Below are 72089 nucleotides of genomic sequence, written 5' to 3' on the forward strand. Positions count from 1 at the left end.
TCAACTTCATTTATATAGCGTTAATAATTTAGAATCTTTTTCATATTAAATCTTGTTATTCTTTATTAATTTGCGATCATTGCATCTGCAGAAGACCAGCCACATGTGCACAGAACTCACAGTCTGCAGACAGGCTGATGTTTGCACATATTTTATTGTGGATGTTGTTAGTGTCACGTGTGAGTGGCTGTAATGAGCGCAGGATGATGGATAAGTCTTTATTTAACAACTTAACATGCAGGAGATCGCTGGAGAAGTCACAGAAACAAAGTCACATAACCATAAATGAAAGTAAGAAAGTATGAATGGGTGAATTAAATCAGTAACTAATTAGGGCTCAAAGAACACAGGCAAAACAGCACAGAACAGTTTCGGTTTCTGTATTAGATCTAGCTCTAAAAAAAAGTCCCTACACAGTTTTTCTGACCTTTCTCCTCCCAGCACGGACATCCTCCTTCTCTCAAAAAAATTGAGAGGACATTGCAACACAAACTTGTACTTGTAAGTTAAGGAGTGGCTGCTGTGATTTATAGAGTTACTTAAACAGCAGACATGTAAGTACATTTTTCATAGATTTATTCATCATTAATAACATTCAATGTATAAATGTTTTAAAAATGAATGTAAAGCAACGAAAGTTTGTGATTGATTGTTTTGTGATCTCAGTGAAAGTACTTAAGTATTCCCTAAAAGGCCTATATCTGGTTTGTTTTTTTCAAGAATTTCAAGAATCTTAAGGACTTTAGCTGGATTTTCCCAAATTTCACACATCACAGTATTTTGTATATCCACCCTTAGCTGATTTAAATTCTTTTTTGTAGTGTTTGACTACTCGTTTATTCTCCTGCACTGTAATAAATAATTAGTAGAATAGAATAGTAGAATCAGCTTGGTTGTACAAATTCATTTCAACTTAAATTATGTTAAACTGGCTTAAAAACTGGCTCAAGTAACTAATAAAGTAAATTACTTTTCAAATTTACAACAAAATATCTGAGTTTACTTTTTCAAATAAGTAGAATAAGTTACTTTATTTTCCTATTTATTGACTGACAGCTCTCCTGTTGCCATGTTGAGAGAAATCGTAAGTGTGTGCAGAGGCGTCGTGTGTGTGTGTGTGTGTGTGTGTGTGTGAACATTGTAGTTCTAGACTAAATGAGCATGCATTTACTCATCTCAGCTGCACAAAAACAGATTCAGTATTTCTCAAAATGAATAAAAACAATGAAATTCTAACTAAAATTATGCAAACCTGCAATAATTAAATAAAACAAATGTAATCTCACTGTATTAGCCAATGTCTTTTCTGCTGACCTTCGATGATACAATTCAACCATTAAACACCATTAACCATTAAAATTATTAAATAAACCATGAGTAATTAAAAAAATTAAGTAATGTGAACTTGACAATTCCACATAACTTAATATTCTCAATTACGTGAAGTTTATTTACTTAATTTTAAAGCAACAGGTTTCCTCATTATTTAAGTTAAAGGTGCAGTATGTAAGATTTCTCTCCTCTAGAGGTCGCTAGAGGCCTATTCAAAACAAAAGCGTAGCTTGATGATGGCAAGTTTGAGCGTGGAATCTTGGCACATGTGGTCTTCACCTCAACGGACGGTGCAAAAGAATAGGGATAGGACTCGGGAAGAAATCATGTTCATGGATGCGATTATTAACGTTACTGTAGCATGAAGCAGAGCAGGACCGGAGGTGAACGAGGCCGCTGGAGCGATTGCACAACACACGCCTCATGAGCAGCGGAACTTTTATTATGCCACAGTCGCCGGCGCCGCTTCCGCTTTTCCGGTCATGAGTATGAGGTAACATAGCTCTGTTTATCATAGATAATATAAGATAGTAACGCGGGTATGACGCAATTGACAGACTTGGTTAAAATTGCAATTTTCTCACGATTTACAAATAGTTGTAAACATTTGGGATATTGTAAGTACTCAAGTGAACAAAATATATAACACTGGCCTAGTGGTTTTTGGATATTTACTGCAAAATTCTTACATATTGCACCTTTAAGTCATTAGATTACTTTTTACAGTGTTCCTATTCTTCTACCGTCCAGAATGGCAGCACAGCCGAAAGGTTTGTTAGAGCGGCGCCCTCTACTGTTGAGGAGTGAATTTGCGTTTCCTTCAGCCTGAGGTTTATTTATTTCACTTTTGATGTGAAAGGGCCTTTACATTTGCCTAAAATAGAGCCTTAATTTTTTGTTAATAAGCAAGCCCACCCCTGGTGAGAAAAAGAGGGAGGTATGAAAAAAAGTTATTGTAGTTATTGATTAGCTAATAATGAACTACCACATTCAACTGAGCACCATTACTTACTAATTCATTAATAAGAGTTTCTTGTTAGTTAATAGTAGTTACTAGGATGTTAATAATGCGTTACTCATTTGTTCCTGTGCAGTTATTCATTAATGATAGACCAGTGTTCTAAAGTGTTGACATCAGGCGTGCATTACTGTAATCTTTAGATGATATATTGTGCCATTTGAAGAAATCTGTCATTTTCTCTTCTCACAGTTCCTGCTCTAATCATGGAGGCAGCAGATCTTTTATGTGATTCACTCTTGCGCTGGCTGGAAAACCGAAAGGAATGTGCAAGAAAGCTGTTGGAACTGGCGCAAGAGCTGGAAAAAGTTCATCAGGACAGCAACATTGCTCAGGTGGTTGGAGCTGCTACATCTGTGGCCTCAATATCTGGAGCACTGCTTGCCACTATCTTGACAGGAGGTCTGGCCAGCCCTCTACTGGTTGCTGCAGCAGCAGGCACTGTAGTCAGTGTCACTTCCACATTGGTAGAGGCAGGTATGTCCAGCAGTACCTTTAATAAAGCTATAGAATTAATTAAAGAAGATGAGGAGGTTGGGACGAGCATTCAGAAGCAACTGCAAGATCTGAAGGACCGGTGTGGAGGAACACAGCTCGGGGCTCATGCTGATGAGTTGGAGTGTGAGGTGACCACTCAACTGATGTGGGCTCTGGCCAGAAGGAATAAAACTCATGTACCCCTGGACTTTCTCAGAGGTTTCAACAGGGCCACGTTCTTTCGTCACATAACACCAGGTGGACTGGCTCCAGCCGAGGCCTCGCGCTTTATTGGCCAAGCTCTGGGCCTCGTTACTTTTTCTGCTGTGATCACGAGTAGCCTGAAGGTATCTGCTAAAGAAATGGTGAAGGACATTGGACAAATTGGCATTAAAGCTGCTGTTAAAGCAGGATCAAGGGTATCAGCTTTCTTTTCTCAAGCATTCCATTTTAAGAAAATTGCGACTTTGAAATTCTCCTGAAGTCACTTTTCAAGAGAACAATATTAAATATTCACTGCATTTTCCTTATGTTAGACAGTGATTTTGTGATTGTGACTTTCTTTCTAGGTTCTGGGTGTGATTAGTTTAGGCATGTGTCTGTACGACCTGATTGTAAAGAGTGAAGAATTAGTAAAAGGCAATCGGGTCACGGAGGCCAGCAAGTTCTTACGGGATTCAGCCAGGGAAATACTTCAAGGCCGACAAAAGCTAAAGGAACAGCTGGATGCAATGCAGTATGATATTTTATTTTCTACTAATTTATCTGTCTTAGCCAAATCCAATACATCTTATATTTGTCTGAGATTGTACAATAATGAAGGTCTGAAGGTAACTGACTGACTCACAGTACAACTTTTCTTATTACAGTGAAATCATCCAAAAATTGTTCCGAATGAGGAATCTCATTAAGAACTTGGGGGGATATTCTCTCAGCATGAATGAAAATGGACAGAACATAATGGACTATATCATGGGAACATGTACAGACAACACAGTTATCTCCTGGCTTCAGGGAATAACTCATCAGATTGAATTTGTGAATCTTCTACGATTTTTTCTGGAGAATTTGGCTCCCATTCTTGAGGATTTGACAAGGCCTGATGGAGGTCACATAGACATTGTGTTTGTGGCTCATGGCACAATTGTCGACCAATTTATGCCAGCAGGTGGCCTGGTGCCCACACCTACCATCAGAGACACCATTCTTTACTCTCCGTGGAACTGCAGCATTGATTCTCACGCTGCATTTGGTATTGCTCAGGGGAACATTCAAGTGACAAACAGAGAGTTTTACAATACGAGAAATACACTTTACTATGAGCCGAACCCTTTGCCACGTTGCTGGAATAGCATGCGAAGATCTCTCCACAACATCCCAGGGATCCTTCTATCCCCTGTGACCCCTGAAGAAAGAGCATGGGCCCTTTTTCACCAGTTTTGGATGAATAGAAGCATGGAAATAGACCGTGTTATTATTCCATATGTTGTCCCACAAAATATGGTAAATGCATTTGGAGAGATCCCTCTGTACATGTTCATATTTGTGACATCATTTATACTCATGGTCCAGGGTAAAACAGCTACTGTGCACCTGGCTGCTTGTTTGGACCGTGCAGGAAGTCCACCAAGGCCAGCAGAGTGGAGAAGGCAGTATGCCTACACAAGTGATGGAACCGTTATGACTATGTACATGGATGATAGGTACATGAACTCTATGTTATTCAGAGCCTTAAGATCATTATTCGACAGAAACCGCAGATAAATCACCTGAACGGCATCTGGGTCATTCCTGATATGTAGTACCATGAGCGACCCAGAGTAATGCACAAGACCAGCCCATTTATTCATGTTGGAAGAACTTAGATAAAAGAAGTGACAGTTTAGGTCTTTCTATCCCATCATATTTACTACTGACATGTTTCAACTGCACCATAAAGATAAATAACTTTAAAAATAAAAAAAAAAAACCTTTTAAAACCAATTCAATTCAATTCAATTCACATTTATTAGTCTCTGAGAAACTCAAGGAAATCGTCCCCACTCTCCCCTATTGTAATGTCTTAAAGACAAAGAAAGGAGCTTTTCATTGAGAATTTTAATGCAGAATGCAGAACAACAGGCACAGCAGCTTACGCAGCACTTATATTTTCTCATATGCACTTCCTGAACTCTCCACATTAACCCCGTAAATGCTGGTGCTGAAGAAAACAGCAAATCACAACTATTACAGACAGACTGCTGCGCTGCAGTATAGTGCAGTGTTTCTCAACTGGTGAGTCGCGACCCAAAAGTGGATCACAAGACCGTTTTGAGTGGGTCGCGGAGTATGCCCTCAAAGAAACAACAGCAAACGTAATTCTATGTTTTTTCTTATGCGAGACTTTCATTTTGAAAGACGTGCATGAAGCTGTTGACAGACACAGTTTAAAAGTGCCTGAGAAAAACGCGTTGTCCTGATAGAGTATTTACGCTCAGATGAGATGTCAGGTTTTATGTTAGTGTCTTTTTTTAATGTTGTTTTCGGAACTTGTTAATAAGTAAAAAGTCTCTTACCTCAGAAAAACAAAAGCCATTATACTGTGCTCATAGCGCACAGTCTTCAATCACATGCGCAAATGCGGCGACACGCACTGTAACGTTAATAATCACATTCATGAACATGATTTCTGCCCGAGTCCTATCCCAATTTATTATGTCCCAAGATTCCGGGCTCAAACTTGGCGTCATCAAGCTACGCCTTTGTTTTGAATAGGCACCCCCTAGCAGATGGAAAAACTACATAGTGCACCTTTAAGCTATAAAGGAATATCTCATGAAGGGTTTTTTCCTTTGTGTTTTATAAAATTACCACTAGAAGGTGCTCTAGGCACATGTTTTCCTTGATTGGTTTTCCCTGAAGAGAAATATGTTAAATTGAAAACGAAAGTAAAAGAGTGATGCACATTCGTTGCATCTTACCGTGAAATGAGAGTTCCGTGTCCTTATTAAAATCAACACATTAATGATTTATCTCTCATCCACCCGCAATTAATTGGAATGTTATTTTTTATTACTTGGCCCGCCCGACCCTCTGATTATCAGCAGTATCGAATGGTTCGAGAATGGACACAGACCGGGAACCTGCAACAAAACCGTGGAGGAGGCACGAAATTAAATTTGACAGAGGCGGACGCCTCGTAATTCTCTATGCAGGAAAAACCCTGCATACATTGCTGACAGAAAATGCTGCGGTTTAAAGTAGAGTCGTTTTCATGGTACACAGAATGTTATGCATTAAATATTTAGCTAACAGTCTGAAGTCACCTAGCAACAGTGTACGTTAACGTTAAGCTCAGTCAAAAGTTTTGAAAAGTCCAGAGTGGAAATTACGCCCCTGGCCATATACAGGAGTTCAATTACAGTATGAAATATATTTTTCATTATAGCAATTTAAAAAAAAACTTAGAAAATGCTGATTTAACAATAACTGCAGACAGCTCTGCCACATGTAATGTATAAAAAAAAAAAGGCTACGTTATATAGTATATTAGTTGTCCTTATAGATGTGCAGTCGAATTCTACTGAAGTGTTTGATGAAGTTATAAAAAGCTTGAGATTTTTTCACTTGCTTTCTGTGTAAAACTTATGGAGTTTCACCTGTGTATGGCATAATTAATAATCTACGGTTAATTATCTGCATTATAAAATTCTGTTAATCATTTTGTATTCATCTTTTTGATCATCATAATTTATCCATTATTTTGTGTCTTACACCCTTTTTGGTAACACATATACATTAATAAAGTAATTATAAATCATTTGCAAACTATTAGTTAATTCATAGTTTATAAATAGTATCGTTAACCTATTAAAATACAAATGAGTTCATTCATCGTTTTTCTTATGCACTTGTTGTGATTATGTTATGATTCTTTTTTTGTAAAGCACTTTGAATTACCATTGTGTATGAAATGTGTGATATAAATAAACTTGCCTTGCCTTGACTTTTGTGTGACTTAATCTAAAGTGAGAAATATTTAGTCCTAATAAACATTTATTAAGGATCCATTACTTTTAAAGTTGACCATCATTTAACCTTCTTTTGAAATGATTAAAAGAGACACAAGTGATACAGAAAACATAATTAATTTTTGTTAACATGGCTTGACAAAAAAAAAAAAAAAAAAAAAAAAAGAAACTAAACAAAGAAAAGAAATTAAAAAAGAAAGAAATTAAACAATCATTGGAATTTGTGTAAAATGCAACACACACAGACACACACACAGACACACACACACACACACACACTGGTGGTTCATGCTTCATGCTGTTTGTATCTTTTTGGCACTGGAGGTTTTGGGAGACCGGTTGTTGCGGGAACATTTTCTCAGAGGAGATCTGCTGTTAGTGGCAACGAGCGCCAGGCGCAACTGCATGAAGGCATTTTTTGGAGCAAAACAATTGAGCATCTGTGACAGTGGAATTTGTAGTTGTAGAGAATAGCCACACATGGGTGTCAGTAAATGTGAAGTCACAGAAAAATATTTTAATAGACAACACAACAGTTGCACCTGCAGGTGCACAAATCCTATTATATAACTCACAAACTAATAAATTAATAAACTCATATGCTCACATTTTTGCTACAGTTGCTGCAGTGAATATGGTGCAAAACACATTCTCACAGCCATATCAAAAAAAAGGGAAATTCTGCACAGCCTCAAATTAATAAGTGAATTCAGAATGAAATGAATGTGCAGCAATTTGTACAAATAGAGACATTTTTGTGAATATAAATGTTCCCTTTCCATATGGTTCATTTGCATTGTGTCAGTCTCTGACGCGTAAGGGGAAACTCAGTTTTCTCAGAATACTGAAGCCTGATTGGTTCACGTGTGTGCTTTTCACAGACAAATGGCCTTTCAGCCTGCCAGAAAGGGCCGGTCCGACTGCCTATTTAAGTCACGCAGAAAGAGCCATTTAGTCAGAATTTCTCTCCTTCAGCACAAAGATTCATCTCCTCGCTGACTCTGAAGATGAAGAATTCTTTCTACTCACTGTTGAGAACAGCCTCCTGCAGCCTGGGCTCCAGGAGCCTGAGAGGAAGAAACATTGGAGTCACTGAATGAGCTCATGCCGGTCCATATCAAGCATGCCTCACTCTTCCTGCAGCGAGGGAATTCCCCAGTGCTCTTCACCCACGAAAGCCAACGCCCTCATCTGGTACGAGCCTTTTGGTCTCTTTTGAGGGTGCCAAGGAGGAATATGGGCCAATTACATTGGCAGTTTTAAATACAGGGGTGTGGGCGGACTCCATGCTGGACTCCGCCCCCTACCACCCAAGGAGCCAGGCAATGTTAAGGGCCTGGCTTGAACTTGCCATAAACCTGGTTTGGAGTGGTTGGCTTGGAAGTGCCTGCCCACAGCCGCTTCAACGAATGGTTCTTACAGCCGGGGCGCCATTAGCGAGCCCCCCGCCAGAAACCTACCTATGAGCGAATCATGATGAACTTACAAGTTGTGGCATGCCCCTACTTGGCCCACGCTTACTCTTCTGCTTCGACCACTCTCACTATTGTTGACATGGCAAAAGCTTTGGTTTTTATCAGTGGATCTGAAGGACGCATACTTTCATATCCATATAGCTCCCCATCACAGAACGCTCTGAGATTCGCGTTCAAGGGAGTGGGTTACCAATATACAGTCCTACCATTCGGACTGTTTCTAGCTCCACGCACTTTTGCGAAATGAGTTCGCTTCCTGAATTACCTCGATGATTTGTTGCTCTTGGCCCAATTAAAAGAGGAACTGTGTGAGTACAGGTCTCTGCTCCTCAGCCATCTAGAAAATCTTGGGTTCGGAATCAATTTGAGCATGTAACGGATCGGAACGGGACAACGGAGTTGGAGATCCACGTGCAGGCTTTATTTACAGGAGAGCGTAGTCATACAGGCAGTAGGTCAAACACCAGCAAACAGAAACAGGAAGGCAAGGTAAAGAGTAGTCCAATACACAGGCAAAGGTTCAATTTTCAATTTAATTCAATTCACATTTATTTGTATAGCGCTTTTCACGATACATATCGTTTCAAAGCAGCTTTACAGAGAATGCATGTCAACATTACAATTTAGAGAATGCAGTTAGCTAATAATGTAATAATTTAGGCAATTAATTAAAGGTCAAGGCAGGCAGCAAACGATCATAAACAAGGAATCAGTCCAGGGTCAAAAACACAGGCAAGGCTAGGCAGGACACGGAACAGACACAATGCAAACAAAGGACTAAACAATACTCAGCAATGTGTGTGTGTTAGAGTGCAGCTTATAAAGTGTCACTGATGGGAAACAGGTGTGAGTGTGTGATTAGTTCCTAGATGGGGAATTGTGGGACCAAGCTGATGAACACAGACCCAGGGCACATGTAACAGAGCAAGTGCTCGCTGTTCCCTAGCCAAAGCATCTTGTTCCTGGGGGCAGTAATTGACTTGTCTGAAATGCGGGCCTGGATTTCACAGGACCCCTCCCTGAAAATTCAGCAGTTAGTGACGACATTCAGACCAGGGAGCAACCTCCCCTTGAAGACATTTCAGAAGCTACTGGGCCTCATGGCAGCAGCCTCCTCAGTAGTTCCATTGGGCCTGTTAAACATGCAGCGGGCCCTACAACGCTGGTTGAAGGCCCGTGCCCCACCTCGAGTGTGGCACGAGGTCTGTATTATTCTCAGGGTGAACTATGGCTGTACCAGAGCCCTGGCCCCCTGAAAATCACCCCATCTCTATCAGATGAACTGGGTTTGGTTTCCAGAAGAAAGGTAGTCGTGACAGACACCTCCAAGGCTGGTTGGGGCACACTGTGTGACAGCAGGCCTGCCTTTGGCTCTTGGGCAGAGCCGATGTTGAGCTGGCACATCAACTGCCTGGAAATGATGGCAGTGCTCCTGGCTTTCAGAGAATTTTGGCAGGAGCTCAGAGTGCACCATGTCCTAGTCCAGTCGACAACATGATAGTGGTAGCCTATATAAATCACCAGGGGGTCTCATATTCCATCTACTGAACAGACTGGCACGCCGCCTCTTCCTGTGGGCACAGGACAATCTCCGCATAGTAAAAGCTATACATGTGCCGGACTCCATGAACACGGGAGCAGATATTCTGTCCTGGAACGGACAGGACAATGTAGACTCCATCCCCAGATGGTTCGCATGATTTGGAGCATTTTCGACCAGGAGGAAGTGGATCTCTTTGCATCAATAGAGAACACCCACTGCCCAATATTCTTTTCAAAGGAAAAAGATGCATTTAGCCCACAGATGGCCCCCTCTGCGCCTTAGTGCCTTCCCTCCGGTAGCACTGTTCCCTCAGGTCATCAGCCAAATCAGGGAGGACAGATGCTCAGTCTTACTCGTGGCACCACTCTGGCAGAACTAGCCGTAGTTCCCAGGAATGGTCCAGCTGCTGTCTGCAGCACCATGGCCATTCCCGCTGAGAAGGGACCTCCTTTTCTCAAGCAGAGGGGTCAATCTGGCATCCCCAACCTAAGTTGTGGAGCCTCCACCTATGGCCAGAAATGGGCTATCTTTTCCAGCTAGTGTGCAGCCTGATGAACTACGATCTCACAACCCCATGGCTTGTGAGATCGCTTCCATTCTCTCTTTTCTGCAGGAGCTGTTGGATGGTGGACGCACTTCGTCCATGCTCAAAGTATACACGGCAGGCAGCTATCGTGGCGTACCATGCCCCTATAGCTGGCCAGTCGTTTGGGAAACATGACCTGATGGAGGCTAAACCCACCTCACCCTAACACTGTCCTTTCCTGGGACCTGTCCATTCTCCTGAGGGCACTCAGAGACCCTGCGTTTGAGCCATGAAAGCCGACCTTTGACCTTTGGCCTCTTTCGCTAAGACCACTCTCCTGCTGGCTCTGGCATTGGTCAAGCAAATTGGTGTCCTGCAGGGTCTCTCAATGGACACTTCCTGCCTCGAGCTTGGGCCCAATGACAGCAACGTTGTCCTTTAACCTGAGACAAGGCTATGTGCCTAAAGTGCTCTCCATGTCCTTCAGAGCATAAGTTGACTCCCTCTCTGCTCTCCCCTCTGCTGTGGGTGAACAGACACCACACACCCACTTTGCATAGTTCAGGCCCTCAGGCTGCTGCTGTTTTGCAGTGCGTAGAATACAGAGGATCCAGAGAACTATAGGAACCACAGGAGAAATCCATCACAAACAACCATACAAAACACTACTGACCCTGAACAGGAGAAGCACAAAGGCCATATATGAACATGAGGCTAAAAAGATAACAAGGGGAACAAGAAACACCTGTCCATACAATCAAGGAACTAGGCATCAGTCTGAGATTTTGACGGTATGATAAACTTAAGCAAAAATAACCCGGTTTAATGGTATCGCGGTATATTGCGATTACAGCTCTAAAATGTGTTATTTTTAAATGTCTGGGTAGAAAAAAAACTTTTTTTCCATTGTGCACAATATATTTTATTTTTAAGCAACACATAGAATATTTGGAATAGTATTATGTCAGGTTAACTAATTAAATACAATAATTCAATTCTTCTTAATTAAATTAAAATAAATGCAGTCACTGAGCCTAAACCTGCAGCTCAACAATAATTAGAACATAAATAATTTAATTATTTTCTATAAAAAAACAAAAAAACCCCAAAAAACTGCTAAATAAAAAAATGCAGTCACTTAAGCGCAGGCATGTGATCAGCTAAAGACAGAAAAGAAGGAAAACCGGAATCACCTAACCCCACCCCTGCAATTATTATTATTCAATTAATAAAGATATATCTTACTATTGCAAAAATATTTCAATAATATACACTATTGTACTGTAGAATAAAATAAGCTTTTATAACCCATTCATAAATCTGTTACATTAATATACGGATTGCTTCTAATAAATAATAATATTTATTATTATTATTGTTATTTTTTACTTTACAGAACAATAGTACAATTACAATATTAACATTGGCGGATGCATCGGGTAGCGCCACTTCATCACAGTTTCGCATGCTCTGAAATTTAAAAACAGTGCCTAACATGGGGGAGGGGGAGGTGCATCTACTCGACCGGCCCACTGGGAAAGTCCCGGTGCTCCCAATGGCCACTACATGCCTGCCTGTATTCAGAATTATTCTTCCTTAAGGCTTGTGAATGTGTTTTGCCAGTCCTACTCTCTTTGGGTATGCACTGACGCCACTTACCTGCCGGAACACGCCCCCTCTATTTAAGGCAGCAGTCAGATGTTTCTCAGACTAACAGCAGAAAAGCTGCCCCTCAGAACCAGTGCTGTAGTATACACTTATCTAGGTGAGTATGTTTCTAATAAAGAGCATTTGGAGCTCATTTCAAGACCTGTATTTGTGTTTCTGTGGTTTAGGTCATTTTACATGATTTAAGAATATTTCATTTAAAAAAAAACAGAACAAAACAAAACATGCCTTCTAAATGAGTATTCAGAAATATTACATGCCATTTTGTTACCATACTTTTTAAACAGATATGTATTTGTTGTGTAACTTTGTAAGCAAGGAGTCGACAGGACAGCCAAAATTATGTATGGAGGGCAGACATACTTAATGTACAGATGAAAAAAGATTTCTAGTGAAGTGACTGCATTCCTAATATTAAAATGACAAGAAGATATTGAATATAAAAGTATTGTAATGTCTTAAGAAAGACAAACAAAGGAGCTTTTTGTTGAAAGCTTTAATGCAAACAACAACAGGCACAGCAGCCTACCAGCACTTACATTTTCTCATACAGCACTTCTTGAACTCTCCACATTAACCCCGTAAATGCTGGTGCTGAAGAAAACAGCAAATCACAACTATTACAAACAGACTGCTGCGCTACAGTATGGTGCTATATATACTGGAGTGCTGAGAGAAAAAGATCTCGTCTTCATTTGTGACCTTGACTAATTTACAGAGTGGGAAAATAACTCTAGGCTGTTTTTGTTTGTTTTCCTGTGTTGCAGGTTAAGGCAAAATGCCAGATATTATTCCCAGGCACAAAATAAAAGGTGTTGATTTCTGTGGATCAAGCTTCTACTATTATATAATCCGCTCTGATCTTGGCTGCTATATGAGGTCATGTGATTTCAGAGGAGGGGGGGACCTCAGAATTTATGCACTGCACCCCGCCTGCCAAAATGGAGACCATTACTTTGCTGACGAAATTGGCCAGTTTTACATCATTAAGGGAAATTCCTACCGCAAAGTCATGGACTTGTCAACAGATACTGAATCTGCAGTCTACACACTTCATCCCAACTGCCAGGGCGGAGACCACTATCTGTCAGCCTTTGACTGGTTTTACATCATCTTCCAAGAAAAGGGCACTTACAGAAGAACAAAAGACCTGAGTCAAGACTCCGGTTCTGATGAATTTGCCCTGCATCCCAATTGCAGAAATGGTCTCTATTACTGGGGTCTGCCAGATCACTACTACTTCCTCAAGCCAGCCTCAGAGTGGGGAGTCGAGTACTACATAGGTAACGACTTCGAGGATGACAGATGTGTTGCTGTTTATTCTGTCCATCCTGATGTTCTTAACTTCCTGCCAGGTGGGCTGTCGATAACTAACGGCCCAGCGTTTAGAAAGTGGGATAATATACAAACTGTAAGTAATGACAGTCCCACACCAGTGACATGGCAAAAGAAAGTTACAAAAAAGGTTGGATACAATACGGAGAAGACGTCCCAGATCACACAGAACTGGAAGATAGAAACGTCAGGCTCGATCACAGCTGGAAAACTTGCAAGGTTAATTTTAAAGTGGCAGTTCTCCTTTTCAACAGAATATGGAGGTTCAAGTGCGAACGCTGAGAAGGAAAGCTTGAATGAAGAGACTGAAGTGGAAGAGCAACTATCATTTGAGCTGAAGCCAAACCAGCGTTTCAATTTGTGGCAGTACCAGCTGGGTCTCGGATCAGAACCGGTGTTGTTCTGTCAGGATTTGAAGATCACCGATCAGCCGAACCCTCCGCCTGAAGTCCCGCTGCCGCATGTTTAAGCATGTGCTTCAAGAAAATACCTTAATTCTGACTTCTTAAGCAAGTATAAAATACAACATTACTCATTATAGCAATTTGAAAAAACTGACAAAATGCTGATAAGCATAACTGCAGACAGATCTGCCACGTCATATATCAAAAAAGGCTATGTTATATACTATTATTAGTTATCCTTATAGATGTGCAGTCAAATTGTACTAAAGTGTTTGATGCACAAGTCATAAAAAGCTTGTTTTTTTTCATTTGCTTTCAGACATAACACAAGTGATACAGAAAACAACTAATTTATTTTTTGTTAACATGATTTGACAAAGATTTTGACAAAGAACCATCAAACAACCACTGAAATTTGTGTAATATATGTTAATATTTTAACATATATATTACATTTTTATATTTTATACATATATTTTAACATGTATATGTTAATATTTTCTTATTTCTTAGGCTTCACTTTTGACTATTCTTGTGTAAGACTATAAAAAAAAATCTGTATAAAGAAACATCCCTTGCTTTGCCAACAAAAACATGTTCTTTACTCCTGTTTTTTATTGTAGGAGACTTGTTTAAGTCACTTGGGTTTCAGTATCGAATGAAAGTAGGCCTTCAACCACTGGAAAAATTGTGGAAGAAACTAAAATGTTGTAAAATAAGATTGTCCAAGAAATATTTCCAAATCATTTTCTTTTATGAAATCTTATGAAACTACATGATTACTATTCCTAAGCATTGTTGTTTTATATTTAGCTGGATGTATATGCTTTTTTCTATCAATGGCCAAAAATCAAACTTGATTTAAGGTTGCGGGTCAAAGAGTAAATGTTGTCTTGTACCCAACTATCTTCTCTATATTCCAATGCAAAAATAAAACAAATTTTCCCTTTCCCCCCCTTATTTTTGACTATGTCATGACAGCCCAAAACAAAGGTCTTCATAGGCCTTCAACATTGGAATCTCTGTTCTAGAGAATCAATCCCAGCTTGCCTGTGCCATTTTCAGCTGGTATCTCAAACTGTGTTGTTAATGTAATGTCATGTTTTCAGACACATACTTCTGTAGAAGAATGGAGGAAAATAGCACATGAATTGTGCACTTTTATCCTGCAAAATGTACTATTAATTGCTATAAATTTAAATGACCACTCACAAACAGAATGTGAACTAGTTAGTGCTTTTTTAAAGGAAATTTGATACACTCACTAGATGTGTTTCCATCCAAAGTTGCGAATTTTATTTAACCGCAAAATTGGAATATCGCATAAAACATTTGTGAAATCGTCACTTCCTGATAAGCTGGCGCTAAATATCACAAAAAAAAAATGGAAGTTGCTGCAGTAGGAGAAGCCACTGTATATAATAATTTCGTATATAATAAATGACTTGCGCTTCAGAGCATGCAGATGAAATGCAATACAGTTATCTTGCTTTCAGAGGCGGATGCTGCTGTTTGGGAAGGTAAGTTCTGGAAGGTAAAACCGAACCTCTGTGACGACAGACTTTGCTCAGGCATTTCAGAACGATCAAAACAGCATTTCAGATGCTGTGCAACGAGATCGGTCCACTGGTTAGTCCAGTTATGCCGTCCCATTGCAAAGTCACATGACCTTTTCGATGCACACCGATTTATTTGGTAAATGCGTTTCCAGCATAGTTTAAACATATTTTCTTACTGGATGAAAAGTTTATCTGACTCAATTGGGTGCATACATTTTTTATGCATTTTTATAATTTATGCACATCTTGGCATTTCTATCCAGCAGTTTTTTTTCCAAAAATATAAAGATAAGTGGATCATGGAAACAAAGCTAGCGTATCTCAAAGATGTATACACAAAAATGTTGTATTGTATCGGCGTTTCGTCCAGACAGATCTGGTGTTTTCGGGGCCTGAAAATGGGGTAGCAGAGTGGATAAATCTGAAAACAACACCCTTGCATTTTCATGTGTACAGCCAATCCGTATATTTTGTGAAACCATGATGTCATCACCCCACATCTCGACCCTAGTCAGACACCGCTACGTCACGTAACAGCAACAACAACAATAGTGGACTACATGTTTGTGTTCGTGCTGCAGAAGCTACTGAGCATATTAAGATTATTTTATTAATATGCTATGTTCATATATAGTCAGTCCACAATCATTACACCTGTCTGACAAAATGAAAACAGCAATTTAAATCACAGAGAGCAGAGTGTGTCCGTCATGAGGTTTTCTTGGAATGCAGTATAAGAGGGAAATGCATGTTTATGTGAGTTTGTATGAGAATGATGTGGCAGAGGTGGGATTCGAACCCACACAAAGAGACTAGAGCCAGCAGCATCTTAAACCGCTTAAAACAGCTATTGTAGCAGATTCAGGCCAGAACAGCCAAGTCGTGTAGCTCTTTTACAGACTATGACGATTTTCACAGTCAGCTTATTTATGATGTAGTGAAGTATTAAGTTTAATGTCATTTGGAGTAAGAGGGCGTTCTCACACAACAAAGAGCTTACCTCTGAGTTTGCAGAGCAGAGTGTTGTTCTCCTAGCCAGACTTGTGTGTTCCTGAATTAGCATCTGTAAAATAAAGACACATAAATTGCATCCTTCTGCCTCTGTATTCTGCTACCTTACAGTACATTACATAATTGCTGATGAGGAATTGAGTCATTGCGTGATGAAGGAAATAATTGATGTGTGTGCTGGATGGCTGTATGAATCCCATGGAGGGAATTCTCCAAAACATGAAACACATTGCAGTGTACCTGGACGACATATTAGTCACAGGGGCAAATGACAAGGAGCATCTAAAGAATCTAGAGGAGGTTCTGAGGAGAATAAAGACAAGTGGATTGAGACTGAAAAGAAGCAAGTGTGAGTTTCTGGGGAAGGAAGTGATCTTCCCGGGCCACCGAATCAGTGCTGCAGGCGTGCAGCCAGTCGCAGAAAAAGTGAAAGCGATTCAAGAAGGCTTGTCTAGGCTTGCTGAACTATTATCACAAGTTTCTGCCCAATCTGTCCATGGTGCTGGCCCCCTTGCACATGTTGTTGAAGAAAGAGACAAATACCCCTTTTCCACCAGCATGAACCGGGTCCTAGTTCAAAGCTAGTGCTACTGCCGGTTCAGAGTTGTTTCGACTGGCGAGTCTTCTAAGAACGGGTTTGCCTTTCCACAGGCTAGAGAGCCAGCACAGAGCCAGGTCTTGCGTCACTGTATGCGTCTCGTCTTTCCCAGCAGCGCTAGTGTGGCAGCATCAAACACACCATCAATAATGGCAGGCGTTGCTTTACTATTGTTACTTATGGCTTTGCAAACCTACATCTGCATCCAAACACGGTGACAACGCAACATCACGTAACAGCAACAACAACAACAATAGTGGACTACATGCTTGTGTTCGTGCTGCAGAAGCTACTGAGCCTATTAGCTTTACTAAACTAAAGCTTTACAGAAGTTTGTATACAGCACGCAAGGTTTATGCACATGCTCCAAGTCTTCTCCATTTTTAATGTATCTCTGTGGCACAATTACAGCGCCATATACTGGTCTGGCATGTATACTACATCGTTTTGAGTCAGTTTCAGTGGTTTCGTGTGTACGCAGATATTTCTTGAGATGACGGCATGTTAACAGAATTTTTTTTTTTTAGAACAAGGGGGGAAAGAAAAGATCGGATAGGGAAAGCTCTGTCTGTTCCCCAGCCACAGGGCAAGAATGCGTCCTGGAACTCACTGGGATGGAGGCAGTCTACTCGAAGTCCCTAGCTTAGGATATGTGATGGGGTTATGATTAAAAAAAATGTTGTAATGTTCACATAATGCTGTTGATATATTTGACCAATTTCTTGAGGGACTAGTGTTATCAAGGGAAGGGAATGTAGTGAAGTATTAAATGTGACCTATAACGCCCCTTTACACAAGATGTAATAAAAGTCTCTGGTGTCCCCAGAATGTGTCTGTGAAGTTTCAGCTCAAAATACCCCACGGATTTTTTATTATACCATGTTTTAACTGCCTATTTTTGAGTGGGAGAAAAAAATGCACTGATTTGGTGAGTGTATCTTTAAATGTAAATGAGCTCATGCTCACCGCCCCCAACCTCGGGATTCCAATACACTGAGGCATAAACAATACAGGATAAGCTCACACAGCAAATATAACTCTCAAAATGGATCTTTACAAACTGTTCATGATGCAGCATATCAGATCATGTAGGTACGGCATGTATTTTGTGGATGTTTGCTAACATTCGATTCTGAATGAGTTTGATAGCATGCTGCATGGCTAACACACAGTTGGAGAGACTCAATAAGAATGAAGATCCATTTATGAATTATACAGACTGCAAGCATTTTCGGGTTAAAAATGAAAATAGCGACATGGCTCTAGTCTCTGTGAATACAGGTATGGTAACTTTACATTAGCAATGTGCTAACGAAACACATTCAGAAGACAATTTGCAAACATCACTGACCCTCATGTGCAAAGCAGTCTGGTGTAAAATGACTTGCACATACTGGTATACAAATTTATGTGGCTCAGATGCCAGGAGTTTATGGAGACTCATACTTTACTAATTTTTACTGTAATTTACTATTATAGCCGTTAACAGATCAGTGATGTCTACATAGCTGAGACATATCTTTCTTGATCGCTGCTGTCCTGCAGAGTTTTGCTCGACACAACTCACCTTTCTTCACATTGCTTTAGTAATCCTGAAGACATTCAAGTGTGCTTGATCAGGGCTGTAGCTGAACTGTACAGGACAGCTGCACTCCAGGACCAGCGTTACTGGAACACCGTTGTCGCTTGCGAAAACAAAATAGCGGGCAGAGAAAAGCTTACCAAAACAAAGTTACTTTTTTTTTTTTTTTACGATTTCTGGTTTAGTATATGCACAGGGGACCCGATTATAGCACTTAAACACGGAAAAAGTCAGATTTTCATACGTCCCCTTTAAGTTTAATGTCATTTGGAGTGTGGCCACTAGAGGGCGTTCTTAGACAACAAAGAGCTTACCTCTCAGTTATCCAGATCCAGCTCGTGTGTTCCTTGATTAGCAAGTCAAATAAATTCCGTCCTTCTGCCTCCGTATTCTGCTGCCTCTCCTTGAGACTTGCAAGTTGCAACAGGCGCGAATACTGACGGCTGCGATACGAGCCAGAAACGGAAAACACGCGCCGTGCGTACAGTCAAGTCATAATAAAAGTCCCTGAGTTTATTTTAGCATGCTTTAAAAAAAAAAAAAAAAAAAAAAAAAAAAGCAGTTTTATAACCAGGAAAACCGCTTTGAAACGAATTATAAAAAGAATTGACTTGACCTAAATAATGTTTTTGTATTGTAATTAGTAATTATTATGTTTTAATCCAATTCACACACACACACACACACACACACACAAAATGCTTCTTGATTTAAGAATTACTAGAAACAAGACAAAAACTCTAAGTAAGAAAAGCATTTTTTTGCAGTGTGGTCAAGGATTTTGTTGAAGACCTTCCACATCCTGATGTAACAGTTATTTTTTCTTCAGATCTGACTCCATTCTGATATAAAACACTCAATATATACTCAGAAATACACATTAGAAAGCAGAATGGGTTGTGAATGGTGAAACACTGACTGAGTTTCACTCGTAGAGCTGTGTGATGTGCTCAGGATGAAGGAAATACAACACATTTGTTTTCTTCAATAGATTTTATATAGAAAACATTAAAAATGTCAAATTTAGAGTCTCAATGCTAGTGTATTACAGCAATTTATATATGTCATATTTCTTGGGTTTCTCTCTAAAATCATTTAATCGATAATAATTATATGAAAATGCATAGCTTAAATGTCTAAATATACATAAATGAAAATCCAAGCAAAAACATCTGAATTGCACATATTTCCACACATATTTTGTTAGAGTAGCCCTGCCAGAGCAAATCTCTGATCCTACATATAAACTGCTGCAGATATACTGTCTAACATGAAATATACCATCTACTGACTTTCATATGGCTATACATACATAATTCAGCCTTGAGTTTTAAATGAATGCAGACTTGCACTTTGTGATATGAAATGGCGCCATCTATGGACCAAAATTTCAAAATGGCACTCAAAAACCCTTTACTACCAGCTGATCGCACTGATTCTCAACATTCATGTTTCTGCTTGAGTTTGGGTTTTTACACAAGCTCATTTCTGATCTGACAACACAAAACCAGTGAAACAAACAAACAAAAAACATCTAAAAGGAATAATGCACTCAGATGAAACTTCTCATGAGTCATATGGACTATTTTGATGCTTCTATGTTCTTTCAATTCAAATCATCATTCAGTTATGGAAAAGTTTGCACTGCACACAAGGAAATATTATGGGTTTGATAAATGAAATAAAATTATTAACAAGTCCTGAATAATAATCAAATACAAATACAATAAAAAGTTAACTAACTTACAGACGCAGCAACAACTGAAGTGACTGTTAACAAGAAATAATATTAGTAATAATTTGTCAGATCATGACACAACATACAGACATTTACCCTGCATAGGTTTGTGCTAGAAGTCTCTCCATCTTAAAGTCCCCATTTATGCTATTTTAAAGGTTTCTAATGTTGTTTTGAGTCTCCTAAAACAGGTTTACATTCATCCAAGATCAAAAACACTTTACTTTTCTCATAATATCCACTGCAGCATCAGCTCTTTTCTCACAGTGTCTGAAACGGTTCGTTCGAAGATTCAGTCTCTCTAAACTCCTCCTTTCTGAGAGCTGCTCTGCTCTGATTGGTCGGAAACCAGACACAGACGTTTTACTGACGACTTGTTTCAGTTCAGAATTGATACTTTTAGGAGACAAAAACTCCATTTACTTTGAAACTTTTCCAGCCTTTTACATTCACAAACATCTCTATCACACTCTACATGAAAGGAAACTATCTGAAAAAGCATAAAAGGGGCACTTTAAAGAGACACTGGACCACTAATATTTCATCTACTTTGTAGCTTCACAATTACACTAATACAGGTTCCCAAGGAATGAATGGATAAAGACAGTGTGCAACAAATATCCCTGCCTAAAGTTGGTTCAGAAATACTGTACATTACACTATATTGAAATATTTAGATTGACTTCTATTGTAAATAAAACACATGGTTTTCAATACACACAGATATGTGCAATAAATAACACCTGAACATAAATAAACAATGAGACAAAAAAAGTAACATTTAAATAAATTTGTCGATTTATATAAATATCATCCAGAATCTTTGACTCCAGATGTACAAGCATTATTTCAGTGCTTCTACATGTACTGAAGGTGAAACAAACAGAAACAGACAGAGAGAGTCACTCACTCTCACACTGAATATTGCACTTGCAGTTATTGTTAAAATGGGTGGAGCCTACATGGAGCTGTCAATCAAAACAGACCAGGCCAATCATCATTAAAGGGTGGAGCTAACAAGAAGAACTGTCCGATTCATAGTTTTCAGTCACGTGACACATGGAGGGCAAAACATCCATTGAAATTTTCAAGCCACAAATATTCAGATCACATCTCAAAAGAAAAACAAAAATATGTGAAGAAAATATAATCAGTATTTCAATCACTAAAAACAGCAGGACATTCTAAAATGTTCACTTCATGTGCAAAAACAGTGATATTAAAGGGTTAGTTCACCCAAAAATGAAAATTATGTAATTTATTACTCTCCCTCATGTCGTTCCACACCCGTAAGACCTTCGTTAATCTTCAGAACACAAATTAAGATATTTTTGTTGAAATCCGATGGCTCAGTGAGGCCTGCATAGCCAGCAATGACATTTCCTCTCTCAAGATCCATTAATGTACTAAAAACATATTTAAATCAGTTCATGTGAGTACAGTGGTTCAATATTAATATTATAAAGCGACGAGAATATTTTTGGTGCGCCGAAAAAAAACAAAATAACGACTTATATAGTGATGGATGATTTCAAAACACTGCCTTATGAAGCTTCGGAGCGTTATGAATCTTTTGTGTCGAATCATGATTCGGATCGCGTGTCAAACCGCCAAACTGCTGAAATCACGTGACTTTGGTGCTCCGAACCGCTGATTCGACAAGCTGATTCATTACGATCCGAATCTTCATGAAGCAGTGTTTTGAAATCGGCCATCACTATATAAGTCGTTATTTTGTTTTTTTTTGGCGCACCAAAAATATTCTCGTGGCTTTATAATATTAATATTGAACCACTGTACTCACATGAACTGATATAAATATGTTTTTAGTACCTTTATGGATCTTGAGAGAGGAAATGTCATTGCTCCCTATGTAGACCTCACGGAGCCATCGGATTTAAACAAAAATATCTCAATTTGCGTTCAGAAGATTAACGAAGGTCTTATGGGTGTGGAACGGCATGAGCGTGAGTAATGAATGACAGAATTTTCATTTTTGGGTGAACTAATCCTTTAAAAAACCACTTAAGTGGTTTAAAAAAAAATCACTCAGAAGTTCAACTAATTGCATTTAATATGAACTTAATCTGTGCTATATTTAAAACTAATTACAAATAGAATGCACTTAAGCGGCTGAAAACATTACATTTAATTCACACTTAAGTGTATTGATAACTGATGTTAAAATATATTTTAGTTCACATTAATTGCTTATCAGTACATTGAGCAGTGCACTTCAACTGTATTTTAAAGATACTAGAAGCAATTATGAAGGTTATCATAAAGTTGTATTAAAGTCCCACTTAAGTGGTTCAAAAAATCACTCAAAATTTCAACTTATTGCATTTAATATGAACTTAATCTGTGATATATTTGAAATTAATTACAAATAGAATGCACTTAAGCGATGAAAACATTACATTTAATTCACACTTAAGTGTGTTCTTTTAAAGTATATTATTTGTGCAATAAGTACACTTTATAAAAGTATACTAAAGTGCACTTTTTTTTTCACAAGGGCAGTCCTACCATTTGGACTGTTTCTAGCTCCACACACCTTGCAAAATACGTGGATGCAGCTCTCCCCCTGAGACAAAGGGGAGTTTGCTTACTGAATTACCTTGATGATTTGTTGCTCTTAACTCAATCAAAAGAGGAACTGTGTGAGGACAGATCTCTGCTCAGCCGTCTAGAAAGTCTAGGGTTCAGAATCAACTTGAGCAAAAGCTAGCTGTTCCCCAGCCAACGCATCACATTTCTACCAGAAAGACTCGGGAGACAAGGAAACATTTGAAAAGATTTATTTAACAGTTTGTATGCAAATATTGAATAAATTAAATGTTGGCGTAGGCCCCGTCCATAGTACAATCCAGAGGGTAGCAGACAATTGCAGATCCTGCCTGAAGATGAAGGCAGGGGCGAAGCCTATCCCCGATGTATGGACAGGGACCAACCAGGTGGTGGTGGGGAGGATGGGGGTGAACGCCGGCGTTGGTATCTGCGAACACAATAGTGGGTAGGAACAGAACTTATACTCAGGTGACATGTAATGATTGGTTAGATAATGAGCAATGACGTGCATTAGAGTCTTCCAGGTAGAACTTCAGCTAAAGCTCCCATTCCTTGGGGCAGTACTTGACTTGTCTGAAATGCGGGCCTGGATTTCACAGGATCACTCCCTGAAAACTCAGCAGTTAGCAACGGCATTCAGACCGGGGAGCAACCTCCCTTGGAAGACATTTTAGAAGCTACTGGGCCTCATGGCAGCAGCCTCCTCAGTAGTTTCATTGGGCCTGTTACACATGCGGCAGGCCCTACAACACTGGTTGAAGGCCCGTGCCCCACATCAAGTGTGGCACGAGGGCTTTATTAATCTCAGGGTGAACCACGGCTGTACCAGAGTCCTGGCCCCCTGAAAATTGCCCCATCTGTATCAGATGTGTGTGAAACTGGGCTTGGTTTCCAGAAAGAAGGTAGTTGTGACAGACACCTCCAAGACTGGTTGGGGCACACTGTGTGATGGCAGGTCGGCCTTTGGCTCTTGGGCAGAGCCGATGCTGAGCTGGCACATCAACTGCCTGGAAATGATGGCAGTGCTCCTGGCCTTCAGAGAATTTCGGCAGGAGCTCAGAGGGCTCCATGTCCTAGTCTGGTCTGACAACATGACAGTGGTAGTCTATATAAATCACCAGGGGGGTCTCAAGTCCTGTCTACTGAACAGACTGGCATGCCGCAGGACAATATCAGTAACAGCTATACATGTGCTGGGCTCCATGAACATGGGAGCAGATATTCTGTCCCGGAATGGACTGCCACCAGGGGGATGGAGACTGCTCAGTCTTACTCATGGCACCACTCTGGCAGGACCAGCCGTGGTTCCCAGGAATGGTCCTCAACTCATAAGTCAACATGAATATTAAATATAGCCGAATTGAGCAGCACCTGCACATTTCTGGCTTACTTCAACACAACTGTCACTAAGCAACAAATGAAGGCGTGCTGATTTGTTTGCTTTGAAGGGAATAGCACAGACCCAAGAAACATAATACTGTGAGGTAAATAACCCCAGTGTAAAAAGGAAAGGACCACCTCACAACAATGATGCACATCTGCCAAATTTCAGCAAACCCTGGCCAGATATAAACACTGATGCTGCGGCAGCGATTAAAATGAATAAATGACCTTTGAAATTAATGTTACGCTTCAAATAAAGATTGTATTACATTCTTGTGCCAGTAGGTGGCGACCAGTGATTTTTAATATGTATTTGATAGAGATTCCTGCAAAAAAATTTTTTACAAAATGATTTCATTTAAAATAATAAATATATATATATTTTTTTATAACACTTTAGACATTTACAAATAGATTTATAACATTCAATAGAACATTTTGTCAGAACCTCAAGTAAATTACAGGCAATTTTGTTTAGTTGTCTAATGTTTTGCTTTCAAAGTCGTGGGAGAACCGTGATCTGTATTTAAAAAAAAACAAAAAAAAAAGAATCATAAATTAAGCTTAAAAGAATATATAAAATATTTAGCATATAACTTATACTATTAGCACTGTTTCTAATATTAAAATGTAGGCTACAAAGCTCTTAAAGAATAGGATGAAGTCTTTATGCACATTAACAAGGCTTTAGGACAATAATGATGCATTATAATCCAGGATTCTGAAATGTTTTCTTATACTTTAGGTATGTGTCTCTAGAGCCACTTTTTAGTCCCAGTCCACCCCTGCCCCTACCGTATAACAGAGAATACATGAAACATGGATAATGGGTATATTAATGTTTTGATTTTATATTTATTTATTTTTTACTTTTGTCATATACATTAATTGATACAGATGTATATTCATTTATTTTATAACCATTATTAATCATTTATAATCTTTTTCATATTAAAACTTGTTATTCCTTAGTATATTTCTTATTGCATCTGCTGGATCACCAGATATTACTAGATTTTGGAAAATAATTTCATGCACCAAAAACAGCATTATGAATGATTAAATGTATTAGTATTGTTGACCACTGCATCTGCAGAAGACCAGCCACATGTGCACAGAACTCACAATCTGCAGACAGGCTGATGTTTGCACATATTTTATTGTGGATGTTGTTAGTGTCATGTACGAGTGGCTGTAATGAGCGCAGGATGATGAATAAACAGAAACAGTCATTATTTAACAACCTACATGCAGGAGATTGCTGGAGAAGTCACAGAAGCAAAACAACATAACCATAAATGATACCGGACAATGAGCAGACAGAACTCAGACAGAACACAGAGGGAGAGCAATCAAAGTAAATATGAACAGGTGAATTAAATCAGTAACTAATTAGGGCACAAAGAACACAGACAAAACAGAACAGAATAGTTTCAGTTTCTGTATCTAGCTCTAAAAAAAAAAAGTCCCTACACATTTTTTCTGACCATTCTCCGCCCAGCACGGACATCCTCCGACTCCTGAATATCCTGATAAATATTCAGAGGACTATGCAACACAAACAAACCATTGTACTTGTAAGTTGTTAAGGAGAGGTTGCAGTAGTTCATAGTCACATCAAGTGAAGGTTCATGTTCTCAGGTAGCTGGCATTTGAAGACAGATTACTGAAACAGTAGACATGTAAGTACATTTTTCATAGATTTATTCATCATTAATAACATTCAGTGTATAACATTTAAAAATGAAAAGCAACAAAAAATCTCATTGTGATTATTTGAAATTAATGAAATATATTTATTGTCCCTGATAGGGAAATTTGGAGTAGATTCAAAACCAACATTCCAACATCACCTGGTACACCTAAAAATATTGTTGCTGATTTGAATTCTTTTTGTAGTGTTTGACTAATTTATTCTCCTGTTTACTTCATCTCACTGCAAGTTCTTATCTGTATTTCTAACTAGTCTTCCTAATTAGATTCCTAATTTCCTAAATAGACTTGGCTAATTGTTGTTTGAGTACAGAACTCTGGTTGTAGAGTATTTTGTAAATCAATGATTTTGGGTCTATGTGGCTCAGAGGAAAATCTACAACCTGTAGAATTAAATGATATTATACATGCACTACTGTAATCTTTAGATCTGTAATTTTTATTGTGCCACTTGAAGAAATATATGTCATTTTATGCCATTGTTTCAAAGCAGCTTTACAGAAAATACATGTGTCTACATTACAATTTAGAGTGGTCTGTTATCAGAGGTGACTGAGTCCAAGTTATGCGTTTCAGAAATGTACATATACATCAAATTTTGTCTTTCCAACAAAAGCAGTCTCTGTGAAACTCAAGGAAATGCAAAAAGTGTTGGAACCGTCCCTGTTCTCCCCTATTGTAATGTCTTAATACAGACAAAGGAACTATTTGTTGAGAGCTTCAATGCAGAACTTGTGTTTTCTCCAAATCTTGAAGCCTGATCTTTTCACAGACAAATGGCATTTCAGCCCACTGAAAGGGGCGGGGTTGGCTGCCTGTATAAGCCATGCAGAAATGCCTAACTTGTCAGAATCTTTTGACTGAGGAGCGGTTAGCATGACTAGCTGTGCAGCTGTGCAGCGCTCATTTGAGGGCCCCTCGATCAGCTGTATAAGAAGAGGCTCAGACTGCAGTAGGAGCCTGAGACCTACCCAGTACACAACCATTTCAGACTGACAACACCCATGCTTGAAGAGCAGGAATGTTTAGGTTGTAAAATCTCCAAAGCTGACAAACACCTGCTCTGACTGCCAGAACAGGCCAGAGTGCTCAGTGTACGATGAGGTGCCTGTTAACTGACAACACTACCACCTGCGTTCTGAATGGGGTGGAAAGCACTTTCAGCATGCAACCTTCTCTGGCGTGAGGACCACTTTACAGTCGTTAGGACTGAATTCAAGGAAGGAAGTTTTCACAGACAGAGCCTGCAACTCACTTGACTGACGTTAAATCCAGTGTAGCAGATTAATTTATACATTTAATTCCTGCATAATTTATTGTAAATGTTATGCGTGAGTTAACTTCCACAAAACTTGTTTAAAATGTATGGGTTATATAAATTTTCATTTCTTTCAATTGGTTTTACTTGAGACTTCCTGTTGCTTGTTTTGGGTGGGGTGCAAATTAGTGGTACACCATGAAACTCTATACTGCCTCCCCACGTGTTTTCTTTAGCCTAAGCACGGTGGATGCCCATGGAGTAAGCTGTATTTTCGCTTGCTGTTGTCAGGTAACGTTAACGTATTGCATAAAGCTCACAAAGACGAGGAATAACAGGAAACAGGATCTTTCATGACGAATCTCATGAAACTCACTACAAACACAGTAACACACTGTGAGAACTGAAAAACACAGGGAGAATATATACAAGTACAAATGAGGAGTGATAAACAGGGCACAGGTGAATGACATTACTAATTAGACTGACAGGGGAGAAACTAGGTCACGGACTAAACCAAAAACACAATGAAGGGCGGAGACACCGATCGAACATGTGATATATCGCCCCCTCCCGGGAAGGCGTGTCCTCATACCGTAAGAGAGTCCAACTAAGGAGGGAGGGAGGGCGGGGGTTCTGGAGGAGGGCGAGGAACGAACAAAGGTAACAGAAAGTCCAAGGGATCTGAAACTGTCCATGGTGGTGTGGAAGGTGGGAAGAGCCAGAGAGGAGCCAGGAGCAGGAGGACCCAGGTGGTGGCCCAGAGACCAGCCAGGACGAGGCTCCAGGGCGGAGTCGAAGATGGGAGGAGCCTGGGTGGTGTCGACATGATGGATGACGACCAACGGAGATGCAGCCGAGGACGGAGACCCAGAAGAAGCTGATGAGCCAATGATCCCACGCGTAGTCGATGGTCCAGGAGACCGAGGAGAAGCCATGGCGACGAGCGTCCGAGGTGGAGGCGGAAGACAAGAGGGCAGAGGCTGAGCCGGTGGGACCAAGGACGGAGGTGGAGCCGGGGGGAAGGCGGAGCCGAAGGTGCAGGCAGGTCGACGGCTGACCAAGGCGGAGCCGGAGAGATGAGGGAGCCCGGAGAAGCCATATGGCCATTGGATTCCGGTGGAGCCGAGGGAGGGACGAGCCAAGGCGGATCCGACGTGTCTCTGGGTCGAGACGGAGCAGAGGGCACAGAGGCTGGAGTTGGAGACAGGGGATCCTCAGTGCAGAATGGAGATGATATCCTGAAGACACTAGGAAGCTCTACATGGCATGTAGGAGATGATGAGGGGCTGAAGGACATCAGCGGTGATGGGGCTGAGAAACTGGCTGACTGAGGTGGTGGGAGAGGGAGGCCAGGAGGGAATTCTGGAGATCCTTGGAACGCTGGAGAATCAGAAGTTGCTGGAGAGACAGGGGAACTATAAAAAACCTCACCACAAAAATCAATAAGGTCGTCATCAAAAATGTCCTTTAAATCCTCATAATATTTTCCAGAGATGAAGCAAGGCTTTCCTCCCAGCCCTCAAGCTCCACGAGCACTACTTCATCGACGATGGATGTAGCCGGCTCACGCACCTGGTCAGAACCTTGCGATAGAGTGGGCCCCGGGGCGATGTTACCATCCGACCTTGTCCTCGGTCCTGGCTTCCATCACGGCGGGCATACCTCCTTGGTCTGCGGTGGGCTCATGCAACATCTCCGTCGGTTCACTCACCGGTGGTGGTAGACTGGTCTCGGGCGGCGCTGGAGTTGGAGCGGGGGTATCTTCACTTATTATATCCACCACGTGGTTGTGTCTGTATACTGTCTCGTGGAAGCTGTTTGGAGTCCGCTACACCAGCAAGGTTGGTCTCAAGCGGCTCAAAAGGAGGGCCCCGAAGTGCCCTAAGGACTGTGGAGAGGTCCCAAGAGAGGTTGCCCATCGCAACTGCATATGCTTCTTCCCAGATTCGACCGATGACTTGCGGAAGCAGGGCTACTCGAGAAGTATATTTGGCAGTGAGAGTTCTCTTCCATCGTGAAGAGATCCACATCCACCTGACTGAAGGTGCGCCATATCGCGTTGACCACCTGGGGTCACTTTTCACTCTGTACATGCTACCCTTGGGAGATATCATAAGGAAGCATGGCATTAGTTTTCACTGTTATACTGATGATACTCAGCTCTATATTTCTTTACACCCTGACGAAACTTACCAATTCACAAAATTAATGGAATGCATATAATAATTTGGATGACTAGTAATTTTAGAAAAATTGAGAAAAAACAGAGATTCTAGTTAATGGACCAAAAGCTTCTGCACATAATAACTTAGAATACTGTCTAACACTTGATGGCTGCTCTGTCTTCGTCGTCACTTAGGAACTTGGTGTCACAGACCCACCATATCTTCACTACATCTCCCATCATCCTCCCTGGCTCTCACCTGCACACACTTCACAATCATAAAGCTCCTGAATGGTAATCATATGCACCTGCACCTGCACATTTGACCCAATGAATCAATAACCCGTAGTTTAAGCCAGGGTTGCCAGGTCTGCGCTTTTTTTTTCCTACATCAAGTATTATGCCTTCTATCCAATAATCACAAAAAGCTTTGTGCTTTGTTACTTCTGATAAGAATAAAAGTTTCAGTTTTCAAATTCTGTCCATTTTATCATGAAATTCAAACAATAAATGGGATTTTGACGCTCTTATATGTGACGTGTCAGATCGCTGTAACGCATCAGTTCAGGCGGCAGCTCGGAGCCTTTTCTTCCTCTTCAATACAAGTTATATCTCGAAAAACATGCATGAATATCAAAGGTATGTTAAAGATATAGTACAACTTACCGAAATTAATCATGTCTTATGAAGTCACTTTATTTGTGTTTCAACTGCAGAAAGGTGTCAATAAAACAGGTTGTGAACAATACGTCACATCACTTCACATTTAGTCTACCTCAGAAATGTTTTCCAATGTTCACAGTTCCTTAGCTATCTTTATATAAAAACACTAGAAAGGAGCTTATTTACCGTTAATTATAAGTTTGTGTAAATTTGCCATGAAGACAACAAGTGCTTATGAAAACTACCTAATGTGATACTTTTTACCTAATAAGTTCTTACCTAATGTAAGTTTTATACAAACATTTCAGTTTTTGAGTGTAATTATTATATCTGAAAATAAACAGCAGCTGAATATAATACCTTTGTTGTTAATTGTAACCTGTAATATTGTAGTGTACCAAATGAGACTGTTCCCTGCATAGTTTGCAACATTATTTGGGAGAGATTTTCCTTAAGCAAAACCAAACTATTGGTATCGGCCAATATCAATCTGAATGATCGGCTATTAGTATCGGCAGAGAAATTTAGTATCGGTGAATCTCTAGTAACAATCATGACATTAAACATTTGGGTCGAACTTGTGTGTTTTTGTCACATTGTTTTAAAGATCAAAGTGCAGCATAAATAAAGTAATTTTCTCTTCAAAGTATGAATTGATTCTGAACTGCCAAAACGAGTCGTCAGCAATTCCAGTCTCACTTCCTGTTACAAACCTACATAACAATGTAGAAATTTGTATAATGGCAGCCGATAGTCTTCATTGGTTGCTCAGGAACAACATCTATTTTGACCCGCCTTCAAACACTGCTGTAGCTGAGACTGGAAGAGTTTGATTTGTGTTGTTGACATGTTGAGAAGATTTTTATTTTTTTTTAATGGTGCGAAAGCAAATCCACTTTGCATGCACTTCCAAAAGATGAGGACTCGCGCTGGAATTGATACGGTAAAACTGACGCCATTGTTACTGTTCGAATTAGTAGCTGTGTCTCATTTCAGAGACTGCGTCCTCCAGAGGTTGCATTTGAAAGCTGCATACGTCATTAAGGATGTCTTATTTAAGAAAAGGAACCATAATATAATTGATAATTATTCCTCATGAGGTGCAAAAAATTATTTTTCTTAAATGACCGTCCTCAATGATGTATGCAGCCTTCAAATGCGACCTCCGGAGGATGCAGCCTTCAAAATGAGATGCAGGCAGCTATCTTGTATAAAGTGCTAAGGAAGCCTCCGGAAATTCAGATATGGTCATTTGTTTGGTTTCCGACATGTGCTGTAAGCGGTAGACCAGTCACAACAGACTGGACCATCTGACCAATCAGAGCAGAGGAGACTCTCGGAAAGGAGGGGTTTAGAGAGACTGACCCTGCATCCCAATGTGCCTACTATCCACCCTAATGATTGGCCTGTTGAACTCACCTGACATAGCTACTTACATTGAATTCCTAAAAAGCTTAACAAACCTTTGTAAGCTAGCCCCCATGATCTGATTACATTTTCAGCATGATAAAAAAAGCGTTCAGAAAGGAACATTTTTGTATATTTTCATATGAAATTATAAAACCGAGTGAAATGTTGTATATGTGTTACGTACAGAAGGGAGCGGAGACACAGGTAAGGGTTATCAGGTTTATTGCAGGTAAAACAGAGCGTGCAAACAGAGTGCAGGTGAGTTGTAGCAGATGATAAGGTCGATGAGACGTGGAACTGGAACTGATACTTGTCTGTGTGTTCTAGGAAGCGTGGATGCAGGGAGACGTGGAGCAGATGAACACACTGGAGAAACACAGGAGACGTGGAGACACAAGGGATCACAGGAGACGCTGGAGACAGGTAAGCAGTCGTGATACGGGAGTCCTGGAGGTAAGTATAACACTGGTATGTGTCAACGAGACCGGACAGTGACTGAGTGATCTGGTGTGTCTTTTATGTGGCTGCGGTGATGAGTGTGAATGAGCGTCAGGTGTGGCTTGTCAGTACTCAGGGGAGGGAGTGCGCAGTGATTGGGTGAGTGTAGAGCCTGGCGTGTCTGTGACATTACCCCCCCCTCCACGGTCCGCTCCTGAGGACCGCGGACCCCGACGTCGTGGTGGTCGACCTCTGCCTCGGGGAGCTGGCTTGTTGGGATGTCTGGCGTGGAAGTCGTCAAGGAGGCTGGGATCCAGAACATCATTCCTCGTGACCCATGAACGTTCTTCGGGACCGTATCCCTCCCAGTCCACTAGATACTCAAGGGACCCACCACGACGCCGGGAGTCCAGAATGTCTTTCACCTGGTAGGCTACCCTGTCTTCTGCGATGAGTGGAGGAGGGGGATCCTCGGTGTCGCCAGGCTCTGTGGAGGGAAGGACAGAGGGATGGTGAGGTTTACGGAGTGATACATGGAAAACTGGGTGAATGCGATACTCAGGAGTGAGTTGCAGGTGATAGGTGACGGGGTTGACTTGCCGGATGATGGTGAAGGGGCCAACGAACCTAGGACTCAGCTTCCTACAGGGCAGGCGCATCCTGATGTCCCTGGTTGACAGCCAAACCTTCTGTCCTGGCTGGTAGTTGGGTGCGTGGGAGCGTTGAAGGTCGGCTGTGAACCTGCGCCTGCGTAGGGCTCGCTGGAGTTGCAGATGTGCTGAGTCCCAGACCCTCTCGCTCTCCCGGAACCAGTAATCCACCGCCGGAACGTCTGATGGTTCCCCATCCCAGGGGAACAGTGGGGGCTGGTAGCCGAGTACGCACTGGAAAGGAGTAAGACCTGTAGTGGGCTGACGGAGAGAGTTCTGGGCGTACTCGGCCCAGCCCAGGAACTGGTTCCAGGAGTCCTGGTGGCCGTGACAGAAGGTACGCAGGAAACGGCCGATCTCCTGTATCTTCCTCTCCGTCTGCCCGTTCGTCTGCGGATGGTAACCGGAGGAGAGACTTATGGTCACACCTAGGAGTTTGAAGAAAGCCTTCCAGACTCGGGAGGTGAATTGGGATCCACGGTCAGATACAATGTCTTCTGGTAATCCAAAATAACGAAACACATGATTGAACAGCAACTCTGCCGTTTCCATGGCAGTGGGGAGTCCAGGCAGGGGAATTAAACGACAGGACTTGGAGAAGTGGTCGACGATCACTAGCACACATGTGCATCCATCGGAGACGGGAAGGTCGGTAATGAAATCCACTCCTAGGTGTGACCAGGGACGAGTGGGAACGGGCAGAGGTTGGAGCTTTCCGGAGGGAAGATGGCGTGGGCTCTTGGAGACGGCACATTCCCTGCACCCTTGCACGTACCTCCTGACGTCGGATGTCATGTTGGGCCACCAGAAGCACTGTTTTAACAGCGAGAGGGTTTCGTTGACCCCGGGGTGGCCAGTGCCCAGTGAAGCATGTGTCGAGTGGATGAGGGGTGTGCGTCGTGTCCGTGGTACATACTTCAATCCGGGGGGGCAACCCGGCGGAATGCTGGTGGAGGCATTGGACTCGGGGAGCGTCTCAGCAGACCAGGAAATGGGACTCACAACGAGTTTCTCGGGGATGATGGGCTCTGGATCTTCGTTGTTCTCATCGAGGCTGTGGATACGAGATAGGGCATCGGCTTTCACATTTTTCGATCCAGGACGACAGGAGATGGTGAAGTCAAACCTCGTGAAGAACAGAGCCCATCTGGCCTGGCGGGGATTTAGTCTCTTGGCATCTCGCAAATATCCCAGATTTTTGTGGTCAGTTAAAACCACGAAGGGGTGTTTTGCTCCCTCAAGCCAATGCCTCCATTCCTCCAGGGCGAGTTTGATGGCGAGGAGTTCGCGGTTGCCGATGTCATAATTTATTTCCGCCGGGTTGAGTTTCCTGGAGAAGAAAGCACACGGATGGAGTCTGCTGGGATTCCCCTGCTGCTGGGATAGTACCGCTCCCACTCCGGTGGTTGAGGCGTCAACCTCGACGACGAAGGGGAGCTCTGGATCAGGGTGAGCCAGGAGGGGAGCGGTCGTGAAGGCGGCCTTGAGGGCCTCAAAGGCTTGGGTGGCGGCTGGGGTCCAGGACAGAGACTTGGGCTTACCACGGAGAAGGTTGGTGAGTGGACCGGTGATGGAGCTATAGTTCTGGATGAATCGTCGATAGAAGTTTGCAAATCCTAGGAATCTTTGTAATTCTTTGATGGTTGAGGGAAAGGGCCATTCTTTCACTGCGGTGACCTTCCTCTCGTCCATGCGGACGCCACTGTGGTCGATGTTATAGCCCAGGAATTGCACGGAGGGCTGATGGAAGGTGCACTTTTTGGCCTTCAGGAAAAGGTGGTAATCTCTCAGGCGCTGGAGGACCTCCGCAACGTGCTGCCGATGTTCGGCCAAGCTCCGGAAGTAGATTAAAATGTCGTCTATGTAGACCAGGACAGACCGGTGCAGGAACTCCCGGAGCACCTCATGCATGAAGTCTTGGAATACGGAGGGGGCGTTGACCAGTCCATACGGCATGACGAGATACTCATAATGGCCAGTAGGGGTCACGAAAGCCGTTTTCCACTCGTCCCCCTCACGTATTCTGATGAGGTTGTACGCGCTGCGGAGGTCCAACTTGGTGAACACAGTGGCGCCGCGTAGATGTTCCAGGGCTGCTGGGACGAGGGGAAGGGGGTAACGGAACTTTACGGTGATTTGGTTGAGTGCTCTGTAATCAATGCAGGGCCGCAAGCCTCCGTCCTTTTTTGCCACAAAGAAAAAGCTGGAAGCAGCAGGGGAAGTGGACGGTCGGATGTAGCCTTGCTTAAGAGCCTCGTCGATGTACTCCTCCATGGCTTTCTCCTCCGGAACGGATAGGGAATATATCTTCCCTCTGGGCACTGGCTCACCTGGGATGAGGTCAATGGCGCAGTCCCATGGCCGGTGGGGAGGCAGCTTGGAGGCTTGTTTGGGACAGAAGACATCTCTGAAGTGGAAGTAACAGGCTGGGATGTCCGTAGAACGTCGTTCGAGTGGGCTTTCCACTGTAGTAGCCCCGACTTGGATTTCTTGGGAACTTGGAGAACTGAACACGGGGAATTCGGGAAAACAGCCGTGGAAACATTGGTTACCCCACTTCAGGATCTCTCCTGTCCTCCAGGAGATGGTGGGGTTGTGCTGCTCAAGCCATGGGCGCCCTAGAATCACGTCAGATGTTGACTCCTCCAGAACCAGCAGCTGGATCTCCTCGATGTGGAGCACTCCAACTTGGAGACAGAGGGGTCCCACGCTGTAACGTACTTTCCGTAATGGTAGATCTTCGGCGTTGGGGTGGTCTTGAGATGCAGCTGGCGACAGAGGGCTCCGGAGATGAAGTTTCCAGCTGACCCAGAATCGAGGAGCGCACTGACTGGAAGACAGAAATCAGCGGCAGTAAGTTTTACTACAATTGAGAGTGGTTTCATTTTATTCATTGTGGGCAGGATGGCACTCACCAAAGGCCGGGCAGGACGAAGGGGGCATTCTGAGATGTAATGCCCGGCACCACCACAATACAGGCAGAGATTCTGGGTCAGCCTCCTCTGTCGCTCAGCTGATGATAGACGTGAGTGTTCTATTTGCATGTTGTCATTTGCTGGTTCTGGGGAGCTGACGGACTCTGGCTGGCGGAGAGCGGAGGGGAATAACGGCTGGCCCTGGTGCTCTTCTAGGCACAGCTGCATACGAGTGGCGAATCTGATAGATAACTGAATGAATTTCTCGAGCCCGATGGAATCCTCGTATGCAGCGAGATGCAACCGCACACGTGGATCGAGGCCTTGACGATATGTGGTGATCAAAGCCTGCTCATTCCAGCCACTTGCAGCAGCGAGGGTACGAAACTGGAGGGTATAATCAGACACAGTTAGTGCACCTTGTTTTAAATTGCATAATCTCTCACCAATCGACGAATCCCAAGCGGGTTTTCCAAAAACTTCCTTGAAGTGGGTTATAAAACTCGACAAGGACGATACAATGGGGTTATTTAAGTTCCAGAGAGGTTCAGCCCATCGCAGCGCTTTTCCGTGAAGTTGAGAGATTATGAAAGCCACCTTCGATCGATCGTCAGGGTATAAGTGCGGTTGCATCTCCAGGACCAGCGAACACTGCAGGAGGAAACCGTTGCAATCCTCCGCCAGACCAGAGAAGGGCGCCGGTTTGGCCATGGGACTGACTACCGCGGGTGGTGAAGGAGCTGCGGCGGTGAATACGGAAGTGTTCACTGGGGTTGTTGCCGTGGAAGTGCTGGTGAAAGTGTGACGAAGTGCATCAACCAATTCTTGAACGGGATCCGGGGTGCTCATGTTGTTACCTGGGCGGTGTTGGTCCGGTCTTCTGTTACGTACAGAAGGGAGCGGAGACACAGGTAAGGGTTATCAGGTTTATTGCAGGTAAAACAGAGCGTGCAAACAGAGTGCAGGTGAGTTGTAGCAGATGATAAGGTTGATGAGACGTGGAACTGGAACTGATACTTGTCTGTGTGTTCTAGGAAGCGTGGATGCAGGGAGACGTGGAGCAGATGAACACACTGGAGAAACACAGGAGACGTGGAGACACAAGGGATCACAGGAGACGCTGGAGACAGGTAAGCAGTCGTGATACGGGAGTCCTGGAGGTAAGTATAACACTGGTATGTGTCAACGAGACCGGACAGTGACTGAGTGATCTGGCGTGTCTTTTATGTGGCTGCGGTGATGAGTGTGAATGAGCGTCAGGTGTGGCTTGTCAGTACTCAGGGGAGGGAGTGCGCAGTGATTGGGTGAGTGTAGAGCCTGGCGTGTCTGTGACAATATGAAAACTTTTTTGCATTTATTTCTGCAAAACAAAAGGCTGATTTGATAGGAAGATTGAATTGATGTAAGCAGTAGTTCTAAGTACTGTAAGTAGTCTGTACAAATAGTTCAGACTATGTGCCAATATGTAGTTCATGCAGTGATATTTATATTTTATAATAGACCAATAGGTTCTGATGTTTTGGTATATGGTGTTTATTCAAGCAAAATAAAAGGCTGATAACTTGCACTTTGTGATTAAGAAAAGTAGGTAATAGTTCTGGTGGATAAGGGGCCCCTTCAGGAGGTAAAGCCCAGGGGCCCCTTGTAGTCTTGTAGTCTGCTCTTTGTTTCACTTGCTTTCTGTGTAAAACTTATGGGTTTCAACTGTATCCATCATAATTAATAATCTATTAAAAATCTGCATTATATAATTCTATTAATCATTTTGCATTAATCTTTTTGATCATCTTAATTTTTTTATCCATTTCTCTGTCTTACACCCTTCCATGGTAACACTTATACATTAATAAAGTAATTATAAATAATTTGCAGACTATTAGTTGATTCATAGTTTATAAATAGTATTGTTAACACATTGACAGGCTATATACAAATAGTGAGTTCCCTTTCAAGCTGTGTCAAACGCTTTGGGAACGCCTCTATGTGATTGCGTCGTGAAGCACGTATGAAATCAGTCCAATAGAGTGACAGAACGTCATAGGCGGGTGACGTCACTGACCAGGAAACTATAAAGCCTACCCGAAAACCCATTCATTCAGCTTCTGTGTCTTCAGCAAGCGCTACATGTGAAATCGTTTGTCCTATTTATTGTTGTCTGTCCTCATATATATCATATATATTATATATCATGGTGAGCGAACAACAGTTCAAGAAGTGTGTTCATCCCTGCCCTCGCTTCATTATGGGTGGGGATACACAACAAATGTGTATTGTTTGTTTGGGAGTGCAGCATGCCCAGGCAGCTCTCGAGGGGGCTGCCTGCGAGCACTGTGAGCTTCTCCCGCTGAGAACACTGCGCTCCCGCCGAGCCCTCTTCGAGGAGGGCGGCAGAGCAGAGCGGCGTCTCAGGTCGTGGGGTTCGCAAATGGATCTGACAGAGGGGTTATAGATGGGCGCTGCCCTATCTCAGCCTTCACCTGTCAGATCTAATGTGTCAATTCGGAGTCAGGAAGCACGCGCTGTGGTTTCTTCTGCTCCGGTTGATGCAGTTACATTAATGGCATCCAGTTCTGAGAAATTGAATGTTGTTAGTGTAACAACGGGAGATACTGAAGACTCGCCACTTCAGTCTCCCGCTAGTGAGGAGCTTATGGAGGTGGTGAAGCTCCTGTGGGAGAACTTCGGTCGAGCCGAGGTGGATCTGTTTGCGTGTCGAGAGATGACTCAGTGCCCATTATGGCACCTCTTGGGCTGGACACTATGGCACATCTGTGGCCAAGGCTATGTCTGTACACATTTCCCCTGATTGCGCTGCTCCCGGGAGTTCTGGAGAGAGTTCTCCAGGACGGGGTCCGACTGTTGCTAGCAGCCCCGTTTTGGCCGGCCTGAGTATGGTTCTCGGACCTGATATCCTTGCTAGACAGCTCTCCAATGGAGATTCCGATCAGGAAGGACCTTCTTTCTCAGGCGAGTGGGTCGATCCTTCACCCCTGCCCGGTGTTGTGGAAACTGTGGGCTTGGCCTCTAAGGGGGCCCAGCTCATGAGTTCAGGTCTCTCAACTGAGGTTGTTGAGACCATCCTCCACTCCAGAGCTCCCTTCATGAGGAAACTTGCCTTGAAGTGGAGATTATTCACTTCATGGTGTGAAAATCACCAGTCGGATCCAGTTAACTGCCCTGTTGGCGTGGTGCTGGAGTTCCTGCAGGAAAGATTTTCCACAGGAAAACGCTGCGTCACCCTGCCATACTCCCAGCATGCCCGTAGGCGATTTGCTTCAGTTTTCAGAAGCTGAATGAATGGGTTTTCGGGTAGGCTTTATAGTTTCCTGGTCAGTGACGTCACCCGCCTATGACGTTCCGTCACTCTATTGGACTGATTTCATACGTGCTTCACGACGCGATCACGCAGAGGCGTTCCCAAAGTGTTCAACGCAGCATCTAGTTCCCTATTCAGGGAACTAAGGTTACATACGTAACCGAGATGTTCTTCATTCATTGTTACTGTATTAAATTATTATTTTTTATATTATATGTCATTTTCTCTTCTCACAGTTCCTGCTCTAATCATGGAGGCAGCAGATCTTTTATGTGATTCGCTCTTCCGCTGGCTGGAAAACCGAAAGAAATGTGCAGAAAAGCTGTTGAAACTGGCACAAAAGCTGGAAAAAGTTAATCGGCGCAGCAACATTGCTCAGGGTTTTGGAGGTGCCACAGCTGTGCTCTCAATAACTGGAGCAGTAGTTGTCGGTGTCCTCACAGGAGGTCTGTTCCCTTTATTGGCCCTAGCAACAGTAGGCACTGTAGTGGGCACTGGAGTCAGCGTCACTCCCACACTGCAAAAGGCAAATGTCTCCAGGAAGACCTTTAATAAAGCTACTGAATTAATTAAAGAAGATGAGGAGGTTGGGACGAGCATTCAGAAGCAACTGCAAGATCTGAAGGACCGGTGTGGAGGAACACAGCTCGGGGCTCATGCTGATGAGTTGGAGTGTGAGGTGACCACTCAACTGATGTGGGCTCTGGCCAGAAGGAATAAAACTGTTGTACCCCTGGACTTTCTCAGGGGTTTCAACAGGGCCACGTTCTTTCGTCACATAACATCAGGTGGACTGGATCCAACCGAGGCCTTGCGCTTTATTTGCCAAGCTCTGAACCTCATTCGTGTCCCTGTGATCAAGAGTAGCCTGAAGGTATCTGCCGAAGAACATTGGCCGCATTGGCATTAAAGCAGCTGTTAAAAAGCAGGATCAAGGGCTTTCTTTTCTCAAGATTTCTATTTTAAGAAAATTGCAACCTTGAAATTCTCTCAAAGTGACTAAGAGAATAATTGATTGAATTAAATTGAATTAAATGATTCAAGAGAATAAAAGAAAAAATATTCACTGCATTGGTCTTATATCTTAAAGGGTTAGTTCACCCAAAAATAAGAGTTCTGTCATCAATTACTCAAGAATTAACAAATTCTTCTCTAACCTGTCAGACTCATACGCAGTTGACGCAGTGGACACAATTCAATGCTTCTGTGTTCATGTTTGAACGTTACCTCTTAGGTATCACCAAAAATATGTTAATTTGTGTTCCGACGATGAATGAAGGTCTTACAGATTTTGAAAGGCATGAGGGTGAGTAATTAATGACAGAATTTCATTTTTGGGTGAACTAACCCTTTAAAGAGTGATTTTGTTATTGTGACTTTCTTTCTAGGTACTGGATGCAATTGGTTTAGACAGGTCTCTGAGCAACTTGATTGTGAATTGTGAAGAAATAGTCAAGAGAAAACAGATCTCGGAGGCCAGTAAGTTCTTACGGGATTCAGCCTTAGAAATACTGGATGGCCAACAAGAGCTAAAGGAACAGCTGGATGCAATGCAGTATGATATATATATATATTTTTTACCAATTTTAATTGGCCAAAGCCAATATATCTTATATTTGTCTGAGATTGTACAGTACTGCAATATTGAAAACACGAACAATAATGAAGGTCTGACAGTACAACTTTTCTCATTATAGCGAAATCATCCAAAAATTGTTCCGAATGAAGAACCTCGTCAAGGACTTGGGGGGATATTCTCTCTGCCTGACTGAAAATGGACAGAACGTAATGGACTATATCATGGGAACATGTACAGACAGCACAGTTATCTCCTGGCTTGAGGGAATAACTCATCAGATTGAATTAGTGAATCTTCTAAGATTTGTTCTGGAGAATTTGGGTCCCCTTATAAAGGATTTCATAAGCCCTGGCGGAGGTCACATAGACATTGTGATTGTGGGTCATGGCAGAATTATCAACCAATTTATGCCAGCAGGTGGCCTGGTGCCCACACCTACCATCAGAGACACCATTCTTTACTCTCCGTGGAACTGCAGCATTGATTCCTACGCTGCATTTGGTATTGCTCAGGGGTTAATTGACGTGACAAACAGACAGTTTTACTATACGAGCAATATGCTTTACTATGAGCCGAACAATTTGCCACAACGCTGGAATAGCATGCGAAGATCTCTCCACAACATCCCAGGGATCCTTCTATACCCTTTGACCCCCGAAGAAGAAGCATGGACCTTTTTTCACTTTCTTTTGAACAATGGAGGCTTGTTCACAGAAGACTGTGCTATTATTCCATATGTTGTCCCACAAAATATGTTAAATGCATTTGGAGAGATCCCACTGTATATATTAATATTTGTGACATCATTTATACTCATGGTCCAGGGTAAAACAGCTACTGTGCACCTGGCTGCTTGTTTGGACCGTGCGGGAAGTCCACCAAGGCGAGCGGAGTGGAGAAGACAGTATGCCTACACAAGTGATGGAACCCGTATGACTATGAACATGGATGATTTTAGGCACATTTCCTCTAGGTTACTCAATGCCTTAATGTTAATGTTTGACAGTTAGGAATCATAGATAAATCACCAGAACAGCATCTGGATTATTCCTGATATATTACAGGGCTGGAGAGCGACCCAGAGTGGAGCAGTTTAATGCACAAGACCAGCCCATTTATTCATGTTGGAAGAACTTAGATAAAAGAAGTGACAGTTTAGGTCTTTCTATCCCATCATATTTACTACCGACATGTTTCAAATGCAACATAAAGATAAATAACAAATTGCATATGGAGTATTGTGCTATGCTAATTCCAACTGTATCATTATGAAAAAAATGTTGGTTTGCATTTAAACAAACATGAAGTATTTCAATTCACTGAGGCATCAATTCAATTCACATTTATCTGTATAGCGCTTTTCACAATGAGTGGTCTGTTATCAAGGGTGACTGTGTCCGAGTTACGAATTTCAAAAATGTACATTTACATAAAATGTTGGCTTTCCCATACAAACAGTCTCTGAGAAACTCAAGGAAATGCAGAACAACAATAAGAACATGCTGGTGCTGAAGAAAACAACAAGTCACAACTATTACAGACAGACTGCTGTGCTACAGTATAGTGCTATATATACTGGAGTTTAATTACAGTGTAAAATACATTACTTATTATAGCAACTTTAAAAAAAAACTTACAAAAATGTTGCTTTAAAAATAATGTAATTTATCAAAAAAAAAAAAAAAAAAAAACCCTACATTATATAGTATATTAGTTGTCCTTATAGATAGTTATTCTAAAGTGTTTGATGCATAAGGCATAAAAAGCTTGTTTTTCTTTCACTTGCTTTCCGTGTAAAACATGTGGGTTTCACCTGTGTACGCCATAATTAATAATCTACTGTTAATAATCTGCATTATATACTTCTATTATTCATTTTGGTCATCATAAGTATTTATAAATAACTTTTGTGTCTTATACTCTTCCATGGTAACACTTAAACATTAATAAAGTCATAAATCATTTACAAACTATTAGTTAATTCATTGTTTATTAATAGTATTATTAACACATTATCTGGCTATATACAAATTGTGAATTCATTCATTGTTACTGTATTATTTTTTAATTAGCTCATATGTAAAGGCTTCACTTTTGTTAACAACTTGATGAATACACCTATCTGATGCATTTTAAACCATGTATTAAAGGAGTGTAATAGCATGTATTATTCACAGTAAATAAATGCTTATATATAAAATGAATTTATGCAATTTGATGCAGAAGTGTCTATAGGAACACTTACTGTTCATGGAATTAATGTTTAATAATGGTAGGATTAAAGCACATTATGTGTCCTCTTTTTCATTCTTTTAATTACATTTTAAATCAATTTTAATCTGATTTTTTGTTTTTCTTCTGCACTTGTGATTATTTTATGATTTTCTTTTTGTAAACCTTTTTTATGTAAAGCACTTTTGTATGAAATGTGCTATATTAATAAACTTGCCTTTCCTTGCCTTGACTTGTGTGACTTTGTGTTATTTATACTGCGGGGCTGTTGAATGCTCAAATCCGATTGGTTGACCAATGTTCTAAGGTGTGCAATTATTATCAAACACACGGCTGAAGTAGTTCTAGCAGGTCTTGACCGCATTACAGTTCCATATCACTTCACCAAATGTTTTCAGTTATTTAGGTCCCTACAGCCTCCATTCACAAAAGAACCAAAACCCACAACAACACTGACCAAGCAAATAAATATAGTAAACAATAGGATGAAAACGACAAATTATTGTCATGGTTTTTGCCACAAAATCTATTTTTTTTGTGTGTCCTGAAAGCACATACTCTCTCTCTCTCTCTAATGTACACAAACTGTATAGTACGGACACACACTTGCACAGAAATGTTTTGTCAGCGCTGCTCTGATGAATTAAACAGTAAAATAGTTTAGCAACTTAAAAGATACATGACATTTCTCACCAGTGAGGTAATAACTGTGCGGTTCTTGAGGTAGATAAACTTTCACTATTCCCAGACAGCAACATAGTGTGGCCCAGATCCGGCCCACATCTGGTACATGTGGATTACACGCAGACCAGATGTGGGCTGGATCTGGGCCGACACTATGTTGCTGTCAGGGTTAGTAGAGACACTGCTGCCATGATCGATGCACAGATCAGGTAGGCTAATTCACATATGCTTATTCTCTCTCTCTGTGTGTGTATCAACTGTATTATTCTGCTATCGCAGCTCAAGCCTCCGTTACTAGTTCTGAAACGACGTTTTGGAATTAGCAACGGAGGCTTGGGATGAGATGCGTAAGAAATTAGTCCCACACACAAGAGTGTTATAAGGACAAAAACCTAACAAATGTCTTGAAATACAACATCGGAACAGCGTCTTGAGGTGTGATAACTGTAGTATAAGCGGAATAATTGACTCCAGGCCGTTGAATTCTTAGAAAATAACGCACACCCGAGGTGTAACTCTTCGCGTCATGGCCGCATCACCAACTCGAGTGTGCGTTATTTTCTAACAATTCAACAGCCCGTCATCAGTTATTCCTTACATATATTATAGTCATATTATATTAACATTAATGAAAAAATGCTCCTGAATTGTAACACCTGGTTGTAAAAACATGCACAAAGAAGAAGAAATGATGATGATGATGATGATGGGTCAAACAGTCTTTAATAAATCCACAGGCAAGTAAATCCACACACTGGCAAACAACGAAGCACAATCATACACTGACCGGACAAAAGTGAACTGAAAACACATGACTCATATACACAGACAAACAAGGTGGATAATGATACACAGCTGACAGTGATGATGATAATGATCAGTAACCATGGTGACAGATTAGTGGCAGAAAATAGTGCAAAACAGAAGCTCAAACAGGGTGAATTGGTGACATGAAGCTATGCCAGCGGTTCCCAAACTGGGGTACGTGAGGTGACAGAAGGGGTACGTGAACAAAACGAAGACTCACGCATTAAGGCTACTGGCGGTTTTAGTATTTAAAAAAATCACTTTTCAAGTTTTACCATTTCTCCATTTCTCTATTGAACTTTTTTTTATTTAAAACATTATTAATGTTGTCAATTTAGGGGGCAAATATTGTCCCTTAATGGAAAAGATGCAGTCTAAGAGGAAGAGAGGGGGTACGCAGAAGGATGGTTAATGCCTCAGGGGGTACTCCACTCTAAAAAGTTTGGGAACCACTGAGCTATGCTGTATGTTTGCATCACTGTAATATAATTTTTTAAAATGCATTAAATGGACTGCTCACTGAAATACAATGTGTTATCGATGTTTTCTTCTACAGATGAATGACATGACAGGCCTTAGAAAAACTGTAGATTTATAAATTAATGTCTTTTTTATTGTAGGAGAGTCATTTAAGTCACTTGAGTTTCAGTATCGAAAGCCCTGCAACCTTTGGAAAAATGTGGAAGAAACTATAAAGTTGTAAAATAAGATTGTACATTAAATATTTCCAAATTATTATTATTTTTTTAATCTAATGAAACAACACAATTACTATACCTAAGCATTGTTGTTTTATATTTAGCTGGATATATATGCTTTTTTCGATCAAGGGCCAAAAATCCAACTTGATTAAAGGTTGTGGGTCAGAGTAAATGTTGCCCAAACATACAGATTCAAGGGGCGGTAATATTATAATAAAAAGATCCCCTTCCTACATCACTACTACAGGAGCGAAATCTGAACGACTCGTTTTTTCACATGTTTGCAGAGAAAGGCTTGTCAAAACAAAAAACTGGGCTGGCCAAAAACTGGGTTGTCCTTTTTCACATTTTCTGGTTTGGCAGATGCACCCGATTATAGCACTTAAACACGGAACAAATCAGATTTTCATGACATGCCCCCTTTAAGTTTAATGTGAATTGGAGTGTGGCCACTAGAGGGCGTGCTTAGACAACAAAGAGCTTACCTCTCAGAGTAGCCTAGTTGTTCTCTTATCCAGATCCAGCTCGTGTGTTCCTTGATTAGCAACGGTAAATAAGACACATAAATTGCGTCCTTCTGCCTCCGTATTCTGCTGCCTTACAGTATATTACAATAAACACTTTCTGTGAGACTTGCAACAGGTTGCAACAGGCGCGAATACTGACGGCTGCGATACGAGCCAGAAACGGAAAACACGCGCCGTGCGTACAGTCAAGTCATAATAAAAGTCCCTGAGTTTATTTTAGAATGCTTTAAAAAATAAAGCATTTTTATATTCAGGAAAGTCGCTTTGAAACGACATGGACTGTGAAAAGAGCAATTCATATAAAATGAACTGACTTGGCCTAAATAAAGACAGCATGAATTTGACATTGTTATGAAGCTTATGTCCTGCTAAAACATCTTAAAAGAGCTTCTTCTAATGTGATTTCTTAAATGATAACCAGGGACATTTCCTAGTTCAGTGATAAAAAAATATAACTGAAATCTCACTTTTAATTATCTCATGAATTATGCAAAACTTTAATAAATGCACATCTTTCTACTTGTCATAGTTTGTATCAGAACTGGTCAAGGATTTTGTTGAAGAGCCTCCAAATCCTGATGTGAGTTTTTTTTTTTTCTTCAGATCTGATATAAAACACTCAATATATACTCAGAAATACACATTAGAAAGCAGAATGGGTTGTGAATGGTGAAACACTGACTGAGTTTCACTCGTAGAGCTGTGTGATGTGCTCAGGATGAAGGAAATACAACACATTTGTTTTCTTCAATAGATTTTATATAGAAAACATTAAAAATGTCAAATTTAGAGTCTCAATGCTAGTGTATTACAGCAATTTATATATGTCATATTTCTTAGGTTTCTCTCTAAAATCATTTAATCAATAATAATTATATGAAAATGCATAGCTTAAATGTCTAAATATACATAAATGAAAATCCAAGCAAAAACATCTGAATTGCACATATTTCCACACATATTTTGTTAGAGTAGCCCTGCCAGAGCAAATCTCTGATCCTACATATAAACTGCTGCAGATATACTGTCTAACATGAAATATACCATCTACTGACTTTCATATGGCTATACATATATTATTCAGCCTTGAGTTTTAAAAGAATGCAGACTTGCACTTTGTGAAATGAAATGGCGCCATCTATGGACCAAAATTTCAACATTCATGTTTCTGCAGCTCAGCAGATTTCTTTGAGTTTGGGTTTTTACACAAGCTCATTTCTGATCTGACAACACAAAACCAGTGAAACAAACAAACAAAAAACATCTTAAAGGAATAATGCACTCAGATGAATCTTCTCACACACAGTCCATGAGTCATATGGACTATTTTGATGCTTCTATGTTCTTTCAATTCAAATCATCATTCAGTTATGGAAAAGTTTGCACTGCACACAAGGAAATATTATGGGTTTGATAAATGAAATAAAATTATTAACAAGTCCTGAATAATAATCAAATACAAATACAATAAAAAGTTAACTAACTTACAGACGCAGCAACAACTGAAGTGACTGTTAACAAGAAATAATATTAGTAATAATTTGTCAGATCATGACACAACATACAGACATTTACCCTGCATAGGTTTGTGCTAGAAGTCTCTCCATCTTAAAGTCCCCATTTATGCTATTTTAAAGGTTTCTAATGTTGTTTTGAGTCTCCTAAAACAGGTTTACATTCATCCAAGATCAAAAACACTTTACTTTTCTCATAATATCCACTGCAGCATCAGCTCTTTTCTCACAGTGTCTGAAACGGTTCGTTCGAAGATTCAGTCTCTCTAAACTCCTCCTTTCTGAGAGCTGCTCTGCTCTGATTGGTCGGAAATCAGACACAGACATTTTACTGACGACTTGTTTCAGTTTTAGAATTGATTCTTTCTTTTAGGAGACAAAAACTCCATTTACTTTGAAACTTTGCCAGCCTTTTACATTCACAAACAGCTCTATCACACTCTACATGAAAGGAAAATATCTGAAAAAGCATAAAAGGGGCACTTTAAAAAGACACTGGACCACTAATATTTCATCTACTTTGTAGCTTCACAATTACACTAATACAGGTTCCCAAGGAATGAATGGATAAAGACAGTGTGCAACAAATATCCCTGCCTAAAGTTGGTTCAGAAATACTGTACATTACACTATATTGAAATATTTAGATTGACTTCTATTGTAAATAAAACACATGGTTTTCAATACACACAGATATGTGCAATAAATAACACCTGAACATAAATAAACAATGAGACAAAAAAAGTAACATTTAAATAAATTTGTCGATTTATATAAATATCATCCAGAATCTTTGACTCCAGATGTACAAGCATTATGTCAGTGCTTCTACATGTACTGAAGGTGAAACAAACAGAAACAGACAGAGAGAGTCACTCACTCTCACACTGAATATTGCACTTGCAGTTATTGTTAAAATGGGTGGAGCCTACATGGAGCTGTCAATCAAAACAGACCAGGCCAATCATCATTAAAGGGTGGAGCTAACAAGAAGAACTGTCTGATTCATAGTTTTCAGTCACGTGACACATGGAGGGCAAAACATCCATTGAAATTTTCAAGCCACAAATATTCAGATCACATCTCAAAAGAAAAACAAAAATATGTGAAGAAAATATAATCAGTATTTCAATCACTAAAAACAGCAGGACATTCTAAAATGTTCACTTCATGTACAAAAACAGTGATATTAAAGGGTTAGTTCACCCAAAAATGAAAATTATGTCATTTATTACTCTCCCTCATGTCGTTCCACACCCGTAAGACCTTCGTTAATCTTCAGAACACAAATTAAGATATTTTTGTTGAAATCCGATGGCTCAGTGAGGCCTGCATAGCCAGCAATGACATTTCCTCTCTCAAGATCCATTAATGTACTAAAAACAATCAGTTCATGTGAGTGAAGCAGTGTTTTGAAATCATCCATCACTATATAAGTCGTTATTTTGTTTTTTTCGGCGCACCAAAAATATTCTCGTGGCTTTATAATATTAATATTGAACCACTGTACTCACATGAACTGATATAAATATGTTTTTAGTACATTAATGGATCTTGAGAGAGGAAATGTCATTGCTGGCTATGCAGGCCTCACTGAGCCATCGGATTTCAACAAAAATATCTCAATTTGCGTTCTGAAGATTAACAAAGGTCTTACGGGTGTGGAACGACATGAAGGTGAGTAATAAATTACATTATTTTCATTTTTGGGTGAACTAACCCTTTAAGAGATTAAATTCAGTATACAGCTTATTAATGATGCATACTATATACAGACGAGCAGTTGAGCCCAGAATGCAACGCTCTAAATAGTGTTTCTTTATAATGGTTTTCTATGGAAAAACGGTGTGTTGCTTTTATATTCTGAGTTCTTCTGCTTGTCTGTGTATAGTATACATCATCATATGGTTTATATAGAATTTGGTCTTTTAATATCACTGTCTTTCTACATTAGTACTTAGTACAAGCCTGGTAAAAATGACTGGCGGTCAATGGAGGACAGCCTTGTTTTGTCCTCCAGGTGGGCGTTACGTCACGTGAAAACTATGAATTAAATTAAAGGTGAAGTGTGTCATTTATGCCGTCATCTGCCACTGCTCAGAGAACAGCTAGTCCTGACACAAACTCGAAAATGGACATGCTGGAGTGTATACATGGCTTACTTCTGAATAATAAAGTGGGATGTATTTAACATAAAACACGAGTTGACCTGCAGGGGTCAGTGCGGGTGGACAGGTCGTGGGTTGAGTTTGTCACTGAGTTTCTGAATGAGGATTGAAAGCTCTTCTGTGGCCTGAGACTTCTCCTCCAGCAGTTCATATCTCAGGCTGGAGATGTCCTGCTTGATCTCCTTCAGCTCGCCTGCAGATTACACATGAAAATACAAACACAATCCGTCAGGAACATGTGGGGATAAAATGTACAATGCATTTTTCAAAATCTTTATTTATTCAATGTATTTTGCTTTTAATTACGAGGTGAAATATGACCTGGATGTTTTTGTGAGACTCAACTGTACAGAAATGTCAACTTCTGAGTATTATTATTACATCATAATCATATCATCATCATTTGATTTTAGGAATCCAGTTGGTTTCTGTTTTAGCAGTTACAGAAACCCAAGAATCTCATAGTAAATCACGCGTCACCTTCATTCACTTCATCGTTCTCTTTGTCCACTTGTGCTTTCAGAACGTAGCGTTTGATGAGACGCTTCATGATTTGCTGTGAGCAGAGAATCAGACAAAAGAGAGATCAGAGAGAGTGATAAGAGTGAAATCTGCAGTGATGATTCATCATATGAGCGAAAGTGTGTGTGTGTGTGTGTGTGTGTGAGAGAGAGAGACGACGGCGTTCTTGCCTGATAGCGTGTGGGTTGATTTAAGATGCTGTTGAAGCTGTGTGAATCTGTCATCTTCATGCTGGACTGAGTGAAAAGGTTCAGCTGCAAACATTGACAATTATTGATTATTGATAAATAGTGATTAACTCATATGGGATGCTACAGCTGATTAAGAACTTGATACCAATTTTGATACCACAACCAATCCTAATATGCTAGTAATTTATTTATTCATTAATATCATACATTTAACAGTTGTATAATCAATATCCATTCATCCATTCCATACCCAAACCGCTTGTCCTGAGGGTGATGCTGGAGCCTTAATATTAAATATTTAAATGTACATTTAAATATTAATAAACCAAAGCAATGCAATGAAAGCAAATCAATTCAAATAATTATGTAAAAACTTAATAATAAAAAAAGTGAACAAACAAATAAATCAAAAGAAATAGAAAACAAAAACAGTAGAATAAAGACACAAATGATGTGCTTGAAGTTTCTCGGGTCTCTGTCCGCAGTTTTAAGTGTTCAAATAAACATTCAGCAATTCATAACATTATCAAATGTAAAATAAAATGATCATATGTAACTTTTGTCCACCAGAGGGCGAAACACACCACTGAAATCACCTCAGAGCTGCTGTTATTCTTAACTAAAACTAATAAACAGTTTTTGGTAAACACACACACACACACACACACACACACACACACACACACACACACACGTGTATATATATATATATATATAGTTCCAGTTTTATTTTAGTTAATATTTTTTTATTAGCTTTTATTTTTATATTTTTAATTTTCATGTCATTGTAGTTTGTAGTAATTTTTTTGTAATTTCATTATGGGCTTTTGTCACTTTCTTAGTTTATTTATTTATTAAAATATTGCTATTTAGGTATAATTTACTTTTATTTCAGTTTTAGTTTTCATTTACTTCCAGTTAATAATTTTAGAGCTTCACCTTAAACTTATTTCAGTTTATTACCAAGACAGCATTTCTAATATTCATTTAGTTTAAGTTTTTTGACAAATATTTATATTTTATTCAGCTTTATTTCAGTAAACAGAAATGTTTTAATAGCTTTAACTTCAGTTAATGTTAATAACCCTTTATTATTCTATATTAAAGTACAGTTATATATAAAAAAATAAAACAATGACAAAAGCACATCATAAAATTATTTAAAAAAAAATATATTTTTTTTAAATAAAACAAAAAAAGCTAATTTAAAATAATAAAATAACAGTATTTAAATGATAATAAAATATGTGGTTATAATTTAACTCATAATTTATTTTATTTCAGCTTTATTTCAGTAAACAGAAATGTTCTTAATAGTTTTAGCAATAATAACCCTTTACTGTTCTATATTAAAGCTATATATATATATATATATATATATATAAAATGACAAAAATACATCATAAAATTGTAAAAAATAAATTAAATTTAAAATAAAACTGAAAAAAGATAATTCAAAATGATACTATAACAGTATATAAATGATACTAAAATAAAGCTGTTTCTCAGTAGTTGCTGTACAGACGGCCTGTGGTGGTTCAAATAAAATAAATCACAATCTGCTGTGGTTCTAATTGAACTCATTCTAACAGCTGGAACACCTCCACCTGACGCTCACACGACCGATTCTACATCTGACGTCTGAAAACAGCTCCAGACCCGCCCGTTCCTCGTCTCCTGTAGACGTCCTGCTCGTGTGTGTCAGTCGATCACAGCGGCCCACGAGAGACGCCGGCGGATCAGAGGAATCAGATGAGTCACAGTAATGCGGTTACTCTCGCTCTCTCAGGAGATGAAGTGATATCTGCCCTGAGGACACAATGATCATCCTTCAGCTCTTCATCACAGAGTTTGTTCCCGCTCTTCCTCGTGCTGCATTGAAACGGCATCGATTCTCTCTGCGGGCTAAACACGGACAGAAGAATCTGTCTTTTGTTCGTGGAAACACTAAAAACCTGCTTTGCTTGGGAAATGTCAATAAGTTAATGACATAGAGAGGTGTTATGTGCTCTTTATTGGACAGATAGATCATCGTGGCTTATTCTCACTGGACAAAAAGTCTTATTGAGAATGGAGGAAGATTGATGGAAAATTAATCGTCTTGAGTGAATTATCACAGAGAGAGAGCAGGACGGATGAGAGGAGAGGAGCTTCATCCTTTAAATCTGAATGAAGAACTGTCACACACACACACACACACACACACACACACACACACTCACTCTGGATTTGGAGTTGTCCATGCCCAGCTCCACGTCTTTCTTCAGGCGGCGGCGGCGACAGCGGAGCAGGTTGATCAGTCTCTTGACACACAGATAGAAGGACTTCGGGCTGGGAACGATGCTGAACGGAGGCGGGAGAGTCTTGCCATTGTCAAAATACGACAGCCAGAGTTTAGAGCGGGCGAACTTCCACTCCACATCTGCATCGTCCTGTGAGAAACAGACAGTTACATACCCTATAAAACTATTAATCACCATCCCATAAGAGAGATCAAACACTTTCATAACATGAGGAAGATCTCATCTCATCAGAGCTGGACCGCTATCTTGCACAAACATAAAAAGGTTTACATTTAAAGGGTAAGTTCACCCAAAAATGAAATTTCTGTCATTAATTCCTCACCCTCATGTCGTTCATCTTCGGAACTCAAATTAAGATATTTTTGATGAAATCCGAGAGGTTTATGACTCGTCCATAGACAGCAATATAATCAACACTTTCAAGGTCCAGAAAGGAACTAAAGACATCGTTAAAACAGTCATGTGACTGCAGTGGTTCAACCTTATTGTTATGAAGAGACGAGAATACTTTTTGTGCGCAAAAACAAAACAAAAATAACCACTTTATTCAACAATCTCTTCTCTTCTCTGTCATTCTCATACGTTGTTTTCGTTGAAGCTTCCAGGTTGTACGTCCGAATGCCGGCTCAGTATTGGCCGACACTGATCACATGATCAGCACGACGCATGCGTGTGATACTGACGCAGGAGCCGGCCAATAATGAGCCGGCATTCTGACGTAAACATGGAAACGCAGCTCTGCGCGATCTGCATAACAGACTGACAGAGAAGAGGAAAAATTGCTGAATAAAGTCATTATTTTTGGTAGTTTTTGCGCACAAAAAGTATTCTCGTCTCTTCATAACATTAAGGTTGAACCACTGCAGTCACATGACTGTTTTAACGATGTCTTTAGTTCCTTTCTGGACCTTGAAAGTGTTGATTATATTGCTGTCTATGGACATATACTTCATCAAAAATATCTTAATTTGTGTTCTGAAGATGAATGAAGCTCTTACGGGTGTGGAACGACAGGAGGGGGAGTAATTAATGACAGAAATTTCATTTTTGCGTGAACTAACGCTTTAAGAAGTCAATAAACAAGGCAAATTCACTGTTAAAAAAAGGAAATTACTTGAATTAAGATGTCTATAATCTTAATTTTTTGAGATTTTAAAATAAAAAATGTGTTTGATGTTTAATGTAATTTTATTTTTTTTATTCAACTTAATTTTTTTAAACCAATTAAAAATAATTTTCAAAAAAATACACCGAATTGTTTAAACAATAAATAAAAATGTATTTAAAAAAATTAAACTGATTAAAATGATTTTTATGTAAATCAAATTGCTCTGAAGCACTTCAGAATCTGAGGATGGTGTACTCGTCATTTTAACAGCTGATCAGTCGGTTAGTGAGGTTGACTAGTTCGTTTTTCTGGATAGTTTTGTTGTTTTAGCTGTAACAGGTTTGAGTAAGAGTTTCATTTTTGGCTCCTCTAGAAATCTGAAGTACGGCTCATTTGCACGAGTGTGATTGCTCAGCGAGAGCTGCTGTCCTTCTGAACGGTGACAGTCGCTGTAACAGCAGCGTGATCAAGAGCTTCACACACACCGCTCTGACTCTCTCCTCCCAGAGGATCACTGGAAACACAGAGGACCAGCTTGATCTGATTCTAATTGTATTTTTGGCAAAGAAGCCTTTAATGATCTGTAACTCCTGAAAATAAAGGTTCTTTACCGGCATCTGTGGTTCCACGAGGAATCTTTAACATACATGGAAACTTTCCATCGAACAAAAGGTTCTTTAGAGTTTTAAAATGTTCTTTGCACTAAGAAAAATGGTTCTTTTAAGACCTGATCACTGAAAGGGGAACTGAAAATGGTTCTTCTTTGTCATTCCTAGTGAACAGGGAATGTTCTCAGAACGTTCTCTCAAAGTTATAACCAAACGTTCTTCCAGTAACGTTAATAGAATGCTCGTTCAAAGTTATCTGGTCTTTGATAATGTCCTCAAAATGTTGTTAATGTTGTGTTTATTTCAGCAAACAATTTACTTCAAACATTCATTTTAACAGCATTAAATTAAACTTTATAGTTCAACTGAACTGTGCAAATGCACTTTAGACACATTATATGTTCTTGTGTGGGATGAATTTAGACTCAAAATGATTCATGAATGCGTGCACAATTTTCCATGAACATGATAAATGTTGAAGACGATCCACAACCAAAGGACTTTCAACATGCGTGTGCAAAATTCAGAATTAAATATGAGCAGCAATTTGTACAAATAGAGACATTTTTCTGACATACAAATACAAATGTTTTCTTTTATATTAGTGTATCATAATTTGTGCATGCAACAAAGAAGATGTGCGTTTATGGATCAGGTGACACGTGAGTGTGTGTGTGTGTGTGTAAAAGTAAATCTCTACATCCAAATGAATCAAATGAGATTGCATGATAATTGTGCATGCATTTGTTAATCATTTTGAGTCTAATTTCATCCCATATTTGCAATAAACACACGTCCTTGAATGAGCGGCTTTTCTGCCGTATTTCATTCAGCTCAGATAATGTCAGTATGAGACGTTTTGGAAATGTGTCAAAATGACAATTTAAAGTGAGTCAGAGCTATAGAAATGTATCTTAATAATTTCTTAAGCAAAGCTTGTGCTCGCTGTAGCTCTAAACTGGTGCAGTACGCTTTCGTCCAGATGTAATATAATGATATTAATGATAAATAATGATACTTTAACTGTGATATCCCGACCAAACAAAATATGATCGAAAATGAATAGCTTATATATGATTTATACAGGCTTCGGCCGCTTACCTCGTTAAGTTCACGCCAACATTATTTTTAACTCATTCATAGAATGTTTTCTTCATTTTTTAAATGTTACAACTGGTTTCAGAACATTCCGAGAACATTCAAAAGTAACAATCCCATGATGTTTACACAATGATGAAACGGAATGTTCACATAACCAAGCAAAACATTTCAAAAACTGGACATTTGTTTTTAACACTTAAAGAACATTTAGAAATAATTAATGGGAACATTAGCAAAACATTCTTAGAAGATATTTTTGTTAACTGGAACCTTCATTTTTAAGAATGTATGATAGATTGTTTAAAAATCTTGATTATGCTGAACTTGTTCTTAAGTTTCATTTTGGCTCAAGTATCAGCGCTGAAGATCAACCAATCTTGATCTTCATTCAGGTGAAATCAGAGCGTGTGAGAGTAACTCACCTCTATCTCCTGGTACGAGCTGTTGATCATGGCGATGAGCATGTTGAGCAGAACCACCACCATTGTAACGTTGTAGATCCCGTACAGCACATAGCCGATGTTCTCGATAAATTTATGATCGTATTTCAAAACCACAGAGGACACTTCAGACAGCCCGAATATGGACCAGAAGAGCGTTTTAAAACTCTCCTCAACCCTGTGAACACAGACAAGAGTTCAGAGTCAGCGAGACACTTCAGAAACACAGTGATGTGACGCTGCAGAGTCAAACAGGACACTGAACAAGTTTTAGTTGACAATTACTACACTGTCTCATGTTGACTTTAAATATGAACTTGTTTAGCGGACGGTGTGAGTAAAAAACTTCTGGTTCATTAATTTTGCTTTGAAAAAACACACCCAATTACAAGAAGTACTACAGTAAAATGGACACACTGCATTCGTGTAACATTCAACACTTCAGCACATGCAGCACTTTTACATTAAATCAGACAATGGGATGAAATCTTCTGGGACAGTAAATGTCTGGAGACTAGAGAAGGAGAATGACAGCAATGCAAATCTATTTTTCCTTCCTGGAGATCAGCTGTAAAAAAAACAAAGATTCTCTCACACGACACAAGAATGATGTGCTGGAGGAAACTCTGTTGTTAGAGCACACACACACACACACACACACACGCACACACACACACACACACACTGACTTGTCAGACTTGTTTGCTCTCTTCTCGCTCGCTGTGAAACAAACCTCATCCTGTTGGACTCACTCTGCTGTGAAATGAGCTCCAGCTCTCTCTAGTTCATCTCACAGCACTGACACTTCCACTACTGTATCTGACTGACCGCAGCTCCTGCCTTTGAGTTCAGCAGATGACCGGCTTACACAAATATACACAATTACTGCGGCAGGATGAGGAACATACTCTAAAAAGCTGATCTAAAAAGAAAGGAAAATGCATTGAAAAAACAGGAATTCACTTGAATTAAGCTATTTATAATCTTAATAAAAAAAAAAAAAAGTAATTTAATTAAAATTAATTTAATTTTTTTTAGATAATCTTAATTTTAAAATAAAAACATTCTTTGTTTATTTAATAAAAAATAAATTTAAAAAAATCATTACAATAAATACAAATATAATAAATATAATATATATATTATTTGTATTTATTGTAGTGTTTTTTTTTTAAGTTTAATTTTTTATTTTAAAATAAAAACATAAAAATGAAAAAATCTTCACTAAATTTGTATTTAGTACTTTACAATAATAATTCTTTACAATAGTTAGAATAAGTAAAAAATAAAATTTCAATAAAAAACACTTTTTTTAATCATTACAAAATAAATACAAATAATATCAATTTAAAAACATATATATATAATTTTAATTTTTGAATAATCTTAATTTTAAAATAAAAATAATAAAAATTTAAAATTATTCTTTTTTTCATTTTTTAAAAGATTTAAAAGATAATTATAATAATTAAAATCCTCTTAAATCCACTTAGAAAACATTTGAAAAAATCATTACAAAATCAATTCCAATAATATACATTTTTTAGAAAATACATAAAATATTTTTATTTTTATTTTATGAATATCTTAATCTTAATTTTAAAATAAAAATAATTAAAATTTAAAAATATAAAAAATGTATTCATTAAAGATTTAAAAAAAATATTATAATAAATAAAATCCACTTAAATCCACGTACAAAATATTTTTAAAAAATCATTACAAAATCAATTCCAATAATGTCAATTTAAAAAAAAAAAAAACATAAAATATATATTTTTTATTTTAATGTTTGAATAATTTTAATTGAAAAATAAAATAAAAAATTCTTTACAAAAACTATTATTTTTAAAAAAATATAAAAAAAATAGAATAAAAAAATGCAACTTAAAAAATAAAACATTTTTAAAAATCAAAAACAATTAAACGTGTCCTATGACATGACCTTAACTATTTATACCTCTACTACTGAGTTTTAAAAATATGTAGTTACGCACATCCCTAATTGTAGATATTTTTGTGAAGTAATGTTTCCTCAAACACTAAGTTTCAGAACATGGACACTGACAAAAACTACTGTAGGATTTACTTTAAAACAATTTTCATTTAATAATTACTAATACATTTCCCAAATAATTACAAAGAAACAGCATGTTTCACACATTGAATTGAAAATCTTGAATCTTGAAAAACAAGAAAGTACAAGAAACAAGAAAGCAGAAAGACTGAAATAAAATTTTCTTGTAAAACACTCAATCTTAGTTTTATTAATTAATTTGGAATAATCATATTTTACAGTTTATGTCACTCACGTGGTGAAGGCGGGGTTAACCTTTGCCCCCAGATAGTAGGAGTAGAGGATGAACATGCCGATCATGAATGCGAGGAAGACCATGATGAAGAGGACCATGAACTTGAAGATGTCCTTCACCGTTCGTCCCAGCGAGATCTGCAGCGGCCCAAAGCTCTCGTTGGCCGGCAGGATGTAGGCGATCCGGGAGAAGCTCAGGACGACGGCGATGGCGTACAGACCCTCGGAGATCAGCTGAGGATCCGACGGGAGCCACTTGTCTCTCGCTGAAAGAACCACAAATCACACGTGATGAACGGACGGTGCAGGAGCTGTCTCTAATGTTAGCTAATTAATCAGGCTGGCTGAAATATCATCTATCGTTGTGCAACACGATTTAAAGAAATCATGTAATTGATCTTTCACTTTTGGGCAAAGTCAAAGATCCATGATTTAGTACCAGTGTTATTTCAGTATCACTGAGATACTTTTATAGTTTTTATTAATATTTTTAACTTAAAAATTTGTTAAAATAAAAAAATTAAAATTAAAAATTATTAACAAATTTAATGTTTAGTATTTAGTAAATTAGAAATTTAGTAAATTCTTTACAATAATTAGAATAAATAAAAAACAAATATATATATATATATAAACTCATTAAAAAATAAATACAAATAATATCAATTTAAACATTTTTTTTTTAAAATAATTTTAATTAAAAATAATAAAAATTACAAATAAAGTTTTAGTTTTGCCTTGTCAACTAGCTGAAATAAAATAATTCAGAAATGATTTCAGTTAACGTTTATTTGTTTTAAGTATTATGGTTTTAGTTGAAGTTAGTGATAGCTGTCTAATTACAGTAAGAGGTTAATCAAAGGTTAAATTCTTTAACTCAGTCGTGATCAATCATTTATTTTCTAAGTGACTATGGTGTGCACAGCAATCAGCAAATCCTTGCATGTAGAAAAATTCAGTGCTTTTAATCATGTATTAAATCATAATACTGCCAAAACTCATGTATACTTCAGTGATTTAAGTCACTGCAGATTCTCCTCACCGTAGGTGTAATATCTGACGTCCGGCGGCAGCGTGACCAGCGACAGGTCTGAAGCGTGGATATTCTCATCCACATACTCCTGGGCTTTCATGGCCTGCATGAAGGCGAAAAACCGGGCGGTGAACGCTGCGATGAAGATGGAGAGCATGCCGAAATCCAGAACGTTCCAGAGCTGCATGACGTATTCCCTCGGCCCCTCCGTCCACAGCTCTTTACACTCCGACCACATCATTCCTGCAGGAACACAGTGATGGTCAGCCATGAATGATCATTATCAGCTGTCACCGTCCACAGCAGTGGTGTATGAGGTGGTTAAAAATTAAACTTAACTGATTCTTGTGATGAACGCTAAACTCGATCAATTCAAACGTCTATTCTAATTGACCAAATGTAAAGTGAACGCTGCAAAACATGATGTTCTTCCTCAGTGTTTCTGTCTTGTTTTCCACTACAAATATTTAAACATTCTTAAATTAAGATACATTTACTGGAGAAGAAAAATGACTGAAGATATTAAATGTTATTTTCTAGTTTTCATATTGAGATATGAGAACATAAGAGATGAGGGAGAGATAAAGAGACAGAGAGAGAATTATTCAGACAATCAAAGAGCTGCAGAATTACAGTATGATGGAGCCTCAGCGAATTCTGTTAAATGAACTTCATTTGCCTTATACTTTAATTTTTAATCTAGGTTAGAAGACTGCCGAAGGAAATCCAAGTAATACTTCACTCAGTTCAATCAGACACTGAAGGCATGCTGGGACATAGAGAGGTGATTTCATCTCCAAAACTATAAATTACTTCACCAGACTCCCATGAGAGAAGCCATCGGACTGAGAACAGTGTGTTCAGAAGGGTCAGACTGAGCCTCAACCATCAGCACAACATAATCAACCTTACACACACACACTCCTCATGTTACACTTCTACCAGCACCATAATCATTCTAAACACACTTTGAACGAACATTCCAAACACACACTTTGAACGAACAAACATTCCAAACACACACTTTGAACGAACATTCCGAACACACACTTTGAACGAACAGTCCAAACACACACATTCCAAACACACACTTTGAACGAACATTCTAAACACACACTTCGAACGAACATTCCAAACACACACGTTCCAAACACACACTTTGAACAAACATTCCAAACACACACTTAAAACGAACATTCCGAACACACACACTTTGAACAAACATTCTAAACACACACTTCGAACGAACATTCCAAACACACGTTCCAAACACACACTTTGAACGAACATTCCAAACACACACTTTGAACGAACATTCTAAACGCACACTTCGAACGAACATTCCCAACACACACGTTCCAAACACACACTTTGAACAAACATTCCAAACACACACTTTAAACGAACATTCCAAACACACACACTTTGAACAAACATTCTAAACATACACTTTGAACAAACATTCTAAACACACACTTCGAACGAACATTCCAAACACACACGTTCCAAACACACACTTTGAACAAACATTCCAAACACACACTTTAAACGAACATTCCGAACACACACACTTTGAACAAACATTCTAAACACACACTTCGAACGAACATTCCAAACACACACGTTCCAAACACACACTTTGAACAAACATTCCAAACACACACTTTAAACGAACATTCTGAACACACACACTTTGAACGAACATTCCAAACACACACTTCGAACGAACATTCCAAACACACACGTTCCAAACACACACTTTGAACGAACATTCCAAACACACACTTTAAACGAACATTCCGAACACACACACTTTGAACGAACATTCCAAACACACACTTCGAACGAACATTCCAAACACACACGTTCCAAACACACACTTTGAACAAACATTCCAAACACACACTTTAAACGAACATTCCAAACACACACACTTTGAACAAACATTCTAAACACACACTTTGAACGAACATTCTAAACACACACTTCGAACGAACATTCCAAACACACACGTTCCAAACACACACTTTGAACAAACATTCCAAACACACACTTTAAACGAACATTCCAAACACACACACTTTGAACAAACATTCTAAACACACACTTCGAACGAACATTCCAAACACACACGTTCCAAACACACACTTTGAACGAACATTCCAAACACACACTTTGAACGAACATTCTAAACGCACACTTCGAACGAACATTCCCAACACACACGTTCCAAACACACACTTTGAACAAACATTCCAAACACACACTTTAAACGAACATTCCAAACACACACACTTTGAACAAACATTCTAAACATACACTTTGAACAAACATTCTAAACACACACTTCGAACGAACATTCCAAACACACACGTTCCAAACACACACTTTGAACAAACATTCCAAACACACACTTTAAACGAACATTCCGAACACACACACTTTGAACAAACATTCTAAACACACACTTCGAACGAACATTCCAAACACACACGTTCCAAACACACACTTTGAACAAACATTCCAAACACACACTTTAAACGAACATTCCGAACACACACACTTTGAACGAACATTCCAAACACACACTTTAAACGAACATTCCAAACACACACACTTTGAACGAACATTCCAAACACACACTTCGAACGAACATTCCAAACACACACGTTCCAAACACACACTTTGAACAAACATTCCAAACACACACTTTAAACGAACATTCCAAACACACACACTTTGAACAAACATTCTAAACACACACTTTGAACGAACATTCTAAACACACACTTCGAACGAACATTCCAAACACACACGTTCCAAACACACACTTTGAACAAACATTCCAAACACACACTTTAAACGAACATTCCGAACACACACACTTTGAACAAACATTCTAAACACACACTTCGAACGAACATTCTAAACTAATAATGTACAAACATTCTAATCATTTCATTCTCACCATCCATTTGTATCGCACCAATATGACAGAAAACAAGGAACTGTGAGTCTTTAAATAAAATCAAAATTGACAATTCTTATTTTATTATGGAATATTTCAGTGTTTGTTCTAAATGATTTATCGGGCACATCATTATTGTGTTAAATTCATGTTCCTCATAATCTTGAATCAGAATAACTTCTCCATCTCTTCTCTTCTTTGATGATGAGGGCGGGGCAACCTGTCACTCACATGAGATCCACCAATAGCAAACCACAACCATCCCAATCAATTCCCCACAGACAAAATCAAGCCCCGCCCTACATTTGTTCTTGTTCCAGAAGCGTTTCACATACATCACTTCTTTAAGTGTTCACAGCAGGGTGACAATCTTCAGACTTGGTGTGCATTTGGTTTTAAAAAATAACACCACTAACGGACTCCACGCATGGTCACTTCCACAATCCAAGCGGGTTCGATCGGTTAACACACTCAGTGAGGATGGCCTTTTCACGCTAACATTTCAAATGTGTCGTCCTTTACTGAAAGCCTGTCACTCTGCTACTATCACGGTGGAAACCAAACAACACTTGTGGATTTTTGCACCATGCAAGAGAACAAGTCACATAGTGTCATTAATAATTATGAGGCACTGCAGCAAAATCCTGTGATTCTGACTCAAACCTGGAAGATGAAAACAGTCCAAAAAAATCTCTAAACTTTCTGCTTTCTTCTTAAAATGACAAGTAACAGAAACAAACATCTGTTTCAGCAGCTAAGGACTTCCTCTACTTCAGCATCTCAGCCAAACATTTTCTTACATCAGATGTAATGAGGTGTGCTCAGTGTGGCTGAACTCTCTGAACCACAAACCAAATAGGAAAATGTTCTAAACTCAATTCAGTCTGTGGTTAGCCCTCTCAATGATGCATTGCCTGCGAAAAGCCTCGCATTACTAGATCTATTTCACAACACGTCAATGATGAATGAACACGCCTCGTTGTGAATGGCTAAAAAATAATATGTTGAACAGAGAGTGTTTGCTTGCTTTTTTGTTTCTTGAAGTGAGTGTGGAAATGTGCCTTCCTGAACAATAAGACACTAGATTCACTACAGTCAAGATGCCCTTTAAAAAACAAAAGTAGTAAGCCACACTACAAGTTACTAAAACATACATAAACTCATAAAGGCTGTTTAAGGAGGAATACATTTTAATATATAACTGGTGGAAAATGTATAACAAATGGTTCCACTACTCTTCCAAAGCAGGTTAGAAAAAGCTTCACTGATTTGGAAACAGATGAGCAATGGTCGGTCATGCTACTAAAAACTGTAGTAATGTTAGTAGCGTTTAGTAAGTTATTGCCCAGAACTGGTCAGGGAGGAAATAAGCGTTTAAGAAAACACATGATCTTCAGTCACTTCAGAGATCACTGGCTCTAATCCACTCAAACTCTCTCTCTCTGTCAGTCTCTTCAGGACAAAACGATTGAAAGGTTCATTGATCATCCTGCTTTGGTCCTCGAATGAGGAACTCTATTTCTGACAGTGCAGGAAAGAAATGTATTAGTCTCTTAATTAAATATCCTATATTACTAAAACTGATATCTTCAATATCTCAATTGTTTCTCCTAGTCAGTAAATTTCTCATCAAATGTCTAAATCTAGTTGTACAGAGGGATGTTATGATCATATACATGAAATAATATTAATTACAAAAGTGGTGCATTACCTGCTACCCAGACCATGATCAGTATTTCTGTCCATGAGAACTGTGTGGTCTTCACTCTGAAGATCTGCAGCGGGTAGTCGGTTACGGTGACGTTGGGAAGAGTGGTGATGCCTTCAAACCGATCGGACGCATTGAACACCAGCAGACACAGGAAGATGATAAAGGAGGCCGCGTGAGCAACAAACTTCATAAAAGGACTGCGTAGCATCTTACCAAGCTGAGAAAACATGGAAAAGATCAACAAATATGTTTAAACACAAACACAGACTCACTACACTCAAAAAATGATGGAGGATTTACTTTTCTAAACAATTTTCACTCAGGAATTGCTAGTGAATTTCACAAACAATTACATGGAAACAACAAGTAACACATTAAGTACTCTAATAAGCTTTTTTTTTAATTTACAACTTCAAAAATATTCATATTTTACATTGTAGCTTTGCATGCATCTTAAATAGGGCATATATAGCAACAACTGCAGAAAATACAGCTAAAATGCATTGATAAAGAAAGAGTAGGAGGTATAGGACGAGGATCAGAGCGCTGTCAATCAATGCCTGATTTACTTCTCACTGTTGGCTGTAAATTTGACAAATGCTCAACACCACTGGATCAGAGTCAATGCTTTGGCAATGTGAAGCCTTTGTACAAGACCAGTAAAGCTAAAAATTAATATTTTATAATGTCTAAATATATATCCAAATGCAAAACCTAATAAAAGTAATTATGTCTGAAAATAATGTTTATATTTAGGGCTAAACAGCCATCTAGTGGTTACACTATGGTATTACAGATGATAAATGGTGCACAATTAAATATATAGTAAATATTTAGTAAATTGTATTGAACTAAAATATAGTATATAATATATGCTTATTGTATATAAGCCAGTATTTAGCGAGTATTTAATAGATTCTTGATAGATTTTGTGAGGTTCAAACTTTTAAAAGCGTCTTACCTTACTGCACGGGGCGAACCAATACCCCACAGCCAGCAGAGGGAGTCCCAGCGCCACGACCAAAACCACCAGACACTTGACGGCAGTGGTTTGCTCCCGAAGACCAGACAGATTCTCGTACCAGATCGTCAACAACTGCTGCTGACAGTTCGGATGAGCCACAAACTGAAGAAAGAGAGACAGATTTATGGTATCGTTAAAATTTACTCTACTGTTCAAAAGTCAGTTTTTTTTTTTTTTTTAATTAATGTTTTTATTTAGCAAAGATGCATTAAATTGGTTAAAAGTGACTCCAAAGACATTTATAATGTTACAAAAGTTACCTGAAAAAAAGTATCACATTTCCACAAAAATATGAAGCAGCACAACTGTTTTCAACATTGATAATAATAAGAAATGTGCAGCAAATCAGCTATTAGAATGATTTCTGAAGGATCATGTGACATTGAATTGGATTATGCAAACTTTAAACAACGTCTGGCACAGCCATAAACACTGAAATATATCCTTGTTTGAAACGATGACTTTGCGTGAGACAATGGTATCTTGCGAAGTTTGCTCAACACGTCACCATAGCAACAAAACATCGAGACATCCCGGCACACACATAACTCATCTGGAGCGGATGGTGCAGAAAGGGGTTCTGGTCATTATTATGTTATGTGAAAAATTAACTTAGAGAGCATGCATTATTCCTGTCAGCGGGAAGACCGGAAGGACAGTAAAGAGAGACTGTTATAGCAGTGCTCCACTCCTGGTCTCAGTTATTCAGCAGATCGTTCTCCGTTGATGAACATTCAAGCTGTGTATTCTGACAAAATATATATTTTTGTAATACAGTATATAAATTGCAAATATGTCATCAGGGTTATTAAAGTTAACTAAACTAACACCATAAAAACATTTTTGTTACTTAAAATAATTTATTTTATTATATATATATATATATATATATATATATATATAAAGTATATCTATTTCAGTCATGCAACTCTAGAGGGCGCAGGCTGACAGGTCCTTTACACACATCATTACCTCATTGCACAAGCTGATTGGCCTCTGCTGATTCTGCAGCTAATGAGATTTCTTGCTCAACATTTAAATAGTCTGGTTCAGCGTTTGCTGTAATCTAGTCTTGCAGCGTACGATCAGAGCTCCTCTGAACCCCTCCACCTCCCCAGCTCCACCTGCCTAGATCTGCTGCTGGCATTTATGTGTGTCTATTTATGCAGCAGCAGCAGATCTTACATGCTCACAGCAGCATGTCTGTGTATCTATTAGCAGTGGCAAGACCATACTTGCTCTGAAGCAGCAGCAAAAATCAGCAGCAGAAGCAAAAGAAAAATCAACAGCAGCAGAAGATCAAAAATCATCATCAGCAGCAGATCTAGTCCACCAAGATCAAATACATTAACATAGTCAATAACATTCTACAACTATTCCGAGAACTGTCATGATTGAAATAATGTCATGATTATAATGAATAAAAACTACATCAGTGATACTAAAATAACTGCTTATTACAGTAGATATTTTAGAGGTAGTGTTGTAGTACTGGAGACTGGTCTTAAGACCATTTTTTGAAAGTCTTGGTCTTGTCTCAGTCTCAGATTAAAGGACTCGGGATTTTATTTCAAGACCGGTCAAGACCACAACTATCACTTAATTAGCATTGCATTGTCTGATTTCTTTGTTAACATCAATTTGATTGGATGTAAAACTTCCTGCTTCAAATGCAATCAATAACCTATTTCTAATTTCATTTATTTTGTCACTGTTGTGCCGGGTCAGAAATCAACAAGGGATTGAGTCAAAAATGTCACCAAAATTAATACAAATGCCCACAAAATTCAAGATATGATTGCAAAAAAGTACTTGTATAAGATCTTTATATTATAACATATGATATAATTAAGCAATATCAAAAGAAAGAGGGCTGTTTTCACAAATATATGCACAATTGCAAACGTGATATTGATTTTTTACAAATGTTCAATAAACAATTTTATTTTTAAAACATTAATCTCAACATTATTTATGCATTTGTAATTGTACCAATTCAGATGCAACTTCTGTTCCTCCTCTGCAGTGTAAAGATGAATTTTGTTGTTAGTGATTTCAATTGATTGGTAACCGATCTATATAGTGTCTTATTATTCTAATTTTAATTATTGATTAAAAATAAGACATTTCTCAGGCAGTAAATGTGGATCTTTCAGATGAATTTGAGGAGTGCTAGTCTGGTCTTGGTCTTGTCTCGGTCTCGACACACACTGGTCTTGGTCTCGGTTTAGGTGTTCTTGACTACACTATTCTCTATTCTCACTAGGCTCTTAAAAGCATGAAATTGACATAATATTTTCTGCCGTTTTGACGCAACAGCTCAGGATAGCCATTTAATATCGGCAAAAGACATCTTGCTGATTACTTTTTTAGTCAGAACGCACTCTGTCCATCAATAAAGAGCGACTGAAGCAGAGAGTGTGTGGTTAAAGTTAGTAAAATGGCTGAAATCATACACAGATTTTTAAAGATACCTGTGAGAGTCTATATCAGAAGTTTCATTTAGTCATTTTCCAACCAAAGTTCACAAAAACCCTCTCCATTCCACCCCAGTGTCCAATCCAACACGTGTTTTCTGGGCCACGTACACACAGACCGCCACCTCCCGTGTGCCTGCCGCTCTGTATTAAGGTAGTAGGTTAATTAATTTCAATCCCCAGAGAACAACAGGTGTTAATTTCACGGCTGTCCTATAAACCCCTTCCTGCCATAAATTATGAGGCTCAGAATAAATGACTTGAAAATACATCCACATAATTATATGAAAGAATGTGAACTCAGGACGAAAGAACAGCTATGAATAACAGGCCAAAATTATATTACTGAGAAGTGATGGAGAGAGAGAATGAAATATCTTGAAAACAGGGACCGTCAATTTTAATGCATTCTGTTTCATTTAACATATTTCATAACTATTCATGCATTATCTGCACACTTTATGACTGGTTTGCTGTAAACAAAACAAAACAATTACAAAATGTACCATAGTATTATAATGTTTTTTTTGTTTTTGTTTTTTTTGGACCTGTACCATGGTAGTACCATGTAGCATGTCATAATGTCATAATAATGTAAATAATATTTCACAATATTAATCTTTTTGCTATACTTTTGATAATATATAATATATCAAACAGAATCACACCGGCACTCTGCATACATAACTGAGCCAAAAGAGTTTAAATCCCATGAGAAGAATCATCAGACGTTATTGTAATTCACTAAACTGTGTCTGATAACATCATGAGCGAGTCTGCGGCCTGCGGCGGTCCATTTGTAAACAGCTGCCCTAGAGCTACAGCGAGAACCGAGACTTTCCCATCTGATCTCTGCAGTGAGTGAGTGTGGCCTTCAGCGACAAACCGGCTCAACACAACACAACTATCACTGTCAAAACATCTCTCTCACTCACAACCATCCTTCTACACCTTCAGAGACGTCTAAATAAAGTCTAAATGTCTGCGCTGACGTAAGTGCCAAAGTTTCGTCTAGCGAGAGAGAGCATGACAGATACAAGAAAATGGAGGAAAGAAGATTTATTCGTGAATGGATGTTTAACTCATAGCGGAGCTTAAAGGGAAGATGAGTCATTACTAGAGATCACAGAGGCGGATCGTGAGACTTTTGATTTGGGTTAGTAATCATTTTTCTATAATGTTCACTCCTGTTACCTCAAACATGTGGTTTAACTGCTGCTGTTTCCTGAATAATATCACAGCAAGGTCATGGAGCACATTTTTGATTTTGGTAGATGGTCTGAGATGATTCACTGTGTCCTGGAGTGAGTGTGTGAGGAAATAAGATGCATTGGTCTTGTCAAGAGCAGCCGTTGGGGTTTGGTGTTTCTGCTGATGAATCGGAACACAGCGGTGACACAGACCCTTGAAAAGGTCCCTGAGGTGTCGACTTCCACTCAGGTTACGCTGGCACAAGCTCTCTCAACAGCCTGGCAAAGCTCCAGTCTGATTGGCTGTGAATCAAGGCGCACAGGTTTGTATCTGTCTGCTGGGTAACAGCAACTACCTCACCACACAATCACTGAAACTTCACCAGAGAGGCCCATATATCGCTTCATATCTCCACTTATTTAGACGAAAACAGATATTTCAGCTGCACACCCTCTGAAACTAATATAATGTCAAAATTAAGATAAACATTTTATATATTTTATATATATATATAAGGCAAATGCTACTCATGTACATCGTATTCTGCATCATTCTTGCGTCTCATCATGGCCAAACGAGTGGTCACTAAATCACCACTTGTTTACTATTCCTTAAAACCTTTGAAGAACTTGAAGATTTGCCCAAACAAATGTTTCTTTCCGAAGTGACGATTCACACCTCCAGCAGAGCCATTCCCATCGCTGAAAGTAAACAACCGGACGCTTCATGCCCACTGCGTGACTTTTAATTTAACACTTCTCAGGCATGAAGCGACCATCGAATTAATCGTCGTAATGCGGACGTCTGACTCTGAACTCATTTGAACACAAGCCCAGAGCCTCAAACTCCACGTCCTCCTGGGAGTGTTTAGGGCTCTTGAAATCTCATCTTTAAATGACACTTTATGTCAGGGTGGCTGCGTTACGGCTGAAGCTGCTGTTAGCCTGATTAACACTTCATCGGATTACGTCCCTGAGAGTGTGTTAGTGTGTTTGGAGGAGCTGACGATGCGTGTGTCCGGTGATTAAACAAAACTAAGTCGGCACAGAGGATTAGCCACACTTTCAACAATAAAATGCATGTGATTAATTGCGGCCCTCTTTATCTGCTTTTCTCTGCTTCTTGTCATTTATATTCTCAGTGAAATTCATAGACATCCTTCACCCAGTTATCTTAGACAAGGTAAATTGTGTCCACAGAAGAACCAAGAGACAGATAAATCAAAGCAGCTTTGACAAACGCCAGTCCTCGTCTTTCCTAAATAATGTTTCAGCAGATGAGCTTTTCAGAAACACTGATTACAAGTTCAATTTATAAATGCATATTGAGGTCAACAATCTCCAGCGATGCATTCATTGGTTAATAAGAGATTCACACAATTATGCAACATTATATTTTGCATTTTTTTTTTTTTTTTTGTGCATTGATGAACTTTGGAAGCACATACAAGTACTGCAGCAAAATAAACACAAAAATAACACACACAAAAACACCACAGGTGAAAAGTTTGGATGTTTTTAAAGAAGACACCAAGGCTGCATTTATTTGATCAAAAATACAGTAAAAATAGTGAAATATTATTACTATTTAAAACGGCTGTTTTGTCATTTCATAATTTTTTGAAAATCGTGATAAATCATCATATTAGAATGATTTCTGAAGGATCATGTGACACTGAAGACTGGAGTAATGATGCTGAAAATTCCGCTTTGATCACAGGAATAAATTACACTTTACTATATATTCACATAGAAAACAGCTGATTTAAATTGTAATAATATTTCACTGTTTTTACTGTATTTTTGATCAAATAAATGCAGCCTTGATGAGCAGCAGAGACAAAAACATAAAAAAAAAAAAAAAATTATTCCAAACTTTTGATCAGTAATGGTAAAACAACAAATTAATCACACCCATTTCTGTCAAAAATCATATTCAAAATCAGTAACATTTCATTTTCCTGTAAAAAGTATCTAAACAGTGCAGTGTTATGAATGCATTGGCATCATTATATGGACACTTGCCTTCTTAACCTCGTACTTAATGGCCAGTTTGACTCGACTGAGCAGAGAGCGATGATGCTGGCCTTCCTCCAGCTCGGCAGATATATCTCCGTTCAAGATGGCCTCCACCTCCTCCGTGTCCCTGCACAGATCCAAAACTCCAACCACAAAGTCTTTACACTGCATAGACAGCTTCCTGTAGTCATTCTATAGAGACGGAGAGAAAGAGCAGAGAAGAGAGCACCTATTATGTCCTTTTACACAGTCTTGATGTTGTTTTTGTGCTCTACTAGATTGAATGTTGATTATTTTCCTCATATTCTCCATTGTTGCAGCTCCTCTCTTCCCAGTCTGTCAGTAACGCTCTGTTTAGTTCCTGTCTCTATGAAGCCCCTCCTTCTGAAAAGCACAATGTGCTCTGATTGGTCGACTGGAGCAGTGTGTTGTGATTGGTGTTTGGGAAATGTCCCGCCCCTTACCATAACCGCCAGTTTCAACACACTACTAACTAACTCAACCAGGCCCCGCCCCTTTATTCTGCATATGAATTATTTAAATGAGGAATACTGTGAAGAAAACTCAAGATGGAGGCGTTTCAGGAGTTCAGAAACACTGACGCTGATATAGAGAAGAACTCCCTCAAACAGCAACATTACACACTAAAGACAGATGAAGATGGAGAAAAGCAGAACAGCTCCTCTTTAAACGCTGTAAAACAGGAGCTCATCCTCCACAGAGGTCTTTCAGTTGAAAAGATTTTCAGACTCAAACAACCACTGCAACACCTGACAGAAGAGTGTCAGAATCCATCAGACTCCAACACAACACCTCTCAGCTGTAACAGTTCTCTTGGAAAGAGATCGAATGAAATTTTCTAATCTACAAAATTTGCTATTTTTTCCGAAGGGGAGATGGTTCAGTTTCTGATTGTGATCACACTGGAATTATTATTGGTTTTGGCTAAATCAATGTTTTTTCATGGAATAATAAATTATTCTTTCAGAGAACTGACTGTTCTATATCAAAACATTGCCATAATTCTAGAACATTTTCCACTTGTTCATACAGAAACAGCAGGGATTTGACCACAAAAAATATTTGGACGTTTATACAAATGTATTAATGTAAGATCAAGTTTTTGTGTGTGTCAAATGCTGCAGGATCTTTTCTCTTCACTAGCGTCACTTTTATTCATCACGTTTGAAGTTTGAATCAGTATTCTGGAATCATCCACAAACCAAAAACAAACACAATCCTTGATTTTGTTACATAAGAAAGATTTTTGTAAAATGTTTTGCTTGCAAAGCGTGTTTGTGCTATATTTCTTTACAATAACTCTTTACAATAGTTTTTATCTCACAATTCTGACTTTTTTTCTCAGAATTGTGTGATATAAAGTTACAATTGCGAGTTATAAAGTCAGAATTCTGAGATATAAACTCTATTTTGAGAAAGAAAAGTCAGAATTGCGTGAAAAGAAGTCAGAATTGTGAGATATAAACTCGTCAGAATTGATAAAACAGTCAGAATTTCACGTTTTTGTCACACAATTCTGACTTTATAAAACACAATTGTGAGTTTAAATCTCGCAATTGCAAGGAAAAAAGTCAGAATTGTGAGATAAACACTTGCAATTACCTTTTTTACAATTACTAGGGACTCACAAACGACAAACTAAAACATGAAAACAGTCGTGGATCATCCAGTAATGACAGGACAGTTCAGATTCAAGGGTATGTACATCTTTGAATGAGGCAATTTTTATAAATTCAGTCATTTTGTCTTGTGGAGTGTATGTAAACATCTAGTATGTGAAATAGCTTATTCAGGACAGTACTAAATAAAAATAACATGCAATTTTTATGATCCCTCTTACTTTGTTAAAATTAAAATGTTGCACATTCTGCAAGGGTTATGAAACTGATGAGCAGAACTGAAGCTTAGGATGCTTTTGCAGACTGAGTCAGAGAATCATCTACATTAATTGCCCGTCACAGTTTACATTAATGTTTAAATGAAATAAATGACATTAAAATTTAAAGTAATCACTTTGGTAATCCAAAATACTTTAAAATTACCACCCATTTAAAATGCAACTGTAATGAAATACAATTACTCAAATTTTG

At 39.2% G+C, this 72089-nt stretch overlaps 4 protein-coding genes across 7 annotated transcripts in view; 3 read left to right on the forward strand and 1 right to left on the reverse strand.

Moving 5' to 3' along the window:
- The first annotated feature begins 428 nt into the window (after nucleotides 1-428).
- Nucleotides 429-6812, forward strand: LOC127494867 (uncharacterized). The gene is made up of 4 exons (XM_051861051.1): nucleotides 429-554; nucleotides 2543-3246; nucleotides 3397-3563; nucleotides 3697-6812. The coding sequence occupies exons 2-4, from the start codon at nucleotides 2557-2559 to the stop codon at nucleotides 4589-4591; spliced, it is 1752 nt and encodes a 583-aa protein (XP_051717011.1). The 5' UTR covers nucleotides 429-554; nucleotides 2543-2556; the 3' UTR covers nucleotides 4592-6812.
- A 5073-nt stretch (nucleotides 6813-11885) lies between these two features.
- LOC127494800 (uncharacterized) lies at nucleotides 11886-13853 on the forward strand. Its single transcript, XM_051860956.1, has 2 exons — nucleotides 11886-12146; nucleotides 12817-13853. Exon 2 carries the CDS (start codon nucleotides 12828-12830, stop codon nucleotides 13851-13853), a length of 1026 nt encoding a protein of 341 aa, XP_051716916.1. The 5' UTR covers nucleotides 11886-12146; nucleotides 12817-12827.
- Nucleotides 13854-25751: 11898 nt separating this feature from the next.
- LOC127494868 (uncharacterized) lies at nucleotides 25752-42803 on the forward strand. 3 transcript variants are annotated; one of them, XM_051861053.1, is made up of 4 exons: nucleotides 25764-25912; nucleotides 38997-40066; nucleotides 40149-40315; nucleotides 40458-42803. In XM_051861053.1, exons 2-4 carry the CDS (start codon nucleotides 40034-40036, stop codon nucleotides 41347-41349), a joined length of 1092 nt encoding a protein of 363 aa, XP_051717013.1. In that variant the 5' UTR covers nucleotides 25764-25912; nucleotides 38997-40033; the 3' UTR covers nucleotides 41350-42803. The 3 variants fall into 3 exon arrangements, with proteins under 3 accessions (XP_051717014.1, XP_051717013.1, XP_051717012.1); XM_051861052.1 differs by having other exon boundaries at nucleotides 38997-39634; XM_051861054.1 differs by having other exon boundaries at nucleotides 25752-25912; nucleotides 38997-39634; nucleotides 40149-42803.
- Nucleotides 42804-48473: 5670 nt separating this feature from the next.
- trpc3 (transient receptor potential cation channel, subfamily C, member 3) overlaps nucleotides 48474-72089 on the reverse strand; it is a 32577-nt gene continuing 8961 nt past the window's right edge. For both annotated transcript variants that reach the window (XM_051861043.1, XM_051861042.1), the window contains 10 exons: nucleotides 69985-70170; nucleotides 64230-64394; nucleotides 63269-63485; nucleotides 58599-58832; nucleotides 57558-57822; nucleotides 55228-55423; nucleotides 51908-52117; nucleotides 49665-49748; nucleotides 49453-49528; nucleotides 48474-49165 (listed from right to left, as the gene is read on the reverse strand). In XM_051861043.1, the coding sequence (XP_051717003.1) occupies nucleotides 49023-49165; nucleotides 49453-49528; nucleotides 49665-49748; nucleotides 51908-52117; nucleotides 55228-55423; nucleotides 57558-57822; nucleotides 58599-58832; nucleotides 63269-63485; nucleotides 64230-64394; nucleotides 69985-70170 (1776 nt within the window). In that variant the 3' untranslated portion in view covers nucleotides 48474-49022. The remainder of the gene's footprint in view (nucleotides 49166-49452; nucleotides 49529-49664; nucleotides 49749-51907; nucleotides 52118-55227; nucleotides 55424-57557; nucleotides 57823-58598; nucleotides 58833-63268; nucleotides 63486-64229; nucleotides 64395-69984; nucleotides 70171-72089) is intronic.

This window comes from Ctenopharyngodon idella, chromosome 14 (genome assembly GCF_019924925.1).
Source record: "Ctenopharyngodon idella isolate HZGC_01 chromosome 14, HZGC01, whole genome shotgun sequence".
In the NCBI taxonomy this organism is placed as follows: Eukaryota; Metazoa; Chordata; class Actinopteri; order Cypriniformes; family Xenocyprididae; genus Ctenopharyngodon; species Ctenopharyngodon idella.

What these genes read in the sequence shown, in the direction of transcription:
- LOC127494867 (XM_051861051.1), top strand. Translation starts at nt 2,557, where the DNA reads ATGGAGGCAGCAGATCTTTTATGTGATTCACTCTTGCGCTGGCTGGAA. An exon ending in CTGTTAAAGCAGGATCAAGG is followed by an intron (nt 3,247 to 3,396) that starts GTATCAGCTTTC and finishes CTTTCTTTCTAG; the next exon opens with GTTCTGGGTGTGATTAGTTT. An exon ending in GAACAGCTGGATGCAATGCA is followed by an intron (nt 3,564 to 3,696) that starts GTATGATATTTT and finishes TTCTTATTACAG; the next exon opens with TGAAATCATCCAAAAATTGT.
- LOC127494800 (XM_051860956.1), top strand. Translation starts at nt 12,828, where the DNA reads ATGCCAGATATTATTCCCAGGCACAAAATAAAAGGTGTTGATTTCTGT.
- LOC127494868 (XM_051861052.1), top strand. Translation starts at nt 39,011, where the DNA reads ATGGAGGCAGCAGATCTTTTATGTGATTCGCTCTTCCGCTGGCTGGAA. An exon ending in TGATCAAGAGTAGCCTGAAG is followed by an intron (nt 39,635 to 40,148) that starts GTATCTGCCGAA and finishes CTTTCTTTCTAG; the next exon opens with GTACTGGATGCAATTGGTTT. An exon ending in GAACAGCTGGATGCAATGCA is followed by an intron (nt 40,316 to 40,457) that starts GTATGATATATA and finishes TTCTCATTATAG; the next exon opens with CGAAATCATCCAAAAATTGT.